General features: G+C 37.1%; 4 protein-coding genes and 1 long non-coding RNA gene across 8 annotated transcripts; 2 read left to right on the top strand and 3 right to left on the bottom strand.

Annotated features, from left to right (window-relative positions):
• Nucleotides 1-10,986: 10,986 nt before the first annotated feature.
• On the top strand, nt 10,987-12,635 carry LOC145076803 (uncharacterized). Its single transcript, XR_013692810.1, has 2 exons — nt 10,987-11,418; nt 11,504-12,635. It is a non-coding gene; the product is annotated as an uncharacterized LOC145076803 (long non-coding RNA).
• Nucleotides 12,636-28,966: 16,331 nt separating this feature from the next.
• Nucleotides 28,967-33,292, top strand: LOC145072696 (uncharacterized). The gene is made up of 9 exons (XM_079019160.1): nt 28,967-29,548; nt 29,734-29,880; nt 29,969-30,349; nt 30,440-30,544; nt 30,668-30,808; nt 30,894-31,097; nt 31,270-31,365; nt 31,469-31,580; nt 32,944-33,292. Exons 1-9 carry the CDS (start codon nt 29,060-29,062, stop codon nt 32,985-32,987), a joined length of 1,719 nt encoding a protein of 572 aa, XP_078875286.1. The 5' UTR covers nt 28,967-29,059; the 3' UTR covers nt 32,988-33,292.
• Nucleotides 33,293-35,505: 2,213 nt separating this feature from the next.
• On the bottom strand, nt 35,506-37,369 carry LOC145074297 (Rhodanese/Cell cycle control phosphatase superfamily protein). The gene is made up of 6 exons (XM_079020701.1): nt 37,212-37,369; nt 36,666-36,901; nt 36,377-36,527; nt 36,155-36,240; nt 35,915-36,019; nt 35,506-35,680 (listed from the first exon to the last, which is right to left on the bottom strand). The coding sequence occupies exons 1-6, from the start codon at nt 37,256-37,258 to the stop codon at nt 35,610-35,612; spliced, it is 696 nt and encodes a 231-aa protein (XP_078876827.1). The 5' UTR covers nt 37,259-37,369; the 3' UTR covers nt 35,506-35,609.
• A 2,639-nt stretch (nt 37,370-40,008) lies between these two features.
• OEP16-3 (Mitochondrial import inner membrane translocase subunit Tim17/Tim22/Tim23 family protein) lies at nt 40,009-41,806 on the bottom strand. Of its 2 annotated transcripts, none has more exons than XM_079021132.1 (3): nt 41,653-41,806; nt 40,632-40,971; nt 40,009-40,368 (listed from the first exon to the last, which is right to left on the bottom strand). In XM_079021132.1, exons 2-3 carry the CDS (start codon nt 40,960-40,962, stop codon nt 40,223-40,225), a joined length of 477 nt encoding a protein of 158 aa, XP_078877258.1. In that variant the 5' UTR covers nt 40,963-40,971; nt 41,653-41,806; the 3' UTR covers nt 40,009-40,222. The 2 variants fall into 2 exon arrangements, with proteins under 2 accessions (XP_078877258.1, XP_078877259.1); XM_079021133.1 differs by having other exon boundaries at nt 40,632-40,968.
• A 6,063-nt stretch (nt 41,807-47,869) lies between these two features.
• Nucleotides 47,870-51,169, bottom strand: SPL9 (squamosa promoter binding protein-like 9). Of its 3 annotated transcripts, none has more exons than XM_079019292.1 (4): nt 50,868-51,169; nt 50,270-50,721; nt 48,943-49,073; nt 47,870-48,615 (listed from the first exon to the last, which is right to left on the bottom strand). In XM_079019292.1, exons 2-4 carry the CDS (start codon nt 50,632-50,634, stop codon nt 48,053-48,055), a joined length of 1,059 nt encoding a protein of 352 aa, XP_078875418.1. In that variant the 5' UTR covers nt 50,635-50,721; nt 50,868-51,169; the 3' UTR covers nt 47,870-48,052. The 3 variants fall into 3 exon arrangements, with proteins under 3 accessions (XP_078875418.1, XP_078875419.1, XP_078875420.1); XM_079019293.1 differs by having other exon boundaries at nt 50,270-50,696; XM_079019294.1 differs by having other exon boundaries at nt 47,870-48,603; nt 50,270-51,167.
• Nucleotides 51,170-71,855: the final 20,686 nt, after the last annotated feature.

The following is a 71,855-nucleotide window of genomic DNA, read 5'->3' as shown; positions in this document are numbered from 1 at the left end:
ACAGGACAGTCTAGAATAGTCCGTGGTCGTCATCCATACTCTGCTGAATGACTAGAATAACACCAATAACACTGAGGCCTCTCATCTGTTTATTTCACACCAATTATCTACCCATGTTTTACCCAACATATTAGTAGATAAAAATATACATTTTTATACGTTGTTTAAAAACCTGTATAGCATGCTTTAATCAATACATATTCCACATAACAGATGAGGCATACACACATAACACGTATTTCATAGAGAATATATCAGATCTATGAGGTAGAAGAGAGTGAATATACATTCACACATATAACCACAAAATATTTACACGTAGCACGTATTTTATATTAAATACTTCATAATATTGCGTTGGAAAGAAAATAACTACACACTCACTTGATCAGAAGATGATCAGGCAGCACTACGGCTTGTAGAAGTAGTGTCTCTCCGTAGATCTGGAAGATCTTCACAAAAACCAGGCTCCTCGCGGGCAGGGCTTCGGCTCGGGAATAACGCTCTTCGGGATCCTCGGGGCTTCGGATCTTGCTTTGGGGCTCGGGAATAATACCTGGGCTTCGGGATATGATTGGCATGCAAATCGAGGCAAAACTTAGAGAGAGAGGGAAGAGTTTGAACAAGAGAAAATGGCTGATTTCGAGTTCTATTTATAGGCTGAGGGTCTGGGATTACGCGGGGCGTAATCTCAAATTACGCAGGGCGTACTCAGTACGCGGGGCGTACTCGGTTATGCGGGGCGTACTTTGACGTCACTGCATGCGTCGATCTGTGGCACTCGAGTATTGGTCAGGCAACTTGCATCCGTCTGAGTACGCGGTGCGTACTCAAATTACGCGGGGCGTAATTGACTCGTCGAACTTCTAAATTGCGTAACATTCGCATACGAGCTCCGTTTTCGACGTTCTTTATATCCACGCGAAGGTCAGACCATACTCTACAACTTCCATTTAGACTCCGTCGGCTAATTTTGACTTTTATTTTTATTATTTATTTTTAGAAGGTCGGGACAGAAAAACTTCGTTATAAATTCATAACTTCTTCGTCTGGCGTCCGTTCTTGCCTAACTTTTCATCGTTTCGCTACTAACAATGAGATCTTCGATTCTCATTTAGATTGTTTCGGCTAAAAACCGCTCGATCTCAAATCGAGTAGTCGGGCTGCATACTGCCCAGTCGAAACTTCAGAAAATCATAACTTCCTCATACGAAGTCAGATTTGGGCGTTCCTTTTATGCACGCTCTCGGTTTAGCGAAATATACGACTTTCGTTTAGATCGCTAAGGCTAAATATCGCTCTATCTTAAATTCATATTTTACGTCACTCGACGTCGTGCCGGTTCTGTTGCGAAACTTCGACAGGTCATAACTTCTTCGTTATAACTCGGATTTTGGCATTCCTTATATCTCCGGAATCCTTGTTTCAACCACTACAACTTTATGCAAAGATATCGGGCTTATCTCACACTTTAATTTTGACGCTTATTTTATTCTTAATTCATTAAATTATAAAAATTAAGAAAATACACACATAAATCACATAATTCAAATCCTTCACAAATAATACATTTTATTATTTCAAATTGGGGTTACAAAGGTTAACCTAGACTATTACATTGCTAAAAATGGCAAGCCCAGAAACACGGGCGTTACATGTTATATGAAATGTGTTTCAGGTACCAGCGAGGATCGCGAGAAGGCGCCGACATGATTTGTACACACTGGTAGAAGATAGTGTTTGGGATTCTGGGTTATGTTTTATAATGATGACATTTTCTATACACGAGTTTTGAGATGATTTGTATGAGACATGTTTTATTTGAAAAATGAAAAATTGTTTGAAAATCTACGTTGTTACACATACAAGTGTCATGGGCTACCCCCATGGTCTTTTCTCGCAATGCTGACACAAAACATACAAGTGTCATGGGCTACCCCTATGGTCTTTTCTTGCAATGTCGAGAGCCAAATCTCGGTCTTACATACGAGTGTCATGGGCTACCCTCATGGTCTTTCCTTGCGATGCCGAGGGCCAAATCCCACTCTTACACACAAGTGTCATGGGCTACGCCCATGGTCTTTCATACAATTATCACAAAATAACAAGCATTCCACATAACAAGAAATGAGTCGGCATTAGTGTCTTCGACCCATGGATATGGTGAGAAAACACGCCTCCAGCTGCTGAAACACTCGAATATATCTTTGGCTGCTGGTCCGACAATCCTCGCACTATCAATACCAATAACATCCAATTAATAATTGGATTCTAATCCATACCCATCAATCTAAACTATGGTAAATGACCATTTTACCCTTTACCTAACTTGGCCCAAGTCCAAGGCCAGGGCCGATCCAAAGGTATTTGATGCCTTGGGCGAAAGTATTAAGGATGCCCTATGATTTTACCGTAAAACCTCCGTGAAGTCAATATATTTACATTGTGTACCACGAAAAATTCAAATATATACCATGCAACGATATTAATTAATAGTTGCTAAAGTAAAACATCTAGAAGTTTATTTAAAATACATATGTTAATACAAATAACAATAAAATGTAGCATTTACTAAAATTCTACAAACCACATCTAACACCACAAGTTACAAATACAATTACATAATATATATACAAACATATCATATTCAACACAACTCATGATAAATACATGCATTTTCTTTTCAAGTCATCTCCACTCTCGCTTGAATCCTCTCTCTTAATGAATTTCCTGTTGCAATATAATGATGAAGTTAAATAGCAAAGATTAAAATTCCTCAAACTAATGACACTAAAGATTCTAATGCAATTGTAAAGCCTAAAAACATATTTAATTGAGTTGAAATAAAAACCTCCTTAACTTCAAGTCCAAGTCAAATTTGATATCCTCTTTGTTGAATAGAAAATAAAATCAAATTATCCCTAACTCAACTGAAACACACCCTAATGTTAAAAAGGAACATTTTTCTCAAATAAAATAAATAGCCAACTTGCAGGAGCAAGAGTCGTTTCTATGTATAGACTACATGGACCATTTTTAGTGTTTACTCATTTTGAACCACTGTACTTCTCACGAAAACCATTAAATGAATTCATACATTGATGCTTAAGCTCAACCATTAAATACTATAACCTCCTAAATATTAACCTCACAAATGAATAAATAATTGTAAATCATACCTCTTGAAGTGTTGATTGGTTGGTACATGTACTTCCTAAATGTCTGAAAATATGAAATCAGATTAAACATTATACCTCAAAAAAAAAGTACTTAGATTGAATATAAGAACTTCATACTTTCGGCAATCGGAACTACAAAAAACACCTAGTGAAGAAAACTTCAAACTCTAACTTAGGAATTAAAGAAATAGATCACTGATTCTAAATCCAAAAATAAGGAATAAGAGAGATTAGATAACTGAGAAATTAGAAAAACGTTTTGTCTTCTTGATTTAAAAAAATCGCATGGACTGATAAGAGAGAGTGAGAAATTGGAAATAAGATTAAAGAGCTTTACCTACTTATCTAGGGGTAATCGGTTCTTTGCTTCTTGGTTTCTCTAATCTATGGAAAGTTATCGACAGAAGCGTAGACAGTCGACTCTTCATCCTCGTCTTCTATAGGCTACAACTTGACGTTTCGTTGCCCTAGGTGTTGATTCATGAGATTCACGAAAAGTAGCATCCACCTCTTCAATTTTTCTGCGTGCACCCTAAGCCATAAATCAAGGTTGTAAACTGTTTTGGGCCTGAATTATATACATACTGCAATTAGGTAACTTATGCCCCTAATATGTCTACTGCCCTGGGCCTTTGCCCCACTCGCCCAGGTATTGGGCCGACACTAGCCAAGGCCCAAACCAACTACACAAAAGGCCCAATTCCAAAATGGTCACCTAAAGCTCAATTATGGCCCAATCTTCCAAAGTGGGCCTTCATTCAAGAGAACCCAATATAAAAGTATTAGCCCAAAAATAGAAACATGATGGCTGTGGGCCTTCATTCAAGAGAACCCAATATAAAAGTATTAGCCCAAAAATAGAAACATGATGGCCCAACAATACCCTAATCTCCTAAGGTCCAAACATGAGCCCAAAACCGAGAAGCCCAACTACTGAGTACGCGGGGCGTACTCAACTTGTATGTTTAGCGTACACCCTATGGGGCTAGTACGCGCATCGTACCAGCTTGGTACGCCCAACGTACTCCCTAGTTGGCCACCCCCACTTCATTAAGCACTTAATCCATTGAGACTTCAAGCCAAACTCTCAAATCTAATTCTATAAGACCACTTATCACGTAAAGTTGGAAACTTTACACACATGCATGGCTTAATGGGGCTCAAGAGCTCAAAAAAAGCTTAACAAAGGTCTTAAAACATGCATAGATCAAGATACACCATAAATCTTGCATTTTTATAAACAATGGGACCAAAAGAGGTCTAGATCTAACACCAATACTTTTGGAGTGAGTCAAGAAGCTCATCAATCACTCCAATGACTCAAAATGCATAAACTAACAACATAACTAGATCTAGCATCATGGATCATCAAGATGTGAGATTTTAACCTCAAAAATCTTGCAAAAGATGAGGTAACCTTGAATCTTCAAGCTCAAGACGCATCTCCAAGTGATCCATTTCTTCTTCTCCTTCACAAACCACCAATAAACACCCTTTAAGGCTCGAAACTTACAAAAACACACTAGGGTTTCGATTTCTGGACAAAGGAAGGTGGAGGCTAGCTAAACATGACCAAATGAGGCTATCATAAGGTTTAAATATGGTGAAAACCCTAAAAATTAGGGTTTCACTCATGCCCATGTACGTCATTCATACTCCAAGTACGCCTCGCGTACGTGGTTAAGGTCCACGATCAATAATGAGCCAGTATGCCCAACATACTCCAACTTTTCTGAAGTTGGAAAATCTGCCCCCTAGGGACCAATTCTGCAAAACATAACACCCCAAGGTTCTAAATTGAAAAGTACTTTGAATCGGCTGTTACAACCTCCCCCATCTCTGAAACTGTCACCCTCATCCTTTGTTCCAAACTCTAACCGTCTCCTTTCTCATCTGCCACCGATAATCGAAACACACATGAAAACATCATCGAAATAATCAATTTTCTTATTTTTGGACTTCAAAATTGAGGGGTATGTAGCTCGTTGATGAGATGGAGAGGGTGGATTCAGGGATCCTTATTCTCTATTCCATCCATTTCTTTGCTTCAGTTTTGATGTCGCCTTGGTTCTTGAATAAATCAGCTTTCTTATCGGATTGAACCCGCGTTCGAAGTCATTGAATTTGAAGGTTTGGCACTAGATATTCCTCCTCCCTCACGTTCCTAACGTAGCCATCATCGTGTTATTGTTCGGCATCGACCACACTTAGCTTAACTTATGGACGTAGGATTCAAATCTATTGGTGTTTAAGTAACAATCGTTGAATACATCATAAATGAGTTCGATTGGTACAACGGTGACTGGGAGGGGACTCTTTTTTAGATGTAGTTGTTACAAGTTAATTTCCCAGGTAGAGATGTTGTTCCACCATTGTTAATGTGGCCAAATGTTCAATGAAATGTGTTTACAGACATAAATTTCAAGTTTTCTCCTGTAAATAAGTTCTTGGGTGGTAAGAGAGAATAAATTATTGTATTTGGTTGTGGTATCGTTAGAGAAGAAGATGATAGAGTTTTTTTTTATCTCAATTAAAGAATAAAAATTTACATGACGTAGCAGGTAAATGAACAACAAGTTGTGTCGCAACCCCTTTTTGGATGACAAACTAATTCTTTTAAAAACAACATCTATAGATTTTGGGGTCATAACATTACTATGCATGCCCCTTTGGACTCTATTGAGTAGCTCCACAACTTCTAGCGCAAGGAAACCGAAAGTATCAAATGCAGAAGGTATAAACGTGTGTTGATTTTCCATACACTTTCTTATGTTTTGTCAGTTTGCATGATGCAACTTTTAAAGCAGTTTGTCTCGCTTTGCATGATGCAACTTTTAGAGTTGAAGTAAGGAAAGAAAGAAGAGGTCAGACGGAGGGGGTGGGCTGGGTGGAATAGGAATGCGGTGGTGGGACCCAACTGATTATCAAAGAATTTTTTAATAAATAAATAACCAATAAACATTAAACTAATTAAAAAAGAAATGTACAGGGCTAATGTGGTCTTTTTACATTTGGCATAGACCAAACGTGTAACAAAAACTTATAATATAGCCTATCCGAGTTAAAAAAAAAGTTATTAGGGTCCAAACGCGTAAATTACCCTAACCCACAGGGACCATTCGTGTAGTTTACCCAAAAAAAATTATCTTTTAAATTAATTTGAAGTCTTGAATCCGATTTCATTGATGAGAATATGTAAAGTTTTTTTTTTTTTTATTTTTGTTTGTTTGCAAATTGCAATCCGATTTTTGATTCATGTAGCTCAATGCTTCTTATTTTTGTTTGTTTGTAGCTTAAAGTTTATGATTCACACAACTTAAAAGACATGAAACTAATAATATGAGCATTTGATTTGTATGAGTTTTTGAAAAATATAAGTCAGAAAGCTAAATAAAAATCTTGCAACTGATAATGATTTAAGAAAAAAGGAAAATAAAATAAAATAAAATAAACGTTGGAAACAAGTTTAAGAAAAATAACTATTGCTTTGAAATATTTATCTAACTATAATTTGGTTTTTAGAGGGTCAAACTCTCAACTTTACAAAGATAATAACACTAACTTTTGGACTAATTTAAATGATGGCATAGTTTGATGATATATATATATATATATATATATATATATATATATATATATATATATACATATATATATATATATATATATATAGAGAGAGAGAGATTCAAATATGCTAACTAATTATTGTGTGGATGTATGGATTATTATGGACCTCAAAAACCTAGATAGAGGTAACATAGTAATTTGAACTGTTAATTCATTTTGGTAATTAAATAATTTAATGATTGATCCTTTAATTTAGGTAAATTAGTGTTTTCATATATCAAGACGTTCAACCTTAAGAGCTTGTTCCCCAGTTGCACTTAAGGACGGAAACGGGCAGATTTGGAGGTGAGGTGAGGGATATGGACGGAAAACCTTGTTCCCGAGTTTAAATTAGGGAAGGAAAGGGAGGGGAGGTGAAGGATTTTGAAGGCCTATTTTCCTTCCAAATTTTCCTCCCAATTTGGGCGGATTCGGGAAGAAAACTGGAAGGATACGTACACAAAGTATATTATAGACGATAATACCCTCAACCCTATTTATAACATGACGTAGCCGCATAATCAATACCTCCCAACAAGAATTCTCATTCGTGCGTCCCTGTTCAAGTCGTCCCCTATCAGGTATGTCTTCCATATCCCTGTAAATTTTTTTTGCTCACAGTTCTTCCATCTAATATGCATGAAACTATTATTGGAACCTTAGTTAGTTTTCTTGCTTGTTGAGACGTGCTTCCATTACAGCAGAAGCATAGACTTGTCTTCCAATAGTTATTGCTTCAAATAGAATCACCATGCTGAACCCATTTTGCTTGAGTTATTTGAAGGGCATTTTCCATTTTGCTTGAGTTAAATATGAAAAGATTATAAAATATTGCATGTGACTTCACTGTTCGATGCTTCCTGACTTCTTTTTTTTTTTGATGTTTTTTTTATTGATTCATGAATCACATAACACCTACACACCCCCGAATAACACTATGATTTGTATAATCCTTTTATAACTAGAGATACGTGTATGCTTTTCACAAGATTACATAATGAGTTTTTCTTTTCGATGACCAAATGTGTCAATAACAAGCGCTTTTAACTTGCTGTGTTGTAAAACATCTTGCAAGTCTTCCATGCATGTAAGCAAGGCCTCATGTGAACTTTTTTCCATATAAAAAATTACTTGAACATGAGAGGTTATAAATGTTTTGTTGTACAGCTTATGAGTAACATTGCATAGTTTTAAACTTCAAAGTGGTCCAAGAGGTAGCATATGAGTTGACTTCGAGATCAAATTCACATAGCTAATGAGATTTTTTTTCTTTTTTCTTGATCAAATGAATTTTAGTATTAGGAAATTGCCATGACTAGCCAAGATGATGATGGGGAAAAAAGACGAAGGCTAGTGGTTACTCTGATGTTCATGGCCATTGTAATACATCGTAGACTTTCGAAAAAAATAACCATAATTTACTTACTAAGGAAGAACTATTAAAGCGTCAACTTGAACGAGAACGTCTATTACACAAACTTATTAAAGGTGGGAAATGTCGTGAGCTTATTCGTGTGAGTGAACAAGCTTTTAGAAAGTTGTGTACTATATTACGACGTGATGGTGGACTGCGACCTACGCAACGCATGTCTGTTGAAGAACATGTTGCAAGGTTTCTACACATCGTAGGTAACGATATGAGAAATACAATGGTCTCCTTCATTTATGGGCGTGTTAAATCTACAACAAGTAGGTGCTTCTATAGAGTTCTCCGCGCGGTTGTAGCACTAGAAAGTTACTACATTCAACAACCTAAAGGTGATGTGGTCCCGAAAGAAATTCAAGAGAAAAAGAGATTTTATCCCTACTTCAAGAATTGTGTAGGGGCAATTGACGGGACACATGTTCGTGTAAAAGTACCCAATAGAGATGCCCCTAGATATCGTGGTCGCAAGGGTTACCCTACCATAAATGTCTTAGCCGCATGTTCATTTGATTTGAAGTTTACGTATGTTTTAACTGGCTGGGAGGGCACTGCCTCAGACTCAAGGATAGTGAAAGATGCACTTAAAAGAGACGATAAACTACTAATTCCTAGGGGTAATTTTTTATAACTAATTTAATTTTGTGTGTAGTCTTTTATTAGAAAACTAATTACATGTTATTTATAGGCCGATATTGTTTGGTAGACGCTGGTTTGCCTCATACCATTGAATTAATGACACCATATAGAGGTGTCAGGTATCATTTGAAAGAGTATTCTGCTCACCCCCCAGTTAATGCAAAAGAGTTGTTCAATCTTAGACATGCTTCTTTACGTAACGCAATAGAACGGTCGTTTGGTGTTTTAAAAAGAAGGTTCCCAATCGTTAGAAGTTCACAAGAACCTTTTTACTCTTGCGACACACAATCAGACATTTTTGTGGCATGTTGTATCTTACACAATTTTTTACTAGACGAGGATCGTGATAAAAAAACTTGAACATGAAGTCTTACAAGAGGTGTTGGATGAACAACCACAACAAGTGAGACATGATGTTAATAACGGACGTGTGCGTAGTGATGGGGCTGAGGAATTGAGGAACGCTATTACAACTCAAATGTGGAATGATTACTTGTTGAAACCAAACAATGAAATAGATATGTCTAATTAGTTTTATAGTAGATCAACGATTTATCAGTTTTATTTCATTCTGTTAATTTAGTTTAATTTTGTAGTGACATTTGCAATTTCTTTTTTTGATGGTGTTATTTAAATTATGAGCCCTTTCTTTTTTATAATATTTGTACAATTTTTAATAATGTATTTATGGTTATGTTATCTTTATATGTACAGAGCAATCATGAACAAAAGGGCAGCGGATGGAAGTGTTGTGAAAAAAGAAAATTTGACATGGACAGATAATATGGATAATGCTCTAGTTGAAGCTCTTGTAAAGGAAGATGATATAGGTAATCGGGTGAATGGTACATTCACTTCGCAAGCATATGCGAACATGATTGCAGGGTTGAGTAAAGAGTTTACAAGTCTATTACAAAAGATCAACTTAAAAACAGAATGAAAACTTTAAAAGGTAATTTTAGTAAATGGTATGATATGTATCGGGGTACTTCGTTGAGTGGGTTCTCATGGAATTCTCAAACAAAACACATTGAAGCAGAGGATGAAGTATGGGAGCAATTAATTAAAGTATGTGTTGGTTTTACGTTTGATTCATTGTTTTATATAACTTTTTTACCATTAACTTTACTAATTAATTTTTTGGTTTGTTTATAAACAGGCGAACCCTGAAGCAGCTGCATTCAGGACCAAAAAGATTTCAAATTACAATCAGTTGGAGATGTTATTTTCATATGATAGAGCATCGAGATCAAAAGCGGAGACAACAAAAGAAAAAAACACCCGGTTAAGCAAATCCAAAGAAATTAAAATAGAAAAAATTGCTGATGTGGAAAAACTAATGGCAAATAAGGAGGTAAGTTTGGAGAACGTACACAAAGATGATGACGAGGACATTCAAATAGTGTCAGCAACAGATGTTCACCTGATGGGAGTTCAAAAGCAAAGAAGCTGAAGAGTAAAAAAAGAAAACTAGAAAGCAAACTTCAAGATGAAGATGAAGTAGTAGCTGAAATTGAACCTGAACCTCAACCTCAACCAGAATCTTTTGAACACAATATTGTGCAAACATTTAAAGAAATCGTTGATGTTATGAGGGAAGGGAACAAATCTCGTGACTATACAGGTGAGGAAATCGAGAAAAAGTTAGAGTTGATGGGTTTGGATGACGATGAATTTGCGGATGCTTTCATATATTTATCGCGTAATCAAGCCGATGCTAGGACAATTTTTAGTTCTTCAATGAGGATGATGAAGATCTTTTTAAGAAAGATGATGAGTGAAACTAAAAATTAAATCATATCTTTAGGTTTTATGGAATTTGTTTTTTGTTTTTTGACAGCAGGTTGCATTGGACTTCATCTGTAAGAGGGAGAATTTTGATTTTCTGGGTTTTCATTGTTGAATTGAGTTTATTTCATTAGTTGATAGTTTGATTAAATGTTTTTGATTGATTTTGATTTCAATTGTAGTTTATTCATATTGTTTACATGTTCTTAACATAATGTGTAAATAGGGGTATAATTGTAATCTTTTAATTTTCTTCTCTTTTCCCTCCTAACCCGGGAACACATAAAATAAAAATTTTACTTTCATTTCCTTCGAACTCGGGAACACGGATTAAATAAAATTTTCCTTCCCCTCCCTTTCCTTCCGTTAATATTTTTCCTCCCGTTCTTTTAATGAATTTACAAAAAACAAAAAACTCGGGAACAAGGTTTAAAAATTAATATCATTATGAAAGAAACTCCTAGAAATCAAATTGCTGCCCCAAATCGATGCAGTGGGTATTGTCGTCGGTACCATTCTCTTTCCTTTGTTGCCTCCGAGAAAACCTTCTTCGCATCCACATCTCCTCCGCCTTGCTCTATCGTAAATTTCTTGATCGATCTTCGATACAGTATAACTTTATTCTAATCGATTCAATGTCTAGGTTTTAATCGATTCCTAATATTCTCATCATTGTCCGAGTACCCATAAAATCAGCACAATCGCCTTATGCTCGGTGCTTCCCTCCGCTTTTCACCAGTGACACCCACCTCATGCGCCGTCCTCCGCCGTCACACCCCATCTGTGAGTTTTTCATATCCGATTTTGAGTTTTTCATCTTATTGTGCCTATGATTCCCCTAGATTGATTCGTTTGGCTCTTTAAATAGCACATAGTACGGCTCATATTGTGCTGATGATTCTCCTAGATCGATTCGTTCTTCTTATGGCTCAAGAAAGCATACTTTAAGTCAAAGATAAGATTCTGGGAAAGTTTCACATTCCGTTCCGGCATCGTCATTACGAACTTTTGGTTCCATTGAATTTGGTCCGGAATCAGAAGGGGTGGTAGTTGAAGAACTCAGGGCAAAAGCAAGAATGTGGGAAAGAAATGCAAGGAAGTTAAAGATTGATCTGGATTTCTCAAAAAAGGATTCAAAGACCAAACAAGGAAGTTTTAAAATGCAAGTATGGAGGTTCTTGCATTGCAGATAAAATGTGATGGACTGAAACATGAAATAGATTACTTGAAAGCTCTCCTAGATGAAGCTGAAGTGAAAGAAGAGGCTGCTGATAATTTAAAGCTCCAAGAGAAGGATGATATTCGGACGGAATTGGAAGAGGAATTAAAATTTCATAGAAAGTTGAATAATAATTTATCTATGCAACTAAATAAAACTCAAGAATCAAATCTTGAGTTGATTTCTATTCTACAGGAACTGGAAGAGACCATAGAGAAACAGAGATTAAGCTTGAAAGATGAACAAGTTCTCAAGGCTCAAACTCTACTGGATTATGAGTCTGAATGGTCCAAGAAATTAAGCTTGAAAGATGAAGAATTTTTTTTTCAAAAGGAAAATTATTTGCTCAAGTTCTAAAGGAAATACCAGATATCCTTGAAGTTCAAGCTTTGAAGGATAAGATTCGGGAGCTTGAGAGTGATTGTAATAAGCTTACTAATGAAAATCTTGAGCTCATATCTAAGCTTAAAGAATTAAGTAAGGATAATGGTTTGATTTCAGAGGAATCTTCTAATTACAAACAAATTGGTTCACTTGTTCAACATTCTTAAAGAAGATCAAGTGATGTTGACTTTTTCTATTATGGCTGGAATCAAATCAGTTTGCAAAAATAATTTTTTCTCACGCGTATTTTGGATTCGAAAAGAAGATCAAACGTTTTGGATTCTTGGAGAAGATCAAGTGTATTATGGATTCCATTAGAAGATGACATTATGTTAGAATATTTCTAATTATATTAAAATATATCAGTTTATAAGAATATTTATGAATTTGTATTTAAGTTCAGTGTATGAATATATTAGAATGTTGTTATTATTCAATTTCAGGTTCAAGAGTTTTATTATTCTTTCATTAATATTCTAATAAAATGATATTCTAGCAAAACAATGTCATAGAATAACATTTCTAACAGAATTAAAATTAAATTATTTTAAAAAAATCAGAATTCAAAATTAAGATAATCAAAATCCCTTAAAATCCAAAAATTTCCTTTTTAAATTTGTGTTTCCTAATTTGACAATAATGGAAATGTATATTTTTACCATTCTTTTAATTTAATGGTATTATTTTTTTTTAATGTAATAATATGGATAAATGTCCTTTTTAAAATAACTAAAATGATTGGTTCACAATCATTCCTATATCCACACAATAACTACTTAGAATACAATAACCTATATATATATATATATATATATATATATATATATATATATATATATATATATATATATATATATATATATATATATATATGAGAAACAAATATATGTTTTGAAAACATGAGAACAAATCTTAGCTATTAACCCTTTAAAAAGAGGTGTTATCTATTTTTTATTAGTTAGGGGTATTTTTGTCAATTGCGTTTTTATATACGAAATCATATCAGCGTTTAGTTTATTTTCTCCTCTATCATTGGATTTTCTCCTCTATCGTCTTACTTTCAAGATTTTAGTTGATTGCTTCTGATTTTAACTGGTCCACACATATACTTGGAGCTTGCTTTAGATATTCTTCGTCGATCCATATAAGGGTAAGTAAATAATCAATCGATCGTTGAATTTCTCTTTTTCTGTTCGTCGTTGATTTTTATTTTTATTTGCAATTTTCATTGATTTTGTTCAATCAATTGCTCAATTTGTCTTTTTTTTGTTAGTCACTTGTCAAATTTGTATAAAAATGGCAAGTTTTCAAATATTATAACTAATCAGATTCCAATTCCGGATAATATGCTCTTCTGATTTTATGTTCTCTTATTTTTTCTACAATAATGTTGTGTGTTTTATTTGTTTTTGGTTGTTAGTCACAGGTTTTTTGTTTAGATATATCGTTTTCAAGTGATAATCATGGTAATGAATTCGGTTGTTTTTCACATGAAGATGAAATGTTTGTTTTTGATTGGACATTTGAAGATTATGATGAAGATAATGAATATTCGAATGATCATAATCAATGTTCAGGTAAAATGTTGTTTTATTTCTCCTTTTAATCATTTGTGATTAGATAATAAGTCGTTATTTTTATTTTTCTGTAATAGAAGTAAATATTCGTTTAATCACATTTGATTAATAAGTTATTTTTGTTATTAATACAAACATATTTTTAATATTTATATGTATTTTTTGATTTATACTCAGTTATTCATATATGATTTTGTATGTGTTTATTTATACTCAGTGATTCAGATGTTATTCTCATGTGATTGTTTGATATATACATTGTTATATGATTTGTTGATATATTCACATATGATTTTTTTTGATATATTCACATGTTGATATAATCACATAGGAATATAGATAAATATATCACTATTCATATGTGTGTAACTTGTTGTCCTGAATCGTTACCTATTTGGGTGTGGATGATGTAATGTAGATGATTCGAGTGTTCATGTTTGGTTTTAGGAGCCAAGGGTATTTTGGTAAAATGGCAGCGAGTTTTTATGGAAATTTGATTTTTGTTCGGTAAACTTTATGGAAAGTATGAGTTGATAAAAGTGTAGAGCTTCTCGTTACCTTTTCATGTATATAAGGATCGTCGAAATCGAATTTATAACGAAGAAGTTATGGCCTTCGGAGTATTTTAGGGTATAAGAGGAAACCCTAGTACGCGGGACATACATAATGAGTACGCACGGCGTACTAGTGCGAAGGTCAGTACGTTGGACGTACATTGGTGTACGCTTAGCGTACCCAAAAGGAAGGATAGCAAACCTCGGCCTCGTACGCTGGGCGTAGGTGGAGTAAACTGGGCGTATGAGGGGTGCTTAAACCCTATTTTTTGGTAATTGTACCTTATTTAAGCATCATAAGTCTTTAGGGCTGGCCTCTTTACTAGCTCCCAAACCTCCTAAGACCTTAAATTGACCCCTTAGCCTCTTGGTGGTGTTCTTAAGCTATTAAGAAGACACTGGTGCCCATTTTTGCCTTTATGAAGGAAGTACATAAACTAGAAGTTGCTTTGCTTGGTGAAAAATGTTTTGGATCTAGAATCATCATCTTGTGGGAAAGATTTATGATGTATGAAGTTTGCATATTGGCTTGTATATGTTTATATCTCTTCATAGTTAGTTTGTTATGCTTTTGGTCCCTTTTGGGTTAATGGAAGAGTTAAGTCGTTTAAGGGCTTGTTCTTTTAGATCTGAGTTTGTTTTGGTCTCCTTGAGCATAAAGGTGCAAGCTTTATGAGTTTTTTGGTGGCATGCATGCATTATGTCACTTATTAAGTCCCTTTTAAGCTTAAGAGCTTCATTTAGACATGCATTAACGTAAAGTTAGCAACTTTACGTGATAATCCAGCTCAAGGAAGTCAAATCTATGTGTTGGATCATTGTCTTAAAGGGATTAAGTGTTGAATCAAGTTTTATGATGAAGAGGGTGAGTACGTTGGGTGTACAAGGCTAAACGCAGGTACGCTTAGCGTACAAGCCTCCAAGCGTGTACGCTGCATGTACGTGTTGAGTACGCCCCACATGCTCGGTCTATTGGGCCTCGCATATTTGGGCTTCGGGATATCTTTTGGGCTTGGTTGCTTGTGGTATTGTTTGGCCATTTGAGAATAAGCGTTTTAGATTAGGAAAAAGTAATGAGCTTTAGGGTATGGCCCATATAAGGGTTTGGCCCCAATTTGGAAAACTAGGTCATAAGTAGACTTTGGATGATTATTTGGTTGTGGACCTTTTTGATTGTGAGTTTGGGCCTTAGTTTTTGACCAAACTATGTGAGGGGTAAAATGGTATTTTCACCCCATATATGGATTGTTGGATTTAGATTGAAACCCAAATGTTAATTGGGTATTATTTGATATTGATAGCTCGTAGAATTGTCGGACCAACAACCAAGGATTATCAGTGTGAGGTGAGTCTCCTCACTGTACTATGGGTCGAAGGCACCAATGTCGGCCCATTTGGTTTATGTATTATAGGAAGACCGGGGGGGGGGGGGGTGACCCTTGGCATTTGTATGAAGGACTAAGAGGTGGCTCCTGGAAAATCTGTATGCAAGACCAAAGTTTGGATTCTGGCAGTTAAGTAGATAAGTAGTTGTAGATTGTATGCTAGCTGTCTTTGTGATGCTTGCATGGAAGAACAGGAGATGGCTCTTGGTACTTGTTTGTAAGACCCAAGGTTTTGATCCCCGACTTGGCAAAGAAAGACCATGATACGACTCGTGACATAATGACAAGACTATGGTTGACACATATGCGGATCACTATAATCATCTGAGGAAACATCGAAAACGGGTAAAATCGGAAAATATCCAAAACCAATCTCATTCCTACCAATTCCTCAGAGATCTTATAGATCCGCAGAGCCACCTTTGCGGAACCATTACTGTCACACCCCCGAACCAGACGGCGGAAACGTCCGGGGGCTGTCGTGACTCAATTGAATACCATAACATTGAATATATATGAAACATAACAACATTCGTCACCATTCATCAACATAGTACAACCAGTAGTGTTTACATATCATACATTGTTTAAACATTACATTCCCCCAAAAATTAATTTGTTCAATTCATACAAAAATAAACTGCAACCGTCACTGAATATGATTTCCCTTGATTCACTGGTTCCCTGAGAATACAAGTATTTTGAAAAACGTCAACATATGAAATGTTGGTGAGTTCATGAGTTGTATTTGAAAACAATGCTTCGTATCGTTTGAAAAACCACCAGAAAATCCGATATTTTCTGAAAATAGTATAGTCAAAAAGGTGTGAAGATCCATAAGTATGCTTGTTTGTTTTCTATACTTGTAAAATATTGTTTATTGAAATCGTATGTATTCTGAATTTGTATGTATTGAAAACCCTAGGAAAACCCGATGTTTTCCCAATTCCTTGAATTCCATGAAATTACTTGAAACCATTGCAACGCATGAAGTTGTCATTCCAGACGACATTGGATCATTGATGAGCATGACTATCCGCCACAAACACGCGTTACACAAACGACTAGTCTATAGCAATACTAACGATCCCGAAGGCGTCGTCCGTACTAGTCACGCTATCCAACCGTCCTGTTGTCCCACATCCGAAGAGAAGGAGGACACGAAGGCCTCGACGACTCCATTAGTCGGTTGGGGATAAAAGGTACGAGGGGTCCCAGACCCGCCTCGCAAGAAGGCAGACTTTACTAGCGACACTAAAGGACCCTTGGGGACCAGTAGTCTACAGCCATTGAAAGTCCGGTTACGTTGTGTCGGGATGGTAAAACCCAACACTTCGTAAGATGAAGTCTTTGGGCCTTAAGATCAGGTCGTCGGGCTAGCTAGGCTCAACGAACAAGATTTTACACTTGTGGGGCCCAAAGATAGTGCGTAGACGTCTGTGCACATGTATAATGTATTCCGAATCGTTATTTGTATGAATCATAGTATTGTAGTATCATAGTATCGTTGTATTTGTGGTTTCGGATTTTTATTGGTTCGAGACCGAACCAATTCGTTTGACAACGACTTTTGGTATTGTAGTGTATTGTATTTTGTCGATAGTAGTAGTACCATTATTTGATCATATTGCATGTATAGAATTAGTCTTGGAAATTTTCTGTTTTCAGCCCCTCCTCGTTTGTAAAATTTACCTTTTCAACCCTTTATTTAAAATATTTTCCGGTTTGGTATTTAAATCAATTTTCTTGACATTTTAACACCAAAAATTATTGAAATAAACATTTTCCAGCATATTTTTCATAGAAAACAGCTTAAGACCCTGAAAATGCAGTTTTCTTGGTTTTAATCCCTTCTTTTCGCAAATTTGACAATTTTGGCCCAAATGGGAAATTTTTTGCAACTTTGGTCCTTTTTAAATTTAAAAAGCATTTTAAACCTTTGAAAAGGATTTGGAACATTTATAGTCCACTGTTTTACAGAAAGTTACAGTTTTGGCCCTCCAAAACAGAAAAATTCGCATAATGGGCCTCATTGGGCCGAAATTTTCATTTTTAGCCCATTAAGCTTGAAATTCATGTTTTTAGTCCTCTAATTAAGTGTAATTCCAGAAATAGTTTTATGGAAACTGTTTTGGCACACTTCATCCATCAGAATCTGTGAAATGTCAATTTGGGCCCTTATTTTTGTATTTTTCACATTTTAGGCCCAAAATTTGTGTTTCTAACCCAAAGAAAATTATTACTAAACCACTTAGCCATTTTTCTTGAAACACTTTGTGTTTAGAAATATATTTGAAGCTAAAATCATTTAACACAAGATATTTCTCGGTTTTGATGGGTTTTAAGGCTAGATCCAACATTAAAACACATAAAAGCATACATATAAGCATGGAAATCATACAAGGCATACAAACACATATAGATCTACACTTTCACTTGTATTCCCCCCCCCCCCCCCCCCACAAAACTCATAAAAACAGAAAATAGGGGGTATGAAGCTCACCTTGGGGTGTTGATTCGGTTTTTGAAGAAAGATTGGAAGAAATGAAGTGATTTTTGGCCTTTGCACTCCTTGATGAACTTTTCGAGATTATGGGGTTTCTAGAGTGCAAGATCATGATTTTTGCATGGATTAGGAAGAGATGTTTGATAAATAAGGAATACAAGTCATAGATCCAAGCAAAACCTTACCTTAGATGTTGATTTTTGTGGAAGAACCTTCTTGAATGCTTCCTAATTTTCGAGATTTTGGATGGAGGGGGAGAGTTGTTCTTGAGTAATCTAGGGAGGAGTTGAGAGATTTTTGTGTGTGTGTGTGGGTGTATGGCCGAGAGTGAGAGAGGAGAGAAGAGAAAGAAGTGATTTTTGAAGTGATGCTTGCATGGAGGTATGAGATGTTGCATGGATATCCTATGGATAATAATGATGTGTCACTTGAAAGTCAACTATCTTCAAATCCTCTTGGGCTTGGGTATTGGGCCGAAAACATGGAGGAAAAAAAGAAATTTGGGCCTTTTGCTCTTAAGCCCAATATTTGAGTTAGCCTTGGGTATGTTTTTAGTTTAAAAGAATGTAGTAGGATTTTTATATTTTTATTGGACTAGTTTAGGTTATTCATGTATCAAGGCTTTTAATTCATTTAATTCTAGGCCCAATATGGCCCAAAATGTTAAAATAAATAAGTGTGGGTCCAATTAGAGCCCAATTAGGGTTTTAAGCCTATGATAGTCTAATTGGAAGCTCATTGGCCCATTTGGATCCAATAAGGAAGTTCTAGTCTAAAATAGACTTAACAAGAACCTCTAGGGTCTCCAATTGTTTGATGACTATTTGTAGTACTTGTATGATGTATTTGATTGAAGTTTTTGATTCATATTTACTTGAATGTATAGATTACATAGCTCAAAATTTTCAGTTGTGACATCATCCCCCCGTTAGAGGGAATTTCGTCCCGAAATTCTGTTTGAAAGCTAGATTTGAGAATGCTAGAATAGGTGAGGGTACTTCTGCTTCATTTGATCTTCGCGTTCCCACGTGAATTCTGGCCCACGCTTTGCGTTCCACCGTACCTTCACGATCGGGATGCGACTCTGCTTAGTACGCTTCACCTCCCTGTCCACGATTTTGATTGGCTCTTCGACGAACAAGAGATTCTCTTTGATTTCGATTTCGTCAAGAGGAATGACGAGAGTTTCATCTGATAGGCACTTTTTCAGATTAGAGACGTGAAACACGGGGTGTACACCGTTTAACTCCGCGGGTAGTTGTAGTCTGTATGCTACTGGACCTATTCGGGCGACGATTTCGAAAGGTCCAATGTATCGCGGGTTCAGCTTTCCCCGTTTTCCGAAACGTATAACCCCTTTCCAGGGTGAGACCTTCAACAATACTCGATCACCGACCTGGAATTCTAAGGGCTTTCGCCGTTTATCAGCGTAGCTCTTTTGCCGGTCACGCGATGCCTGTAATCGAGCTTTGATCTGGACAATCTTTTCTGTGGTCTCGCGAATGATTTCCGGTCCTGTTATTGCCCTATCCGACGTATGTGTTCTTGCTAGCTGGGTGTCACCTACTTCAGCCCAACATAACGGTGATCTACATTTACGCCCGTACAGTGCTTCGAAAGGGGCCACCTTAATGCTCGAATGATAACTATTGTTATATGAAAACTCGATCAACGGTAGGTGGGTATCCCAAGACTTTCCGAAGTCTATCACACATGCACGAAGCATGTCTTCAAGCGTCTGAATGGTTCATTCGCTTTGACCGTCCGTTTGTGGGTGATACGCGGTGCTCATATCAAGATGAGTTCCCATGGCCTTGTGGAGCGACTGCCAAAAGCGTGACGTGAACCTACTGTCCCTATCCGAGATGATAGATTTTGGCACTCCATGAAGTCTTACAATCTCTCGTAGGTACAAACGCGTCAGCCTCTCCATCTTGTAGGACTCTTTGATTGGCAGGAAATGGGCAGATTTCGTCAGTCGGTCGATTATTACCCATATGGCGTCCAATCCGTCCGACGTCTTGGGCAGCTTGGTCACGAAGTCCATAGAAATCCCCTCCCATTTCCACTCAGGGATTGCCGGTTGCTGTAACAATCCGGAAGGTTTCTGGTACTCCACTTTTACTTTGGCACACGTAAGGCACTTACTAACATAAGTTGCGGTTTCCGCCTTCATGTTAGGCCACCAATAGTGCTGCTTAATGTCCAAATACATCTTGTCCGAACCAGGATGAATGGAGTATCGTGTCTTGTGGGCTTCCTTCATAACGGTCTCCCTGAATCCTCCGATTTTTGGAACCCAAATACGGTTCATGAAGTAGTATACCCCATTCTCTTTGACTTCCAGGTTCTTCTCCATTCCGCGTAATGCCTCGCTAGTTCCATTTTCCGCTTTCATAGCCTCTGCCTGGACTGATGCAATTTGAGTGGTCAGATGAGACTGAATGGTTATCGAGTGCGTTTTCGTACGGCGATTTGTGTACTCCTTCCGACTTAATGCGTCAGCTACCACGTTGGCCTTGCCTGGATGGTACTTGATCTCGCATTCGTAGTCGTTTAACAACTCCACCCATCTTCGTTGTCTCATGTTCAGCTCCTTCTGATTCAAGATGTGCTGGAGGCTCTTGTGGTCTGTGAAGATGGTGCACTTTGTACCGTACAGGTAGTGCCTCCAAATTTTTAGGGCGAAGACCACGGCTCCCAGTTCTAGGTCATGGGTTGTGTAATTTACTTCGTGCGTCTTTAGTTGACGGGACGCATATGCTATCACTCTTCCACGTTGCATGAGAACGCAACCTAAGCCTTGATTTGATGCGTCACAGTAAACTACAAAATCTTCCGTTCCTTCGGGTAGAGATAGTACAGGAGCGCTACAAAGAGCTTGCTTCAAGGCTCGAAACGCAATCTCTTGTCGGTCTGTCCACTTGAATGGCACGCTCTTTTGCGTAATCAAGGTAAGTGGCTTGGCGATTTTAGAGAAGTTTTGGATGAATCTCCTATAGTAGCCTGCTAAGCCTAAGAACTGACGAATTTCTGTGGGCGTAGTCGGAGTTGTCCATCCTTCCACAGCTTTGACTTTAGAGGGGTCCACATGAATTCCGTCTCGGCTAACCACGTAGCCTAGGAAATTCACACTCCGAAGCCAGAACTCACACTTGGAGAGTTTGGCGTACAGCTTTTCCGTTCGCAGAGTCTCTAAGATTTGTCGGAGATGTTGGTCATGCTCCTCTTTGCTTCGAGAATAGACAAGGATGTCATCGATAAACACAATGACGAAGTTGTCCAAGAACGGTCGACAGATTCGGTTCATTAGGTCCATAAATGCGGCGGGTGCATTTGTTAGACCGAAGGGCATTACGACGAATTCATAATGTCCATAGCGGGTTCGGAAAGCGGTTTTAGGAATATCTTCTTCTCGGACCTTGAGTTGATGGTACCCGGACCGTAAATCTATTTTAGAAAAATAGCTAGCTCCTTGGAGCTGGTCGAATAGATCATCGATTCGTGGGAGTGGGTAGCGGTTTTTAACAGTGAGTTTATTCAACTCTCTGTAATCGATGCACATTCTGAAAGATCCGTCCTTCTTTTTGACAAAGAGCACCGGAGCTCCCCATGGCGAGTAGCTAGGTCGGATAAATCCCTTGTCCAGAAGCTCACTGAGTTGGCTGGACAATTCCTGCATTTCCGCAGGTGCCAATCTATATGGTGATTTAGCGAGAGGAGTTGCTCCTGGAACGAGGTCGATTCGGAACTCAACCTATCTCTCTGGGGGTACTCCCGGAAGATCTTCAGGAAACACGTCCGGGAATTCACACGCTACCGGAATGTCTTGGATGTTAATTTCTTCTTTGGCCTTGTCCACTATGTGGGCCAAGAACGCTAAGTTGTTCTTTCACAGATGTTTTTATGCTTTGATGCACGAGATAAGACGAAGATTCGTGCTAGGTTTGTCTCCGTAAATTACTAGGGTTTCGTGATTCGGGAGACGAAGGCGAACGACCTTCTCGTGGCACATAATCTCAGCATGGTGGGGGCTTAACCAATCCATGCCGATAATCACATCGAAACTCCTAATTGACACTGGCATCAGATCTATTCGTAAGACGTGTTGGTTAAGGGTTAGGGTACATCCGATGTAGATCTCCCTAGTGGATTCGGTTTTCCCATTGGCCATTTCCACCGTATAGGTTTCATTTAGCTTCTGGGGTTGTTGTTTTAGTAAATGTTTAAACTTCTCGCTCACGAAACTTCGCTCCGCTCCAGTATCAAATAAGATGCATGCATAAGTGTGGTTTAGGAGGAACGTACCGATCACAACTGCGGGGTCCTGAACTGCATCACTCTGACCCATAGTCAGCATTCTTCCGGCTCCTCTGTTTCCTGAGTTGTTGTTGTTAGGGCAATCTCGACGGAAATGTCCCGTCCTTCCACACCCAAAACAGGTGTGGCTAGGCCCTGCATTGTTGCTGCCGGCATTGGTGTTGTTGGTATTGCGGTGGTTATTGTTGTTATTCTGGTTGTTTCCCTGACTCTGGTTCTGAGAAGGATAAGTCCTGCAGAACCTTGCAGTGTGTCCCCTTCGGTTGCAACTGGTGCAATGGAGTTCCCTGCATTCGCCGTGATGGTGGAGGCCGCACTTATTGCAACTAGGAAGAGTACCGGAGTAGGGTCTTGAAGCATTTGAAGCAGCTGAGGCTGGAGCATGTGATGTGACTGGTACCGGCGCAGTGACAGCGTGAACTGCCACCGTTTGCTGCTTTTTAGAGGTCTCGGGACCCTGACGCCCCTTCCTCTTGTTGTTCCATCCTTTCTTACCATCACTCTCCTTCTTCTTCTCAGTCTCTACCGGTTTCTCGCCCTTTTTGTGGTTATGATCATATAGCCTCTTTGCCAATCTCTTCGCACTGTCAAAAGTTTCAGGGTTCGCAACTATCACATTCCCTTGAATGGGGGATGTCAGTCCCCAGATGAATCGTTCAATCTTCTTTCCCTCTGATGTGATCATACCCGGGCACAACAGAGATAGTTCGCTGAATCTCGATATGTAAGCATCGATGTTCCCATTCTGCACCGTGAGATTCCATAGTTCCTGCTCCATCTTCTGTATTTCGCCTCGGGGGCAGTACTCAGCCGTCAACATCTCTTTCATTTCTGCCCAGGGAATAGAGTTGGCGACAGGGAGTGTCATAGCTTCTACATGACCATTCCACCAAGTGAGTGCTTGGTCCACAAAAGTGCAGGCCGCGAACTTCACTTTCATCTGCTCGGGGCACTCGCATATCTCGAATACCGACTCTACCTTCTCGATCCATCGCTTTAGGGCGATCACTCCTCCGGTGCCGTTGAAAGTTCGGGGTTTAGCGTTCGCAAAATCCTTGTAGGTGCACGTTTTAGTGAGTCCTTGGTTCGTCCCGTTGTTCGAACTTCCGGATCCTTGCCCGTTACCTCCTCCGTTGTTCCCTCGGTGAAGTTGTGCCATAGCCGCTGTGACTGCAGCAGACACGGCTGCCTGGAAAGCAGTGGAGTCAACTTCCGGCGGGGTTGGTTCGGGATTTCCGCGAGTAGCTGGGCGAGGCATCTTTCTGTCATGAAACGGAAAGATGTTGAGTGTACGTGGTTTCTGTGAGGTGGTGACCCTACTAACTAGGTGTATGGTGCGAACCTAAACATTACTATCATCAAGCATACAATCATAATGTCTTAACACATGACAACTGAGAATATTATAGCAAAACACACAAAAGTTTATTAATATTATCCGCATTTAGTACAAGAAAATTTTGCTCGTAAGAGCATACATAAGTAACACTAATCCGACAGCATAACGGCTCCATGAGTAGTGTAGTCGCTTAAACATAGAGCCGGAGTACATAACATAGTTCCTAATAACCTACTATGATAAGTCTATCCCTAACCGCGATGGGCTGCGTCAGGAGGTGGTGCCGAGGTCATATGCCGAAATGTTGTGCCAGTAGCTGCGCCATCTCTGCCATGTCTCCTATGACCTCATCCCTCTCATGCTCTGCTTGCACTGCCGGAGCCTCCATAGCATACAGCTGTTGTCGCAGTGCGGCGATCTCAGCTTCGAGGGAACGGTTCTCTCTTGGGGGGTTCGCTGGTGGGGCAGGGTGATCTAGTCGTGCCTCGTCCTCGTATGGCGGGACAGGGTCCTGGTCCCCGACCTGGCCGTCTTCGTCGTCATCGTCGAGCTCTCCAAATTCGTAGTCAGTGTCTACGTATTCGTCGGGTCCGACATCGTGTGCTTCACCTGGATTCTCTCCTGGCTCATCCACAAGCATCCCGTGAGCTACTAAGGCCTGATGAAACTGGATACCCTGCTGCTCCTCCTCAGGCTCCTCCTCCTCCTCTAGCCAGCCGTTGTTTCCCTGATTAGGGAAGTAGGGGTCTCCCGGGTGATGAAAGCCAGCCATGCTGTCTGCGCGAGTACGTAAATATGCTACATTATCCTAGGATGCTATGACTATTATACATACTAAGCAAACATTCTCTTTTTGGGTGATAAAAGGTATAGTGTTAGGTTCCCTGGCTATCTCGATCTCATCAAGACGTGTGTTAATTTTACCTTGGAGAGAATGTAGTTGATCAGGCTACATTCACTCCTTGGTATCACTAAGAACAGTCCCGAATTAACCGAGATACCAGTGTTATTGTGTTTGATTCAGCGTTGGATCTTTATTCCTAATGCAAGCAAATGTGTTTTATTTACTTGTTTTGTTCAGAGTTATGTTAGTCCCTCTTTTTGGTTTATAGTTGCATATCAATGTATGGCTCGACATGCTAGTTCACTATAAACAAAGCTCTGATACCAACCTGTCACACCCCCGAACCAGACGGCGGAAACGTCCGGGGGCTGTCGTGACTCAATTGAATACCATAACATTGAATATATATGAAACATAACAACATTCGTCACCATTCATCAACATAGTACAACCAGTAGTGTTTACATATCATACATTGTTTAAACATTACATTCCCCCAAAAATTAATTTGTTCAATTCATACAAAAATAAACTGCAACCGTCACTGAATATGATTTCCCTTGATTCACTGGTTCCCTGAGAATACAAGTATTTTGAAAAACGTCAACATATGAAATGTTGGTGAGTTCATGAGTTGTATTTGAAAACAATGCTTCGTATCGTTTGAAAAACCACCAGAAAATCCGATATTTTCTGAAAATAGTATAGTCAAAAAGGTGTGAAGATCCATAAGTATGCTTGTTTGTTTTCTATACTTGTAAAATATTGTTTATTGAAATCGTATGTATTCTGAATTTGTATGTATTGAAAACCCTAGGAAAACCCGATGTTTTCCCAATTCCTTGAATTCCATGAAATTACTTGAAACCATTGCAACGCATGAAGTTGTCATTCCAGACGACATTGGATCATTGATGAGCATGACTATCCGCCACAAACACGCGTTACACAAACGACTAGTCTATAGCAATACTAACGATCCCGAAGGCGTCGTCCGTACTAGTCACGCTATCCAACCGTCCTGTTGTCCCACATCCGAAGAGAAGGAGGACACGAAGGCCTCGACGACTCCATTAGTCGGTTGGGGATAAAAGGTACGAGGGGTCCCAGACCCGCCTCGCAAGAAGGCAGACTTTACTAGCGACACTAAAGGACCCTTGGGGACCAGTAGTCTACAGCCATTGAAAGTCCGGTTACGTTGTGTCGGGATGGTAAAACCCAACACTTCGTAAGATGAAGTCTTTGGGCCTTAAGATCAGGTCGTCGGGCTAGCTAGGCTCAACGAACAAGATTTTACACTTGTGGGGCCCAAAGATAGTGCGTAGACGTCTGTGCACATGTATAATGTATTCCGAATCGTTATTTGTATGAATCATAGTATTGTAGTATCATAGTATCGTTGTATTTGTGGTTTCGGATTTTTATTGGTTCGAGACCGAACCAATTCGTTTGACAACGACTTTTGGTATTGTAGTGTATTGTATTTTGTCGATAGTAGTAGTACCATTATTTGATCATATTGCATGTATAGAATTAGTCTTGGAAATTTTCTGTTTTCAGCCCCTCCTCGTTTGTAAAATTTACCTTTTCAACCCTTTATTTAAAATATTTTCCGGTTTGGTATTTAAATCAATTTTCTTGACATTTTAACACCAAAAATTATTGAAATAAACATTTTCCAGCATATTTTTCATAGAAAACAGCTTAAGACCCTGAAAATGCAGTTTTCTTGGTTTTAATCCCTTCTTTTCGCAAATTTGACAATTTTGGCCCAAATGGGAAATTTTTTGCAACTTTGGTCCTTTTTAAATTTAAAAAGCATTTTAAACCTTTGAAAAGGATTTGGAACATTTATAGTCCACTGTTTTACAGAAAGTTACAGTTTTGGCCCTCCAAAACAGAAAAATTCGCATAATGGGCCTCATTGGGCCGAAATTTTCATTTTTAGCCCATTAAGCTTGAAATTCATGTTTTTAGTCCTCTAATTAAGTGTAATTCCAGAAATAGTTTTATGGAAACTGTTTTGGCACACTTCATCCATCAGAATCTGTGAAATGTCAATTTGGGCCCTTATTTTTGTATTTTTCACATTTTAGGCCCAAAATTTGTGTTTTTAACCCAAAGAAAATTATTACTAAACCACTTAGCCATTTTCTTGAAACACTTTGTGTTTAGAAATATATTTGAAGCTAAAATCATTTAACACAAGATATTTCTCGGTTTTGATGGGTTTTAAGGCTAGATCCAACATTAAAACACATAAAAGCATACATATAAGCATGGAAATCATACAAGGCATACAAACACATATAGATCTACACTTTCACTTGTATTCCCCCCCCCCCCCACAAAACTCATAAAAACAGAAAATAGGGGGTATGAAGCTCACCTTGGGGTGTTGATTCGGTTTTTGAAGAAAGATTGGAAGAAATGAAGTGATTTTTGGCCTTTGCACTCCTTGATGAACTTTTCGAGATTATGGGGTTTCTAGAGTGCAAGATCATGATTTTTGCATGGATTAGGAAGAGATGTTTGATAAATAAGGAATACAAGTCATAGATCCAAGCAAAACCTTACCTTAGATGTTGATTTTTGTGGAAGAACCTTCTTGAATGCTTCCTAATTTTCGAGATTTTGGATGGAGGGGGAGAGTTGTTCTTGAGTAATCTAGGGAGGAGTTGAGAGATTTTTGTGTGTGTGTGTGGGTGTATGGCCGAGAGTGAGAGAGGAGAGAAGAGAAAGAAGTGATTTTTGAAGTGATGCTTGCATGGAGGTATGAGATGTTGCATGGATATCCTATGGATAATAATGATGTGTCACTTGAAAGTCAACTATCTTCAAATCCTCTTGGGCTTGGGTATTGGGCCGAAAACATGGAGGAAAAAAAGAAATTTGGGCCTTTTGCTCCTAAGCCCAATATTTGAGTTAGCCTTGGGTATGTTTTTAGTTTAAAAGAATGTAGTAGGATTTTTATATTTTTATTGGACTAGTTTAGGTTATTCATGTATCAAGGCTTTTAATTCATTTAATTCTAGGCCCAATATGGCCCAAAATGTTAAAATAAATAAGTGTGGGTCCAATTAGAGCCCAATTAGGGTTTTAAGCCTATGATAGTCTAATTGGAAGCTCATTGGCCCATTTGGATCCAATAAGGAAGTTCTAGTCTAAAATAGACTTAACAAGAACTTCTAGGGTCTCCAATTGTTTGATGACTATTTGTAGTACTTGTATGATGTATTTGATTGAAGTTTTTGATTCATATTTACTTGAATGTATAGATTACATAGCTCAAAATTTTCAGTTGTGACAATTACAGCCCCAGATTTTTTTTGTCATTTAGTGGTGTCACGTCATTTCCGCAACACTGTGCGTCGTTCCTCAAAGGATTAAAGAGATCCACAGACGCCTTTTTGCAGATCTCGTGGTCATTTTCCAAAACTCAAAATTTCATGATTAATTCCTTAAAACACCTTTAACTTTTGGTTAATTCATGAATTTTCTCAAAAACTATTCATAACGCCTTTGTGCGACTTTTTAAGAAAAAACATTTTTTTGAGGTTTTTGTGCTAGAAGTCTTAAAAACTACTATTTCTATAGCAAAATAAAGTTTAACGCTGTAATTTTGATATAATAAAACGATGAAAAAAGGTTTTCTCACCTCTTTAAAATCATCATATCCATATGAGAAATCAAAGGAAATATGATGATAAATCTTTTTATTATTTTTTTATTTTCATAAGTCAAAAATATAATATCATTTTGTTATGGAAATTATTTTTGGAGACTTTTAATACAAAACCTTGAAAAAAAATATGATTTAAAAAAAAAAAAATTGAAGATGGGTTATCTTCGATTTTTTTTTCAAATAGGAGATGCATATGACAAAGATTTTTGTAGTAAACCGTCTTGCAAAATCATATAAATTCTACTATCTATTTTGAAGATTTGACTAATTTAGTTTCTATATTTTATTTATATTCATTCACATATCCATGTTAAATGTTAAATAGTAGCATATGTTATATTTAATAAAATATATAATATTTTAATTTATTATCACACTTTAACATGAAAAATGATATAGAAAAAAATATATTTAATTTCTTATTTTTTATTAGCATGATAAGAATTAATCTAGTATTTTTTTTTTCAATATTAGTGATTAATCCATCATTAACCAATAACATCTACATCTCGCATTTGACCTCATATTGTCACATTTCCCCCTCTCCCTGTCCTAACACTCTCACTCCCACACACATTCATCACCTCCAGATCCATTTCTCCACCATAGCCATGACGGAGACACCACCACCGGAGCAACCCTCAACACCACCTCCACCACCGTCTCTCTACATACATCCACGCCGTGAACCTTTCGAGCATGGTCTCATCCCTTTGCAGAAACTCATCTTCACAGACGCCACACAAACCCTAACCTCTCTCCGTGACAAACTTCTTCAACATCCAGTTGCCAAAGATCAACCAAACCGAATTAGCTCCGCAGTTCTATCTGAAACGCTACAGATCTCTCCAGAACACGCCCGACTTGTCTTTGAGATAATCGCTTCTGTTCACCCCTTCGATTCGGACCCGCTTGTGACGGCTAAACCTGACGAGATTGATTCCGTTGGCGTCAATGTCTACGATCTCATTATTTTTCTGTACATACAGTCTTACAAGCGTTTGCTTCCTAGAGGACATAAGGATTCCGCTGCTATTGCGGATGTTTGGCCATCTACTTCTGCATTCGATGGCTTTTTATCTGCTCTTACGCCTTTACAGGTGATTCCATTGATCGTCTCTACTTTATCTGTTAGTTGTAACTTGAGAATTTCATAAATTTCCGTGGATGCTTTAATCTCTAATTTGCTGCTTAGCTTTTGACTGATGTGCTTAGCTTTTGACTGATCAGACATAAATCTATGATTTTGGATAATAGAATAAAAGTTTGATGTTGCATTAACCAGCTTGCACGCAGCAACGTCCGGCGTTCTATGCCATCACAAGCTGATGAAGAAGCTCATCAATTATCGTATCTACAGAAGCATTTAGGCAACATAATATCTCTATTGGCTGACTCTGTGGAAGGCCAAGATGAAGGCGAAGATTCACTGGTTTGTCAATTATAGCTACTACATCTTAAATCCACCATCTTATTTCTTATTCTGATTTGATTTTTGGATGAATCTGCGATGTATCCAGGTTTTGACAATGGAAAACTTCGAGCATCTTGATTTTCTGATATATTTTGGCGAAAAAGGATCACAGAAGATTCCGTTGAGCCAAAATGCTCCATTTTTTGCTAATTCAGATCCTGATATGCCCGCAGCCCCAGTTCATGCATCACAGGTTCATGATTGGATTATACAGAACATTTCTTCTGCATTGGAACATATCTCTGAAAGAGTTGCTGCAAAAGAGAATGGGCCAAGTAATGCTTCTGATCAGGATGCTATGATGGCTGATGCTTATGGAAACACAATGAAGGCCTCAAGTAGTACTAAGAGTTCCAGTTTTATTGAGGGGATTTCCAAACAATCATATGTAAAGCAACCATCTGAACTCAAAAGCTCTTTTGTAAAGGTTAGCTTTCTGTGAGGTTCTATCTTTTCTTTTAATATACGAACACTATTCCTTTTTCTTTAATTGAAATGTTGCTCTCTATTTCTGCAGATTATAAATTGCCATGAATCTGTTATTTACATCTTGGCTCCTTTGAGATATGCCACAATATATGGATGCTCCGATGCGACAATAGTGCTCGGTGCTGTTGGCAAGGTACACATATGGTTTCAATCCTCCCTCATTTGTGCAAATGACTAAAACACCCTCATTTAGTATCTCTATAATGTATGCCAAATATATTCTAAATGTTTCTTGCATTGTTTGTCTTTTTCTCAGGCTGTAAGGATTGAGCATTGTGAAAGAGTCCATGTGATTTCAGTAGCAAAGCGTATCTGCATTGCTAATTGTCGTGAATGTGTATTCTTTTTGGGGGTGAATCAGCAACCACTTATTGTTGGTGATAACCATAAACTTCAAGTATGTTTTTATCATTTATGCAAATGCAACTTTTTTTTTTTTATATGAAAGTTAATGATGTGAAATATGTTTTGATGGATGCCAGGTGGCACCATATAATACATTTTACCCAGAGTTGGAGGAGCACATGAAAGAAGTTGGTGTTGAGAGTGTTCCTAACAGATGGAATGAGCCAATTGCATTGGGTTTGGTGGACCCACATGATTCCATGTCTCATCCTGCTGGTGTTTCTGATTGTCAAGCAGAGTCTGCTACTTGCTTAGAAACAGATCAGTTTACCAACTTTTTGGTAAGTTTGTGTTATTTTTTGCAGTTGAACTTGAATATAATCTTTCTCTGTGTGTGTGTGTGTATACACACACACACAAATAGTCAAGTACACATGAACTTTGGTTAGTGACACCTGATTTATTGGATTCCATGGAATTTTTGGTATATTGTTTATTTTGTTTTTGTTACAGATTCCAAAATGGCTTCAAGGTGAAAAAGAAACTGGGCCCACAAAAGACAATCCATTTCCATTGCCTGATGTCTATTTGTCATCTCAGCACAGAAATGTATGTTTAGTATTTATTTAGCTAGCCACTTTTATGTTTTTTTTTTTTTTTTTTTTTTTTTTTTAAAGTCTAGTAATTTAATTGTTTTGGTTTTGATTGATAGGACAAGAATTTGGTGGAGGTTAAACAAATATTGAAAGAATCACAATTGGAAGATACCAAAAAGAGGGAATTATCAACTGCACTTCATGTCTACTTTAAAGACTGGTTATATGGTAAGTAATAATCTTTCCTTTAACATTAGCAGCATCTGAAAAACATATTTGGTTTCCATAAAGGAATGGAGTCGGGAGTTTTTTTTTTTTTTTTTTTTTTTTTTTTTTTTTTTAAAGATGACTAAAATTAGTTTTTATTTATTTATTTATCTTTATAATAGTTCTATTTTAAGATTTTAAGATAAGTAATTTTTAGTTTTTAAATAGTTTTTTAAATGATAAATAATATTTTTTAGCCTTTTGGAATGCATATAGCGTACTTATTTAAAATGACGTGAGTTTATGATTATATACAATTTATTTTTAATGATATATCTTTATTTAATAAAAGTTTATTTTTATAAAATAGCATTTTGTTATCAATTTAAATTCAAACATGTTTGAATGAATCATTCCATTCCTTCAAGCCAACCAAACATGACTATGAAATGTAATGATTCATTCCCTTGCTTTGCTCATTCTTACTTTTTTCAACACAAAAAGACATTTTTTTGACATTAAAATAATGACGTTTAATCATTTTTGCAATTTGAAAAAAAAAATCTTGAATTGGCTTAGCATAAACATTTCTAAAAATGGAAATAAAATAAGTTTACAAAAAATGGTTAAAGTGTATGGTTTCTAAGGCCTAGGTCGCAGATTCAAATCCCATCAAGACTTTTTTTTACACTTTAAGAGTTGAAAAAGAGTAAATTACACGAATGGTCCCTATGGTTTGGGGTAATTTGCACGTTTGGTCCATAACTTATTTTTTTAACTCGAAAAGTCCCTACTATTTGTTTTTGTTCAACGCTTAGTCCCTACTGTTTGTTTTTGTTACGCGCTTGGTCCTTGTCTTACCTAAAAAGATCATTATTTAAATAGAGGAAAATGGTGGGGTAGGTAAGGTAAAGTGAGGGGGTGGGGTTGAGGTGTGTTTATTTAAATAAATAAAAAAAGTCAGGGCAAAATAGTTTTTTTAGGTAAGACATGAACCAAACGCGTAATAAAAACAAACAATAGGGACCTTCCGAGTTAAAAAAATAAATTAGGGACCAAACGCGCAAATTACCATAAACCATAGGGACCATTCGTCTAATTTACTCGTTGAAAAAATAGCCTCCAATGGTTTTTGTTAAAAAAAATTGACAGCAACTTTTTATTATTTTCGTGAGGTTGAAAAGAATCTTGAACTTGGCTGACATAAATATTCTAAAAAATGTAAATAAAAAATCCCACTTCGTATTTTTTTTATTTTTTATCGACACTTGATTATTTTCTATAGTGATTAAACCATTATATTTTGTTTACGGTTTAAAAGACCACTCTTTTTTTTAAATAAATCAATTTTTAATTATTTTCGTATATGATATGGTCGTTGCAGCCTCTGGGAATGTTAGGCAACTGTACTGCTTACAGGGAGAGTAGCATTAATTGTGCAGCGAAGTGAAGGAAATTATATAAAATTAAAACTCGATGTCGAACATTTTTGGCTTAACATGGGGTGGAGTATGATTTTGCTAACTCATTGTAACATTCTTTTTTTTTTTTTTAAATTATATATTTTTTATCTTCTTGATGAATATATCATCATCACACACTAATGCTTCGAGTTCCAAAAGCTCCTATTCACTGAAATAACATTTTGAATGTGTATTCTTAAAAATTGTTAATGTTGTAATGTCATCGAATTTTAGAATAATGTATTTTTAATGTAATCGAATTTTAGCTAACGTTGTGGAGAGCTTTTTCGTTTTCAAAAATGAGTTTTTTTTTTTTTTTTTTTTTTTTTTTTTTTTTTTTTTTTTTTTAATACAAAATTGGTTGGACTTGTAAATTTGTATATACATTATTTAGCTTATACTATTATAATTTACCTTTTAGATAGACTAGTATTAGTCAACGTATGTGGGTCCCATAAGTTGGTATATGAAAAACTAAACGAAGAAAGCTTTGTTATTGTGGATGTTGCTATCACTTTATTTTTAAATTTTAATTTTCTTTGAAAATTATTCTTTTTTTCAACATAACAAACTAAAATCTTATCAAAATCAATCATATAGAACCAAATCATCTCAAAATCAATCCCTAATTTCATTGTATTATAAGAGCATAAAAGGAGCTATCGCGTATTTATGGTTTTGAGAATTTTTGTGAGGATGTAGTGATACGGCTGAAATAATGTCCTACTTAATTTATAGACCTCACATTTACTCTCTCTAATAAGAAAAAAAGGAACTAGTATTTGTTTTCAATTTTCTATGAACACACAGTTATCTTTTTTTATTTTTATTTTTATTTTTATTTTTTTAAATAAGAATAGCATAGAAAGGGGTAATGAATTTTTTTTATTTCATAAAATACCATTAAAAATTATCGAAATAATAAATATGTTGTGAACATGGAGTTACAATTGGTAGCATTTCTTTTTCTTTTTAAAAAATAAAAAAAATCAAAAGTCAAAGGTATTGTATGTAAAATATCTATGAATGTGTGATATTAACCTAATCCTTTCTAAAGGGGAGCCTACAATAAAAAAATGACATCAAGTATTTGAGATAGATTAAAAAATGACATCAAAAGTATTATAAATAAGATTCTTAAATTAGGAAAAACGACTCTAAAAGTAATTAACTCTTGAATTTGTTCTCATTTGGTCCTTTTTTTTTGTACTCAATATACTATCAAACTTGTTGTTTGTGTTCACCACAACCCTTTTGACCGACTTTTGACATGTGATAGCCGATCAAAGGGTTATGGTGAGCACAAACAAGTTCGAAAGTATATTGGATACAAAAAAGGGAAAGAGACCAAATGAAAACAAACTTAAAGTTGGTTACCCTCCTGAGTCATTTTCCTTAAAAAGTTGAATGAAATTAAAGCTGCAAAAGTATCAAAAACTGTAACATTCTTAGGCCATAACGTACATAAAGAGCATTTCGGAGGGGTAACTTCGTTAAAACATTGTCTATGTTATGTTTATTGTGGTTAGCTGTCAACAACTCTCTGCAAAAGGATATGATTGTGTATGAGAGATATATTTATCAACATAAACGTTTACCTCAAGGTATATTATGATGATGTGTCTGCAAAAGTTGCATGATCTTGTACATATTGATGTTGTATCTTATCCCCTGAATTCGATCTTAAAGCCAAGTAAACTCAAAAATCATAGTACTTGTGATTCTACTCGTTTGTAGACTTGTCCGAAATCCATGATACGATAAATCATTTGATTGGAAATGTAAATTTAGTCATGAAATGCACATGCTTAATCAAGATTCTCCTAATAAATATTCAAGTACATTACAAAGTTGTACATGTATGAATAATATTCTTTCGTGTGCTATGTTTTTAAAGAAAATCAAGAATGAATCTCATAAATCATTAATATGAGCAGGAGATGACGTGAGATTTTCTATAAATGAGTTAAGGGAAAATGACTCAGAAGGGTAACCACCTGTTGAGTTTGTTCTCATTTGGTCCATTTCTTTTTTTGTGTACCCAATATATCATCGAACTTGTTGTTTGTGTTCACCATAACCCTTTGACCGGCTAACACAGGTCAAAAGCCGGTCAAAAGGGTTATGGTGAACACAAACAACAAATTCGATGATATATTGAGTACAAAAAAAAGACCAAATGAAAACAAACTCAACAATTAGTTACCCTCTAAAGATATTTTCCCCTCAAATTATCAAATTCCCTTCTAATAGTATTGTTGCATTAGCTCTACTAAAAATTTGTAGTCCTTCAAAAAACCTGCACACACGCATATTATCATAATCATGCCAATTACATTATTTTTTTTATTTAAGTTTAATCAAATTATAATTGATGTGATTAACATTCTCGCTATTACATCAATAATCAACTAGAGCTAAAACTCTACAAGTCTATCACCACAATCACAAGATCATATGATCTATGTTCTCAACAATCTTACTTCACTCAAATTATCAAATAAAATTAACAAATTCAAATCACAAACACATTAACACATGTACAAAACTTTTCATCTCATCATAAATTCATAATTCATACCCTTTCTTAACTCGAAGGAACCAATGCAATGATCTTCTCCGCTTGATCCGGAAAGAACATTATGAAAAGATATGCACCTATAAAAAAATTCCACAAATAAATCATATTTAAAAAAATTTGAGAAAACAACGTCACATTGTCCGAGAAATGGAAAAAGTTCGTAAAAAAATAAAGCGATGATAAGGAAAGTTTCATTTCTCTGACTATCTATATTAATATTAAGTCATTCTTTCTGCATTAAATAAAAAAACACATATACAGCTTAACAAATTAAGTACTTTCACCATTAAGTCAATCAATTTACAACTTACAGATGAGTACGGTTCCAAGAACAGCCGAGATTTTTCCTTGTACTTGGACCAAACCGCCCTTGCCCGCGTCTTTTAGCTCCTTAGAACCAACAACATCAAACATTCCTAACAATCAAAACCAAACACATTTAACTATTATTATTATTATTATTATTATTATTATTATTATTATTTTCTTTCCGAAAAAAAAATAATAATAAACAAGGGCAAATTTGTAAATGTTTGAATTTGAATTCGAACCTGGTTTTACAGCTTGGAGTCCCGATGTTATACATGCTATATTCTTAAATCCAGCCTCTTCCAATTTATTTGCAGCACCCGAAGATCTTAATAAAAAAAAAACAACAAAATTTTATTTATAATTTTTTTCTATTTCGATATTATACTTTTGCTTTGTATTTAGATGACATTGATGAATAAATGCTATAATAGGAAATAGATACAGTATAAAAAAATTCTTACCGTAGTCCTTCTTGGCAAACAATTAGAATTTTACTATCAGGTGAAAACTGGTTTTTCACTGACTCCACGAATTCTGGATTAGGCTTAGTAAATGGTAACCCGTAAAACAAACCCGAGAAGTTGTTATGTAATTGTCTATAGATTATAGTTCCTACACAAAACAAATATTTTTTTTACCATTGTCAATATTACAATGTACTTTCAATCTTTTTCTCATTAAGATATTATACTTCAAAAAATCTACCCAATCAGTAAAAAACAATTAAACAAGTTTGTAACATAATATTACCAGGATCATTGTCCTTGTTTTCAATGAAAAGTGGAACATGGTTGCATGATTTAATGTGAGCTCTTTCGAATTGAATTCTATCACGAACATCAACAATGGAGTAGCCTTCTTCTGCTACAAGTCTCTTTGCTTCTTCCGCGTTTATATAATCAATTTCGGCGTTGATTCTTAAACTTCTACGCAAAGGTCGTGTTGTGTTGACGCGTTTGAATCTCAGTGACAGTGTCCCCAAATTGCTGTTATACAGATATGTGAAATTGATTTGATGCCAATAATGTTGTAATTGTCGTTAGTTTTGGAAATTGAATTATCAAGGGTTCTATGCAGGATTGATATCGAATTTGAAGTAATAAAAACAGGAGTTGAGTTAGAAAGTTAAAACGAATTCATTTTCGTCGAGAGGAAAGGAGTGTGTGACGTTTTTTTCACAGAGAAAAAAAAAGAAGGGAATCATAGGAAGTGAAAAGTTGAGAATACACGAATTGAGAGCATTGATTTGGGGATTTTGAAAGGAAAGAAGAAAGGATTTGATAGAGAGAAGTTTACCTTCGGGAAGAAAGTGCAGATGAGCAACAGCAACTGATGCTCGCCATTAGTGGAGTGTCTGGAATGTTTTGGAAGAGAAGATTGCTAGTTGTGATGCCATGGAAAGGCCACAGAAATTCAAGAGATCCAATGGGTTTTTGACGCGTGGAATTCTTTGAAGTGAATCGGATTGGGTTTTCGAATTGTGTATTCCCACAAAATATAGGAAAATAATTTTTGTTTTAGATTTTTCTTTCCCGATCAACTATATTATTTTTTATCTCTATTTTTTAATAAAATTAGCTAATATTAAGTATTAACGACCATGTTAGCCTAACAAAACGATAGATATGAAAATGAGCTCTAAACGTATTAGATCAAATCAGCCTACCAACACTTTTTTTTTCATTATTTTTCTAGAATGATATGGTTGATTAACATATAAATATGACTAAAAAGTATGTTATTCAAATAAATAATATTTAAAAAGTAAATAAAATAAGAGATTATAATCAATTAAAATACAATTTATATGTTCGACAGATAAATTACGTTTCTAAAATTTACAAATCTTTGTTAATGTCCAAGAACAAGATGTCTTGTTCGCAAACCTTTTTTACTATGTAAACATCTCCAATAATATTTATACAGTTAGAAGAAGTCTTTAGATTTATATTTATTTGTATGTTCAGTTTAAATAAGTTCAAAGGTAATAAATACAGTATTATTTATATCAGAAAATAATAAAATTTGATGAAAGGTTGAATCATCAATATTTACTTGGAAAAAAACATTGAGTAAATTTGATGAGAGGATGATGCGGCGGAGTTGATTTAGGTAGTGTTTGTTTTTTGTCTGCAGATCTGCGTGGTCTCTTCTGTCTGCGCCGCGCAGACATTAGCCTTCGCAGACTGTTTGTTTTTTTGAAGACTGCAGACCTAAAAATGTCTGCGCGCCCTCTTCTTGGCGCAGATGTGGACCAGAGTCTTCTAACATCTTCAGACATCTTCTAGCCTAAAAGAAACATATATATCTTTATTTTTTTTAATTTATATTTTTTCCAACTTTATTAATGATAACAATTTGAAAAAAAAATTACAAAACTTAAAAAAAAACTTTTGACGATACAAACATGATATTTTTGACAAATTTATAAATAAAGATTATTACAATAATAGTTGTTGAACTTGTTTATATAAATATGAAAAAAAATCATAATATATTCTTATATTTTTTTGCCAAATTTTGTAAAACATTATTTAATACAGTATTGTCAATTTCTAGAGAAAATATTTATGGTACGTTTTTAATGAATTTAATTGAAAAAATCGAAGTTGATTTCCATCCATTTATGTATCAAATTCTTTGATCACTAATTATAATGTTTAGTTATAATTTTGTAACCAAAGTTGTTGGTTTTTGTCAAATATATACGTTAATTCATACCATTTTTATTTTTATTTTTTATACAATAATACATAAAAGTTGATCTAGATTCGTTAATTATTTATAACAAAATCATAAAAATATTAAAAAATCACTTTGAAGTTTAAAAAAATCAGTTTATTTTAGTAGTCTGCAGATGTTAAAAAAACAAACAGTCTTCTTTTTTCAGACTACATACAGAAGACACCAATGCTTTATAGTTTTAGGGCATCTACTATTCATTATTATTCATTGAACTCTATAAAAGTTCAATGAACTATCGTATCAATACAATTATACAACATTAAATACATATACAAATTTGCTTTTAGGCTACAGGGAGTAGGTGCGCAAAGCCCACTAACCAAGGGTCTTTGCATGCACCAACACCACCCCCTGCCGCATGCCAAGGTGAATCACTAACTTTTGCTCGTTGGTTCATGAGAGAGAGAGAGAGAGAGAAATGGATGTCTGGTGGGTTGTGAATTTGTGATTGACTCATATTTATTTTAGTTTCATTCATTTTTTTTTGTTTCACATTCAATATCAAACTCGACGTCACTCCATAATATCATAATATTAAGTTTAGTTGGCATTCAAAAACATGATGTTGCAGCTTAACATACACGCCACCACTCCTTCTACTCTTAACATCAACAACTCATTAAACACTCACTCAGTCATAATCACCATCTTATTCTACCCGCTCTGAATGGTTGCATGATTATTTAACTCCTCCATACCACAAACCACATTTTATTAAACACATTCAATCTTAATAACAACCTTACTCCACAGCTCTTAAACTTCCACCCTTATAATGGGAGCGTAGTGGTTGAGGTGCATAATTTCATACAGGTTTGACATCTCCAAAATATAATTAGTTTTCCATGATTGACCTTTGTTACGTGGTATGGTTTACCATTTATTAAATAATTTTGGTTTTGCCCAATTTAACCCTTCCATTTAATAACATATCCTTTTACACCTTAGTAAAATATGGACATTAGAATGTTGTTTGATTATTTAAAATCTATTTGATTGAAATTTCAAGATAAAATTGAATATATTTTATAAAAAATTATATTATATACTTATCAACTTTTAAAATGACATAAACATCAAAGATTAAAAAAAAATGCCCAAACATATAATCTTTTATCATCTTTTAACCATTTAAATATTAATACCAACTAATTTTATTTTTGAAAAACTTAAATTCTTAAAGATGACAAGTTATATAAAGAGGCTTTATATAACTTTTAAGATATATAAAGAAAAATTAGTTAACTTTACATAATTTTTTATGAAAAAGGTTAGCTATTGAAAAAGTTTTTGTGTCAATGGACTTTTATTAAATAAAATTTAGTTGAATGTTGAAGTGACAAAAACATTGGAATCAGAATGTGCATAATTCTTATTGAGTACAGAAAATTGCTGTAAATTTATTTCAGCAAAGTAACTGTCTTGACTTTGTAAACTGTAATTAAAGAAAAACAAAACATACACCAAAATCAAATATCCAAAAGGTTGAGAAATCATTTATCACAATAATAGTAAAAAAAAAAAAGAAAACAGCAACCTCCTCCTTCATAACAGGGTCCCACTCAATTGGCATCAACCCTTTTCTTGGTAGTATAAGGGTAATACTCCTTTCCGGTATCCATTCTGGTTGTCTGACCACCAACATCAATGGCGGCAGAAGTGGCGGCAAGTGCAGCTCCGGCAGATAGTGCCGTCGAAATGCTCTTACCTACACAACCCAACACACCACCTCATCAATTAAATTAAAAACACACCACAAGAAACATGCCTAAATGCCCATTTTACCCTTACACTTTATCCAGACAGATATCTTTTTTACTTAATGGAGAAAAACAGGAAAATAAGGCTTTTTACATATTTTTCCAGTTTTCCTTTTCATTTCACCAAGAATATTATAAAAAAAAACAACTGGAAAATCTCAAATCTCTACAATACATAAAGATTTAGGGCAAACAAGAAAATGATGCTGACCTTTAAAACCAATAACAGCAGCACCAGCAACAAACCCTCCAACTGCTCCATTAACAAAGTCTCTCTTCATTCTGTAATTCTGTGTCAATTGCTCAACACCAATGTAGACCCCACCAATGGCAGCAAAAGTCAACCCATGGGTACCCATCATCCTTAATGTCCTAAGCAAACCAGGTAAAGCAACATTTCTCTCAACACGAGGAACATCCAACCATGTAGCAACAATGGTGCCCCAAATTGTTCCAGCAGCCAAACCAGTAGCAGTACCCTTCATCATCTTTGTCATTGAAGAATCTTCTTCCTCCAAGTATCTACGATCTGTAGTATCCATAGCTTTCTGCTGAAATGATAATTTCATTCATTAAGTTCAGCATACATAGCATTTTGGAGTTCAATGACAGAAATTTGTATCTGTATCAGGTAAATTTTGCACAAAATAGCTACACATAGTTGGTTTTAAATAGCCACAACAGAATCTGGAGGAGTAGAAATGAGATAGATGATAAGATCAGTTGATAGAAACAGCTAGAACATTGATAATTCCACTAAAACAGTGACATAGATAGTTTAATTTGACCACAACAGAGTTTGAAGAACTAACCCTAGTATTTGCTCTAGGAAAGTTGGAATCATCCAGCTTATCATTTCTTCTAACTCGGTAACAATCAATCTCATTCAGAATTCAGCATCATACATTTTGCATTTTTGCGAATCCATAAAAAAATCCTCTAAATCTATTATACAAAACTGGCAGTTCCGAATGAAGCGATTGCGATTAATGCGTATTCGATTATCTTTTTGGTGCATTATGTGTTTATTTGACATACACATCGAAAATGAAACTTGAAAAACAGAAAACACAGCACAATTCCAGGTAATGATATTTTTTCACGTAAGTATAATGCTAACCCTAGAATCTAAACTGAACGAATGAATATGTTGAACTTTGATGAGAGAGAAAATAAAAGATCGAGAGATGTGTCGTGTGCTGGTGTACGTGGGTTAGGGTTAGGGTGCTCACCGGAGTGCGGTAACGGAGAGTGATCGGATTTGCAGAGAACGGAAGGATCGGAGGGGAAGAGACGGGCCGATTACTGATGAGGGAGGCGTTACTTTGGGATTTTGTCACAGTATCAAGTATCAACCGTGGTTAGGTTACACCCTCAGATATAGTTAAAATCTGCACCTGCAATTTCATTTTCTTATATTATTAATAAAATAAAATAAAATAAAATAAAAAAAACAAAACTCTAACACCCAGCTTCCAAGTTCAACTTAAGGAGTAAAAAAAATTAATTTTTGTTTACAAAAAAAATTTTAAAATTGGTAAAAGTTTGTATTTTGACTTTTTTTTATTAGTTAGAATCGACAATAAATTAATTTGAGATTATTTTATAAACTGACATAAAATATTGAGATTTTTTTGCAAACAAAAATATTAATATTTTTTTGCAAACAAAAACCTTATTGTTTATTATTATTATTATATTATTTTTTAAATTCGTTATTATTAATATTGTTAATAATACATATAAATACATTTACATGGAAAACGAATATTAAAGACGTTTTTTAAGGGTGAAAGTGGAACGGATAATAATACTTTAAGCATTGAAATGAGGAATGTTTGCTTGTATATTCTCAGTCAATTCACATTTGTTATTATTGTTTTTCAATTTAGAATATTAATACTTAAAAATTTAAAAGAAGTTGTCTATTTTTCAAATTGTTTATAAATAGTGATTTTGCGTCACGGACTATCACTATTATCATTAAATTTTCAGTTTTTTTTATCATTAAATTTTCAGTTTTTTTGCTTATCATTCTCAACTTTGTAAGCGAACATATTATATATGTCTTCTTGAATCGAGCTTGGGTCCACAATTGGGATCAGTGTGTGAGTGTGTGTTATGTGTATATGTCTTATGTGTAAGTATTTGAATTACCAACATGTGTGTTGCTTTTTTCCATTACTTTATGCATGTGGTTTTTTGGAAACATAGTAGATATAATGTGATAAAGCAAAACATGTCATATTATTTTTTTATTAAACTAGATATTGAAATTAATACTTTTGAATTTTGATATGGGCTACATATATAGATGTTTGTAGTGGATCTGTTGGAATTGAAAATAAATCTTTCTGCCTTAAACAATTTTACATAGAAAGTGAGAAATTCTTCTACCTTAAACTATTATAAACAATTTTACAAATAGACAACTTCTTTTAAATTGTTAAGTGTTAATATTTTGAATTGAAAACAATAATAACAAATGTAAAATACTCATATACAAAGTGAAAATATACAAGTAGAAATTCATTATTTCAATGTTTAAAGCATCACCATCCTATCCAACTTTACCCTTAAAAAATGTCTTTAATATTTTTTTCATTTAAACGTATTTATATGTATTATTAAAAATATTAAAAATAATGAATTTAAAAAACAATATACTTATTTATATTTTTAATAATGATAATAATAATAATAATAACAATAATAATAATAATAATAATAATAAGGTTTTTGTTTGTATAAAAAGCTCTAATATTTTTTTTGTAGAAAAGTCTGAATATTTTGGATCAGTTTATGAAATATTCTCAAATTAATTTGTTATTGGTTTCAACCGGTCAAAAATAGTCAAAGTGCAAACTTTTGCTGGTTTTTAAAATTTTTTCATAAACAAAAATTAATTTAGGATTAAAACGTAAACTAGGCCAAATTTTGGGATTTTATTGGAGATTTCTCTTATTCTTAGGAATAATGTAAAATGAATTCCATTTAAGTACTGAAATGTAATTAAAAAAAACTCAACTTCATATATTTTTGATAAAATTACAAAAATGTTCCTATGGTTTGTAAAATTCTATGGTTTTGGTCTAAAAGTTGTGGTGGTGCACCACTGGTCTAAAATTGGATCTTTTTTATTGGTTTTGGTTCCTATCAACTTAAAAAAAGACTATTATGCTCTTATAATTTGTTTTTTTTCATTTTTATTATCTATTTTTAATAATTTCAAAAAAAAAACACCTATCATACTTATTTTTCCATCCCCGTTCAGACCCCTACTCCATCCCCAATTTACAAGAAACTTGGTTGTCATTTATAACCTTGATCAAAAGCCCTCTAAAATCATCGGTGCATCTACACTTGCCTTCCATTGTCGGCAAATTCCCCCACTTCCTCTCTCATCCCCCTTTAACCTATCGACACATTCTCGACGGGGGAATTGATTTCTAAAACCATTTCTAATATTTGGATCCAAAGGGGTCAGATTTTTTACCTGAAAAGATTTGCAGGTTTGTTCTTGATTTTGGTTTGGTGTAGTTTAGTGTTGAATTTCAATTTGATTTAGAGATAAAAGTTTGTGGTTGTCAGATATGAAACATGAAAAGTGGTTTGATTGTCGACGAGAAGAGATTGACTGGTTGTCTTCTCCGATAATGTTCATTATTTGCATAAATCTAAAGGAGATAGAAAAACAAAGAGAGAGAGAGAGAGGGAGGGAGGGAGAAAGTGTGTGTGTGTGGGGGGGGGGAATAATTGGGGTGGGGTGGGTGGGATTTTTTGGTGATGCAGATCCAACAAGTAGTGATGGTATGATGACGGTGATGGTCTAATAGGTAGTAATGTTTGACAAGCGACAGTAGTCCGACATCTTTCTTATCAGATTCATGTTTTAGGGAGTAAAAAGGTGAACGAGATGACGATGATGAACATACAAGGAGGGCATGTATTATTCTCCAAATCTAGGGTACCACGACTCGTTCTAGAGTTAGGGCATTAAGATCTAAAAAACCCTAGCGAACATGACGGAGGGGGTACAGTGGTGGTAGTTTTTGAGCACACCACAAAACAGAGAACAAAGAGAGATAAAAAGAGAGAAAGAAATTGATAGAGAGAGATTCAAAGGAATGTAGGTCGATGGTGTTCTTAGATGCAAGCATTAACAAAGGGAGATGATGGACTAATGGTGGTACTGTTGAGCGAGCGAGAGAGAGAGAGAGTAAGTGGGTGGATGATATATTTTTTTCTTTTTTTAATCAAAATAATAAGAAAATAAATAAAAGAAATTAAAAATGTTTATTTAAGGGTATATTGGTCATTTTAAGTTGGGTGTGGACCAAAACCACATAAAATGTCAACCATAAGGACCAAAACCACACAAGGTATCCATAATTTGACCACTGATGGACCACTAAACTTTTTTGGACCAATACCACATAATTTTGACAACATATAGACCATTTTGCAATTTTGTCTACACTTTTATTAATACAGATGGAAACGGGGGCGGGAAATATCAGGACCCCAATCCACATCATGAATCCCTTTTCCAATCCTGACCCTCATCCCCATAAAGAAATATAAATCCAACGTGGAATTGGAAATTTATTTTTCTATTTTAATATAAAAACTTTTACATAAAGAAAAAACTCTAAATTTCAATTTTACCAACATAAGCTTAAATATTTTCCAAAATATAAAAATATTCATAGATTGCATAAAATTTATAAACATTTTTTCTATTAAATACATACATGGAAAATGAAGTACAAAAAAATTATCAGAATGATATTTGAGGTAACAATAAATATATTAAGGAGAAAAAAATATACACGAGGTTAAATTAGATAAATGAATAAAGAACAATATAATTTTAACCAAATAATTATTAATGAGTTAGTTACTTGGATCAAATTTTATGTATTTTAATATTAATATATTGGTCGTGTTCAAGGTAAGAGACTAAGGGTATTTGCAACCTTAATTTTTTATTTGAGGGTTTCGTGTTTCCAGCCCCATCCTCGTTCAACTTAAGGATTCCCGGTCAAACCGATTACGAATTTTGTGCTTCCCATTATGTATGGGTTTTTTTTTTCTAGCCCTATTTATTAAAATTATTTATTTAAAGTGTTTATTAATTTATTATGATTATATAAAGTATTTAAACAATATTTATTGATTCAAATAAATTGTTGGTAAAGCATGTATAATAGTAAACATATATTATAATTTAATATTTTTGTCATTTTATTAGTCTATTAATTTTGTCTTCTAATTAAATGTTATTTGTAATGGTACAACTCTTTCAATAATTCTTTTTTTTAATGAATATAACTTATTGAGTCTCATCTATTATAATTTAATATTTTTGTCATCTTACTTTTTTTTAAAAGTATAATATTTAGTTGTTTATTAAACATGTCATGTTTAATACAAAGTATTTTAAATAAATATTACAACTAGATATTTATATAAAATTTTCATAAATGAAAAACTATGATAGAAATAATTAATTAGTTAAAAAATAAAAAATATTTAAAACTAAAATATAATTAAAGAGGTAAAATTAAAACATGATTAAAGAATAAAATGTTAAGTGTGCAAAACATGTTATTACATTGACTATTGAGTGGTTAATAACAAAAACAACATACTCTCCACGCACATAAATGATCAACAAAATAACATTTATCTATAAAAAAAGTTTGTATCGAAGAGATCTTAGTAAGTTATTTCTCTTAATTTGTGTTTTCTATTTCAATTCAATTCTTTGCCTCTCTTTACTATAAAAAACACAATAAATTAAGAAAAAAAATACATATTTTTAGGCGTGTTTGGCACAGAGCTTTTGGAAGCGTTTAGGAGCTTCTAGCTTTTAGCTTTTGATAAAACGCTCTAGTTTAAACAAAAAGCTTCGTTTGGCAGTACGAGCGTTTAGCTTTTAGTTTTAACAAAACGCTCCAAGGGCGTGTTTGGCAAAAGAAGCTGTTAGCTAGAAGCGGGTAGCTGGTAGCGGGAAACTATAACTTTTATTTGTTATATGAATGTTTGGCAAAAGTAGCTGGAAACTTTTGAAATATATAAAATTACATAAAAGGACAATTGATTAAAAATAAATAAATATATAAATATATTTTTAAGGGTAATTATGGAAATTGATTTCAAAAGCTCATGAGCGTTTTGTTAAACGCTACATGAAGTAGCTTTTAGAATCGGAGTGTTTTGTTAAAACTAAAAGCTAAACGCTCGTACTGCCAAACGAAGTTTTTTGTTTAAACTAGAGCATTTTGTCAAAAGCTAAAAGGTAGAAGCTCTCAAACGCTTCCAAAAGCTTCATGCCAAACACGCCCCAATTCTAAATGCTACTTCATGTAGCGTTTAACAAAACGCTCATGAGCTTTTGAAATCAATTTCCATAATTACCCTTAAAAATATATTTATATATTTATTTATTTTTAATCAATTGTCCTTTTATGTAATTTTTATATATTTCAAAAGTTTCCAGCTACTTTTACCAAACATTCATATAACAAATAAAAGTTATAGCTTCCCGCTACCAGCTACACGCTATCAGTTAATCCCTACCCGCTTCCAGCTAACAGCTACTTTTGCCAAACACGCCCATAATGTTGTGACCAATGTTATAAAAATCGGTTTGAACTGGCTGGACTGGGAACGACAAGGGTTCAACAACTATCAGTTTTATGTGAATTTCTAAAACGGATCGAACCGGTCGGTTTCTCCCAAAACCGTGCTAAACCTATGTCATAGAACTGGTAAAAAAAACATTTTGATCCGGTTTATTGGACTTGGATGGTTAGGTTTTACTTGACCCATTAAAAAAATAGTCAATTTTCAAAGAAAATTGAATGACTTGAAATATCAGGTTATCCAAAGTGTACCATCAATACAAATCACTGTTAGATGTAGATTGACGGTTAAACTAGTTGAACCGAAAATCAATCATCAAAACGGTTCGACTAAAAACCGGTTTTTAAAGACCTAACTTGGCCAACCTTTGGTTGGCTTGCATGTCAAACATTGATTATGATTAGTTACTTTGTTTTATTTATTTTAGGAAAACCAACTTATTGTAAGATATATTGTATAAATTAAATAAAAAAATATAAAAATTTGCATATTTATTCTATATGTAAAGAAAATGCTAAAAATATTTAATCTGAAAAATAGATAACAAACACTAGCAATGGTTAGTTCCATTTTAAATGAAATAACTTTTTTTTATATCTTTTATAATCCTATATTGAGTTAAATTGAGTTGCTAATAAAAGTGATGCACAAAACTAAGATTTTGAACTAGTCCGTACCTGTTTTTAACCGAGTCAGTCCTTATTCAGTTTTGAGACAAAAATGTTTGAATTGGTACGACCGATCTAATCTGGTCCCCATTTAGCACAAATTTACCAAAAAAAAAAAAAAAAAACCGAATATCCAAACCCAGGAAACATTTCCTTCTTATTTAGACAAAGCCAAAGGCCCCATTCATCAGTTTCAACTACAAGACATCATACATGCTAGTCATGATCATGTCCCAACACAAAAAAAACAAAACAAACAAACAGGTCAGAGTTGAAAAGTTTTACATAACATAGTCTTGATGATACACATCACTCAAAGTGACCAGTCAATGTGGTCAACAGATGAGTCATATCGCCTTCCCCCACCATGTAGACCAAGTCCAACCTCACCAGAGTAGCCACCACCAGACTGTGGGACGTGACCCAAACCCAAATGGGCATCATGGGTCTCGTATACCCAGCCAGTGGCGGTGGTTGAGTAGTGAACCTCAACCATGGTTCCGGAACCAGCTCCGGTTCCGGTTGTTGGTTGATGAAGCTGGTGCACATATGCACCAACTTCAGGGTTGATATAGTACTCATGGCTCAGGGATTGGTTCCTTGAGCCAGATGAGTGATTTGACAGAAGAGAGAGAGCACAGTTGGAGTCCTCATGGACTCCATTAAAACACCCTCCTGGTGGAACATAAGGAGGTGGATTATCCAGGTTGCTTTGCCATGGAAGCGGTGGGAACTTTTCTCCAGCAATTGGGAGGTCGATGGCGGCTCGAGGCGGTGGTGCCGCCCTTGTTCCTGGCCACTGAATCCTTCCTCTTGAGCATGACGAAAAGTCCATTAGAAAGCCTCCAGAATTCCCATTGTTTTCTGTCATTCCACCTTTAAACCATTGGTAACAACTTATAGAAAAAAAACGTACATAACATGGGACAATATTATTTTTTTTCACAAAACACCATTGTTTTTTTTTTTTTCAAAAAAAGTACCATTAGAAGGGAAACAAATGGAATTTTAATGTTAATGTTCTTAACTTCTTTTAATGTTACGACATTGAAACAAAACTGAAACTTGGTTATTATTTAATGAAATTGTTTCAATAATTAAACCTACCACATGTCCACAATATGTCAACATAAAAAAGTTGTACAAATTTTCACAACAATGGATTAAAATTGAAAGTTGAAAAGAATTAAAAGAATATCAAACCAAAGATTGAGGAGGAGACAGTTCCATAGCGAGTGGATAGCAGAGATGGCTTTCTTCTACGTTCATTGTGCCCAGCCAATCGTCTCCTGCAGCTTCTTTTTCCCTGGTCAAACTCTGGTAGTTGATGGAACCTGATGATAAATTATTTCAAGCCATTTTTTTGTTTAGTACTTATAATGTATTATTGTTCATGCATAGAGTACACATGATAATGCAAATGGATGGTGAAGAAAGGAGAATGAAAACTTCTTCATAGCCTCTTCGAGAAGATTGCATACAAGTTTTAGTACTTGAAAAAAGGAACTCCAAAAGATAAGGAAAAGGGCCGAAGTAATAGAAATAGCAACGTACTTTTTCATTTATCCCCACTTAGGTCAATCATTAACTTGTTGACTTCTTTAATTCGTAAGTTTTGCTGACATGTCATCTAGGTGGCATGCATGTGACACATCATCAAAGGGTTAAGGTAATAGCATAGGAACATACCTTTTCATTACTCCCACCGATTATTATTTTTTATTTTTTGTACTTACTAAAGTCAATGTACTTGCAAAATGCATTCTACTCACTTCACTCATTAACTTGTTTGATTGGTAAGTTTTGCTGACATGGCGACTAGGTGGCATGATCATCAAAGGGTTAAGGTCATAGAACAGGAATGTACTTTTTCATTTATCCCACCTTCATGCAACTTTTTTTCTTATGTACTAAATTATTGTACTTGCCTTGTATATCTAGTCTACCATTCACCTATTTTTTTATTATTATTATTATTATTATAAAGATGGATAACCAAAGTTGGTGCCTAAAGATCAAAACAAACATAAATCATACAATGTCTTATGGTCATATTGAATAGAACCTTAAAAACCCTAATAATAAACCAAAATCACCAACAAGATAACCTACATATGCTTTTTAAGATCTAGTATCTTATTTCTTGGCATTAGATCCTTCCTAAACAAATATATATCTTTTTTCGACTAATGATCAAATACCTTAAATACCCACCCCCTAATAACACAGGTTTGAGAGACCTAAAGGATCAAAATCATTTATTACCAATAATCAAATAGGTAAACTTGGAAAGGCATATTTCCTATATAAGAATGTTAGCGTTTAGCAACACCCAATCACAAAATGTATATAGTGGACAAAAACATTCTCATTAGCAATCAACATGACAACACATAATGTTTCTTCCTTCCTATTGATGAGTTTCTTATTTTGGGCAGCAACAAATTTACCTTAACTTTCCTGTTATAGAGAAAGCTCTAAAAAGATACAAAAATAATAATAAAAACCGAAGGAGGGTTTGTGAGTTGACCTGCTGCACTGTTGGCAGAATCTCTGTTCAAGGCCATTAACAATGACCTTAGCCGTTTTCGAATGAGCACCACAAACTTTGTGCCTTGAATAGTAACTTTTAGCATCACTCAGATCCAGATTACAACCTTCCACCTGACACCTCGGTGGTTGCTGTTGTCCAAAACCACTCACCACCCCACCAGCAGTTCTCCCTTTCTTCTGCGGCCCTCCAGCAGCATCGCCGCCGCTCGCCGGAGACAACCCATCATCGGATTTAACCTGAGCTCCAACTCCCACATCCTCAAAATAGATTTCTTTCCCGAATTGCAAACCAATTTTGAGCAGTTGCGACTCCGAAGAACCACTCGAACCACCCATCTCCATAGTCTTTGGGTGGTAGGTGATGCTGCCCTCTTTTGCTAGTTGTTGTCGAGCTCAATCATCGTCTTTTTGTGGGTCCAATACACAGTACTTTTAATTAAAAAGTTTCAATATATGATTATATATAACAACAAATAGAGGCAGACACACACACATATACATACATACATACACGAAAATCAAAGAAAAAAAATCAGATATACAGAGAGAGAGAGAGAGAAAGAAAAGGGAAGTACTGGTATTTTGACAAGACTCTTGGTGTCTCCAGCTGATGATTAGCTTATTGACAAGAACGTTTTGGAGGGATCAAGATTGGATTTTTGTTGCGGTTTAGGGTGAAGCAAGGCTAACAGGTGGTACTCTGTGCTAAATGTTTAGTACCTTCAAACATATGTGAATATTATCGCTCCTTTTCTGGTCACTGTTTTCTGTTCTAAACAAACCATTTTTTTTTCTTCTTGCTCTCTGTTTCCGTTTCCTCTTTGGGAGAATCAACAGAAAAAGTGGGTATCTACTGCCTATTCGATGCTAAAATTACAATTTTAGCCCTTTTGTACTTCCTTCTCAGTTCTGCCATTCACCTTTAAACCAATAACTGGTTGTTGTTGTTGCTCGCCTTGGGTTGGGCCCATTAATTTTAAAACCACATTGATTGTATATATTAATTGTAGAATAAATTTTAAGGATGATATTATTTTTTATGTTTTCATTTTAAAATATAACGTGATTCTGAAAAAAAAACCGTTATATAAAGCAAAAAAGTAAAACGTGTAACATAAATAAAACTATATTTTTGTTATTAAATAAAAAAACGCAATCAGTCCATATGATCTTTCAAAAGACAACTATTTTAAACTCTTAGGTTTTTGTGTAAGTGATTTCATTTCTCATGTGGTAAGTTTTTATGGTTAAAAAAAAATATTCAAAAAAATTCCTACTATTTTGGGAAACATTTTAATAAAGTCTTCAATTTTATTTTTTCAATAAAAACATAGTGTCTTTTTTAATTTTTTGAATAGAAAACCCCAAATACCAGCTAATTTATTTACTTTAGCCTTTCAGACCTGTTCAACAGATTATTAGACCAAATTATTAATTTTTCGAAAATAGTGAGACTTTTTTGTAGATTTCATCAAAGTTTGTATATAATGTATAAACATATTTTTACGTATTTATATCTATTTTTACATATTTGTGTTTTTTTTTTTTTAATTTTTATATGTATATATTTACATATTTTTATGTATTTTAAATGTATAAACATATATTTTTTTTACTTATTTATGTGTATTTTTAACCATTTTACATATTCTTTATGTATGTTTATATGTTATCTTTTATGTGTTTGTCCAATTTGTACAACTCCTTCGAGTATGTCTAGATATATTTTAAGTTATTCTCATTCGAGGTTTAATTCCAAATGCACTTCCGAATACGTAACTGTTATATGTCTTTATGTTGATGATATCTGTAACGCCCGTAGATCCGGGCTAGTCAATTTAGAGATAATAGGGGCCGAAAACGACTTTTCGACAAAAGATTATTTAGAGTAAATAATCTTAACCAAGTTGTAGTACATGTTACAAGGGTTTCGTACATATAAAGAGCATCGAAATCCGAGTTGTAACGAAGAAGTTATGACCCGTCGAAGTTTCGCGACGGAACCGGCACGATACAGGGAAGCGTAAACAATGAATTTACGATAGAGCGATATTTAGCCTTAGCGATCTAAATGAAAGTCATAGAATACGTTAAACCGAGAGCGTCCATAAAAAGAATGCCCAAATCTGACTTCGTATGAGGAAGTTATGATTTTTCGAAGTTTCGGCTTAGCAGTGTACAACACGAAATTCGAATATTAGATCGAGCGGTTTTTAGCCGACACAACCTAAACGAGAATCGAAGATCTCGTTATCTGTAACGTAGCGATAAAAAGACAGGCGAAAACGGACGTCGGATGAAGAAGTTACGAATTTTTAACGGACCAATCCTGTCCCGGCCTGTTAATAATATAACTTTTAAAATAAAGTCAAAATTAGCCGACGGAGTCTAAACGAAAGTTGTAGAGTACATTTCCGCCTTCGCATGGATATAAAGAACGTCAAAAATGGAGCTCGTACGCGAAAATTACGAATTTTTAAAGTTTGTAGTCGAAATTGTAAAGCCTGATAAGAACTTGATGACGTGGCCTCATCTCAACCGTCCATTGCTGATCGCAGAGCATCCGTCGGATCACGCCACGTCGCCTCGCCTTCGCTCTACACCCCGCGTACGAGATCCGGAACCCCCCGTGTTCCCTCGGTTCTTATCCAGTCCGAAGTGCTAGCTAGCTGTACGCGAGCTGGTGACCTTATCCAAGCCATACGCCCAACGTAGCCAAGGACTACGCCCAACGTAATCCGAGGCCTCACAGGCTATAAAAGGGGGTCGAGGCAGCCTTCATTTTCCACACTAATTCACTTCTCACTCTAGTTTCTTTATGTAACATCCCGAGATTCAGGTATATTCCTTTCATCCTTGTTATTTATTGTTTAGGCATGTTTAGTCCTTGAGTGGAGGGTTTGTAGCAAGTGAGTACGCTGCGCGTACTCACGCTCTTAATTTGGACGCGGAGTCGCCAAGGTACGTTGGGCGTACCTAGAGTTACGTCGGGCGTACCCGGCCCAGGTGCAAAAACCTTAATCCTTCTTGTGCACTATTTAAAGGGCGTTATGGATCATTCCTTAGCCTCCATATCAGTTAGTGAAACCCTAAAAGAGAGCCCCATCGTTCTTAGAGTGTGAGAGTGTTGATTTGAGCTTGTTGGTGCTTTAGTGGCTTAATGAAAGAAGAAGGAAGGGAGTTCTTGGAGGCTAAAGCTTGAGGTGCCATTTTGGATCTGAGATCTACAGAGGAAAGAGCTGCACTTGGAGGTATAAAGTTCAAAACTTTCCTCTTTTTTGGTTGTTGTTGTTTGTGTCCTTTTTAGGGCTAAAAACCCCAAAGGTGGAGACTTTATGAGTGTAAAGTGCTCCATGGTCTGAGATCTGTCCCCTTTCAGTGTTACTAGTGATTTAGAGCCATAAAGTTCCCATCTTGGATGTTACTTTGGAGTCATGCATGTGTTTTAAGCCTTCTAGAGTTGAAGGTTGGATCATTTTGGGAGTTAGTGACTTGTTCAGCCATGCAAAGGCTTAAAGTCATCAACTTTTTGGATTAAGGGGCTTAGATGGGGTCAGATCTAAAATATGGACGTAGGTCTTAACTGTTTAAGACCTCAAGAGCAAAAGGGCTGAAGCAGGGGAGTACGCCGGGCGTAATTCCTAGTACGCGCCGCGTACTGGGAGGCGCTCCCCGATTTTAAGGTGCAGCCGCGTACGCTCAGCGTACACATCTGGTACGCGCATCGTAACCCAGAGAGTTGACTTTTGGTTGACTTTTAGGGTATGGTCTATTGTGGGGCCTTTGAGCTATGAGAGGGGTAAAATGGTCTTTTACCCTTCTGAGAGTGTCATAAGAGAGCATAGTATAGCCTTTGAGAGTTATATTAAATAGAGTGTTATTTTCATATGATTAGGCGGAGGCTAGGCCAGCGTTACCGATTCAGAGATTTACCGAGATACCCAAGGTGAGTCTTCTCACTATACTTTACCTAGTGTGGTAACAGAGTTAAGAGACAAAGTATTATAGAGTTATATGCCAGTGTGATTGCATGTTATTATGTGTTGTGATTTATTGTGATATGTGATATGCATGATTCAGAGTTACAGAGTTGGGACTTTCGGGTCCCTAGAGTTAGGGCCAGAGGGCCCACAAAGAGTTGGGGCTGGAGGGCCCCATTGAGACAGATTGACCAGAAGGTCAACAGAGTTACAGCCTCGAGTGGCTATTATGTGATTATTGTGGTAATTTGGGGAACTCACTAAGCTTATGCTTACAGTGTTCAGTGTTATGTGTTTCAGGTACCAGTGATGACCGCGGGAAGGCGCCGACTTGATTCGTACACACATATGGGATTGGATGTATTTTGATCTTGGGAGACATTCGCGAATTAAAAACATGATGTTATGACATTTTATGAATGAATGGCTTTATTTAAAATGTGTTTTTCAAATGTGAAAAATTGTTTTAATTTTACGGTGTTACAAGTTGTATCAGAGCCTAGGTTTGAGGGATTCTGGTACACCTTCGGACATATCTAAACTCAAACCGAGGATTTGAGAAAATTTTGATAATAAAACAAGTTTTCAAAAGAAGAACTTGTGAGACAAACAGAGCAGAGTCGTGTGTACGAACAGCCAACGCCCGAACGGTGATTTCCCAAAATACCATTATTATAAGTGTTATGAGATATGATGTGATATGTTATATGATGAGCTATGATATGCATACTAGAGTAGACTAGGTATTCTTATTAGGACTAGAGTGGCCTGATATGTGATGCCTGAGTCTAGGAGTCTTGCTGCTATGAATATTTCAGAGTGGTTAGGTAGCAGCGAGGAGATTGTGAGAGATCTGTTTGCGAGTATCATATGATTAGAGAGAGTAGAGTGCTTGGGACTTGGGACTCTGGGAGGAGGACTTGGGGTGGATGCTGATGCGGTGTGGACAGTAGTATTGGGCCCGTACTACTAAAGACACCGGGTCAGTGCACAGTCCAAGTAAGAATCTTTGGAGTACCAAGGAACAAGTAGGATGGAGTACTCGAGTGTGAGTATACTCGAGCGAGTCCCTGATCTTATTCTTATGTTGTATTTCAGAGAGAGAGATCATGGTTGGGACTCGCCAAGCATCAGGGACCAGTGATATGAGGGATGAGGAGATCCGTAGGATCATCCAGGAGGAGGTGGCTGCGGCCATCAGGGCAGAGATACCAGAGATGTTTGGGTCTATCAAGACCAAGTTGATAGAGACATTTGATGAGAAGTACGCTGCTCTTTCTGAGGCTGCTGTTGCTGCAGCCACTGCAGCTATAGCTGCGACGAGGCCGCAGGGTGGTGATGCGTTGCTGTTCCGAGAGTTCAGCAACACAAAACCACTGGAGTTTGACGGGACCCAGGACCCGATTGCGGTGATGAGATGGATTTCAGACATAGAGGGGTGTTTCTTTACTTGCTCATATCCTGAGCATTTGAGAGTCCGGTTCGCGCTGAACCAGCTTCGCTTGGGAGCGAAGGACTGGTGGAAATTTGTGCGCACTATACGCCTGCTGAGCTTGCAGCAGTGACCTGGGAGAGGTTCACTGCTATGTTCCGAGATGAGTACGTTCCCCAGGTGGAGAGGGAGCGTTTGGCCCAGGAGTTTCTGACCCTCAATCAGGGTACTGAGTCTGGTACGATGATCACGAGGATGTTTCATGAGCGGGCGATGTTCTGCCCAGAGCACGTGTCCTCCGAGCAGGCACGTATGAGTCGATATTTGAGCATTCTGAGGAGGGACATACGTGAGTTCGTGGCGAACTCGACGTACCGGACATTTGCCGAGCTTCAGGCAAATGCCCGGAAGAGGGAGATAGAGCTAGAGACTCAGGCTAGGGAGGAGGTTGAGTCTCAGGGGAGGGATTGGCGACCGGTGCAGTCCCAACCGGTAGCCAAGCGGGCCAAGCCCGCCGATTCGAGGTCAGGGAGCCAGAGGGGCCGCACTTGTGTCAAGTGCGGCAAGAGCCACGACGGGGTGTGCAGAGCAGGGTCTTGCTACAAATGTGGTAAGGAGGGGCATATGGCCAAGGACTGCCCCAAGGGATTTGCAGTATGTTTTCACTGTAACCAGACCGGACACCGTAAGGCAGAGTGTCCGCAGTTGCGGGGATCAGCACAGGGAGCACCTCAGGGATTTGCCCCTGCCGCCATCAGAGCTACCGAGAGTCGGCCAGTGAAGGCCGAGGCGCCGAGGGCACAAGGGAGAGTGTTAGAACAATGTTCTATCAGGATCGTATGATTCTAAGCAAAATATAAATAAGAACGTAATGAAGAACACAAGTATTGCACTGAATATGTCGAATGATTAATGCAAAGATACCCCAGAAGAGCTCGATAAAGAACTTCAATCTGTAGAGGTATTATAGGGTTACAAGAATCAACGTAATCGACTATTCTCTATTATACGCATACATGCATGCATATATTTATATTAAAACCCTAACAACTTATCTAGATAAAAGGAAACTATTCTAGATAACTACGGATGGACAAGCCCAACCCGATTACAAAACCAAAAGGCCCAAGATGCAACACTAAAATACTTAACAATCTCCCCCTTTGCGTCCTTGGAGCAGAAACTTCATCCCCTTTTCACAACAGAGGGCTTTTTCACGGTTTCAAATATCCTCGGTATAATGGCCAGAATGTGATGTCTAAACGTTATGTACCACCGAAGCATATTTGTGAAGTTCTTTTTATCCGCTGCTGAGTTCTGCTTGCATCGATGAATGATATTGATTATATGCTCCAGACAGTCTGTTGAAAACAGATGCTTGTCAACCAAAGCAAACAAAAACTTGTGCCTCTCACCCTTCGTGAACATGACAGTCAAATTTGTTGAATCAATCTGCCCCAACTTCATCTGATTCACATCACCGAGCTTAGACGTTGGCTTGACAGACGGTTTCTTGTTCATCACCTTTGCTATCTCCTGATCCATAGTGGCAAGCTCATGGACATAGGAGGCCAACATTCTTTTTAGATGTTTTAGAATCGGCTCATACTCCCTTTGATTTGAGAGCAGAATGTTGTATCGCAGAATCCAATCATGTGGATTAAGGTTGGGAAGATCTGCCAGAGAAATAAAGTATTTCGTATTTGCTGTACCACGGTTGATCTTGAATGTTACATTCACAAACCTCCCAGCAGGTGACGGTTTCAGTACCTTGACTTTTGTAATTTTCTGTGCACTCCAAGTCAAGTACTGTGGTTGACCATTCTTCAAATAAAAATCTACTAACTCTCTGTCAACCTTCGGATTCGGATGAGGAACCTCAGCAGTGACATCGAAACAATGAAAGGTAAATGATTTTCTTGTGATTGGCATGTCGAACTGTGAGTCCTTTGAATTGTCACATTCAAACGAAGCAATCAGTTCCAACCAGTACATAGAAGGAAACTCAATCGCCTGATTGATGAGTGTATCTCTGTCCCATTCTGGAAACAGAGTATTCTTGCATTGCAAGATATCCACCTCTTCCTTATTCTTTGCCTCTTGTGCCACCTTCATCGTTTCATCAAGCTCTTTGTCCCTCTTCTTTCTTTTAAGAGCTTCAGCGATAGTCTCTTTAGTATCACTATCACTATCGGCTTGAACTTTCTTTCCAGAAACCGAAGCTAAATTATCCTTCAGTTCTGTTTTGTCTTTCAGATCTGCACTCTCTTCTCCCCCTCGTTTCGGAAGAAAGACCTTCTCCGAGATACCCTTCATCTCACTGAGAATTGTAATTGCAGGAAGGAGTTTGGACTGGAGATGCTTCCGGATGGTTAAGGTCAAGAAGGGATCATGAGCTTCAAGAAGAGTAGTCAAGATATTTTTCACATCACCAGCACAACTTTGATAAACTGCCCTTTGAGTCTTTAACAGAGAGATCTCTTTTTCTGCCTGGACCAGTTGAACTTTTTGGAGATCATTTGTAGCTTGGTGTTTTATCAGGTCCTCCTTCAACGTACTTTCTGCAGAAAGAGAAGCAAAACGAGAATCCAGAGATTGGAGAAAAGATGTGGATTCTGTTTTGAGATCATGTAACATCCCCCTCTGGCACGTATCACAATATTGTCCGCTTTGGGCGACTCGGCACGAGGACTTCCCAAGGGGTCACCCATCCTGGTACTACTCCCGCCCGAGCACGCTTAACTGCAGAGTTGTTATGGGATCTGCTGCCCTCACGGTTTTAAAACGCGTTGTGACAAGGAAGGTATCCACACCCCTTTATAAGGAAATGTTTCGTTCTCCTTCCAAGCCGATGTGGGATCAGATCTAACCCACTTTCACCCCCCATTATAGAGTTCGACGTCCCCGTCGAACACATCGACCCGTGCCCTAGCTCTGATACCATTTGTAACATCCCCCTCTGGCACGTATCACAATATTGTCCGCTTTGGGCCACTCGGCACGAGGACTTCCCAGGGGGTCACCCATCCTGGTACTACTCCCGCCCGAGCACGCTTAACTGCAGAGTTCTTATGGGATCTGCTGCCCTCACGGCTTTAAAATGCGTTGTGACAAGGAAGGTATCCACACCCCTTTATAAGGAAATGTTTCGTTCTCCTTCCAAGCCGATGTGGGATCAGATCAAACCCACTTTCACCCCCCATTATAGGGTTCGACGTCCCCGTCGAACACATCGACCCGTGCCCTGGCTCTACCCTATAATGGGGGGTAAAAGTGGGTTTGATCTGATCCCACATCGGCTGGGAAGGAGAACTAAGCATTCCTTATAAGGGTGTGGATACCTTCCCTATCACAACGCGTTTTAAAGCCGTGAGGGCAGCAGATCCCATAAGAACTCTGCAGTTAAGCGTGCTCGGGCGGGAGTAGTACCAGGATGGGTGACCCCCTGGGAAGTCCTCGTGCTGAGTGGCCCAAAGCGGACAATATTGTGATACGTGCCAGAGGGGGATGTTACAAATGGTATCAGAGCTAGGGCACGGGTCGATGTGTTCGACGGGGACGTCGAACCCTATAATGGGGGGTAAAAGTGGGTTTGATCTGATCCCACATCGGCTGGGAAGGAGAACTAAGCATTCCTTATAAGGGTGTGGATACCTTCCCTATCACAACGCGTTTTAAAGCCGTGAGGGCAGCAGATCCCATAAGAACTCTGCAGTTAAGCGTGCTCGGGCGGGAGTAGTACCAGGATGGGTGACCCTCTGGGAAGTCCTCGTGCTGAGTGGCCCAAAGCGGACAATATTGTGATACGTGCCAGAGGGGGATGTTACAGATCAGTACGAAGGGCTTCAAATTTTGTGGTTTCATCCTAAAGAGTTTTAGAGAAGGAGTCCACCGAAGCTTGATATTTGGCCGCATTTGTGTCAGTATGAGCTTTCAGAGAGTCAAGGAAAATCTGAGTTGTGTGAACAACCTCAGTAACCTCCTTTGTGGCCTTTGAACAAGAAGTGGCTGACTTATCAACTGCTTCTGTGGATTTCTCAATAGCATCAGTGTATTGCTTAATGGCAGTTTCCAAGAAGGCTTTTAAAACAACACTGCCATAAGCTTTGCTATCAATAAGCAGTCGATCCAACTTTTCATTGATGTCCTGTATATGTTGACTGGTGACAGGAGCATCAAGATCATTATTTGTTGGAATTCTAGAAGGACTGTAATACAACGAGTCATAATCCTCATCATCTCCACCAAGAGTAGCACCAGAGGTAGAGGATGGGGTTGGGGATGGTGGTATGTTGATAAGAGGAGTATCAATCACAGTAGTAGCCCCTGTATCAGATACATTGACTTCCACTGGGATTTTAGGAATGGTGGTAGTGATGGATTCGGTTATAAGAGGAGTTGAGATAGGTATAGTTGAGACAGGAACAAAGGTAATGATGGTTGAAGGGGGTAGAGAAGTTGGTTCAGTAAGAATGGGTGGTATATCGGTGGGAGCAGAAAGTGGAGCTTTCTGTTTTGGTGATGGAGGTGGAGTGGAAATTTTTGTGAGTTTAGGAGATGGGGGAGGAGTTGGAATTTTAGTAGTTTTGGGAGAGGCTGGTGGAGTTGGAATTTTGGTACTTTTAGGAGATGGAGGTAGGGTTGGAGATCTTCAAGGTGTGGGCTCTCTGGTTGAAACCTGAGGATTCTCCGCTTCTGCGTCTTGATCTTCAACCGTATCAGATCCAGGAGAAAAGTTCCCCTTGGGTCTGTTAGCCATCTTCTTTATCTTCTTCGGTTTTGATTGAGAAGAATCCCCTTCACCAGACTTTCGCTTTGAAGATTTTGGCTTACCCTCCTTAGTTTATTCTTTCTCTTTCTTTATTACCCGTTTGCCTCTGTTAGCAGGCTGACCCAAGGCATCCAGTGCGGCTTGTTGTTCTTTAGACAGAACCCTTGGACCAATAGGAGAGCGTTTACGATATTCGGCCATCACATTGCTTTGTGCCGAAACACACCTGTACATGGATTCCAGAATCAATCGATAGTGATGAAACTTACGTGGATCGGATATGATGATCTTCTTTGTATGGAATGAGGCAATAGAGGCAAGAAGAGCATCCTTCATGACAGGTATCTCCAAAGAATCCATGGCCTTCTTTGTAATCAGGGTCCAGAAACGACCACAAGAGATCTCTGAATGACGGGTCGTTGTGTTTAAACTCTGCACTACTTGGGACCAGATTATAGTGCCATAATCTAGGTTGATCCCGTTGTATAAACCATAAAGAATGGTAAGAAAACCTTTGCTTGTTGTGTCTGAACCACCACATCTTTCCGCCAAACCCTTGATTAGCAATGTCAGCAACCCATTCCATTGCGATGGTAAACACGATTTCTTGACCTTGGCAATCGTTGTAAGCACCTTTGTGTATCCCATCTCATACATCATCGAGAATAGTTGTGTTGTAGTGATGAAATCAGGCGAGATGATCGAAGAATCAACTGTAAGCCCCATAATGGAACAAAACTTCGCCTTAGAGATCGAGGATTTCTTGTCGTGAATGGTGAAGTAGATGTGATCTTTATTCTTGTCATAAGTCGCCGATGAGTAGACTTGAGATAGCAGCGACATTGGAACCGCTTCAACTTGGGTTAGGGCCAACAAAAGGGGGGGAATACTTTAGACATTCCACAACATATAACATATATGAGTCATATAGGAATGGCCTCATTTCGATAATCATGTTTTGGTTGGGTTTGATTGCAAGCAAGGAGGATGTTGCAGTTTGATCATGTGCAAAAGATGAAGTCGCCATTGATAAACGAAGAAGAAGATGAACAGTTTGAACGTGTAGGAGTGAGATAATTCGAGATTGGTAAATGACAAATAAAACGATCTCCCCTATTTATACCGTTGCCTGGAGAGAGAAAAACGTGATGATGAGGTTGCTAAAGCGTCGCCTGAAAAAGCGCGATTTGACAGTGTGGTTAATCCCAGGAAAACGTCAACACGCGTGGGTTTTGAAATGGATCAAATGTGCGCGCCGAAATCTTATCTTCATACCGTTTGAAATTCCATATATCCCCTTGTTTGGTCACAACCGATAACCAAAACTTATACCAAACAGTAATAAGAATGTTGGAAAATATTAATTTCCGTGCATAAGAGTGTGAAAGATAAAGAAATAAAGCAAGTGTGTATTTGACGTGAGTGATGTCTTTTTAGAAGACAGAAAGCAGAGGATTCCGGGCAAGAATCACTTCCTTCAAAGTCAAGAGAGACTTGAAGTGCTTGTGTGGTTTCCCGAAAAATACGGTCAACTGTTTGTTAATAAACATTGAAAGGCTTCTTTTGATCACAGGTATTGGGTGGCTTGAGTATATCACTCACCGTCAATTCGTTTTTTTTGGTGTCGGATTTTGGGTTTCACTTAGAACGTGGTAATCGTATCCAAGATCATAAACACAGATGTTGTGTAACCATAAACCTCGGTGGTAAAGACCGAGAGTCTCAAGGGTTACGTTAGTGAACCGAAAGTAGATGGAGAATATGAGGAGGTGGTTTAGGAACCGAATGTACCTTCTACTAGATAAGTGTGACAGAGCAGAGAAACTCTTAACTCATATGAGAAGAGTAAGGTAGCTCTAGACCGAGTGAGGTAAAATAGCCTGATTTGGAAGAAACGATGGGTATCGATCGAATCATTAAGGCTTACTCAAGATCATAGAGGCTTAAGACAACATACAACAGCATGCTTCTAGGGACCCTTAACTAGGTTGTGTGAAAGTTGAAACATACCTACTTTAGATCTATCGACGATTATACTTGTGTTTACCTATTAATGACAGACATCAAACAGAACAAACAAGCAATTGAAACAAATAAAAAAAGATAAAATATTTTTGGATTTTTGAAATTTTTCTGAAAAAGAATAAAAACAGAAAGATAAAATATTTTTGGATTTTTGAAATTTTTCTGAAAAAGAATAAAAACAGAAAGACTTACAAAATATACAACCGAAACCTTATCTTATTAATGAGAGAAGCAAAATAGATCGATCATGCAGTTTTCCTCTGTTCCGGAGAATTACGGAGACGAAATAGACAGAGCGGTCTGTCCATGTCGGTTCCCCAAAAATCTAGAGCAGAGATAGACCGAGCGGTCTGTCTATTTCGGTTGTCTTAATTTTAAAGAGAGATTTGAGGATTCGGTACCGACTCTCCTTCCATCATACCCAAACCTTGTAAGATTTTATTGAAGGTTGTTTCTAGTAAGGCTTTAGTAAAGATGTCTGCCAGTTGATCAGCAGAACGAACAAAATGTACTTCTACGTTCCCGTCTTCTACATGATCCTTGATGAAATGATACCTGAGTGCAATGTGCTTGGTTTTCGAATGTCGCACTAGATTATGACAAATCCTGATTGCACTTTCAGAGTCACAATAGAGAGGGATCTTTTTCATACTCAGCCCATAATCTCTTAACTGACTTTGAATCCAAACAACCTGAGTGGTACATGATGCGGCAGCAATGTATTCTACTTCTGCTGTGGATAAAGAAACACAGGTTTGTTTCTTTGATTGCTAACTGACAAGTTTTCCATCAAGGAATTGACATCCTCCGGTAGTGCTTTTCCTGTCCAATCCACATCCTCCAAGATCAGCATCTGAAAAGGCTTGTATGAAGAATCCAGATCTTGCAGGATACCAGAGACCTAGAGATGAAGTCTTCTTCAAATATCGAAAAATATTCTTCACAGCAAGCATGTGGGGTTCTCTTGGATTAGCTTGAAACCCGGCACAATAACAAACAGAAAACATGATATCTGGTCTACTAGCTGTTAGATACATAAGGGATCCTATCATTTGTCGATAAAGAGTTATGTCCACAGCCGGTTTCTCCAGGGATGGAGTTAGCTTGGTGTCGAATTCCATAGGAACCTTTACTTTTGAATCACCCTTCATTCCAAATTTAGTCAGCAGATTTTTGGTGTATGCTTCCTGGTTTATAAAGATACCTTCTGGTCCCTGTCTAATATTCAAACCGAGGAAAAAGTTAATTGGACCCATTGTGCTCATTTCAAATTTAGTCTCCATCAACTTTCTGAATTCAGCGGTTAAGCTAGGATTCGTGGAACCGAAGATGATATCATCGACATAAATCTGAACAATCATCAAATGTTCGCCTTCCTTCTTTCGAAAGAAGGTTGGGTCAACCGAACCTTGTTTAAACTTTGACATTTTTAGAAAGCGAGTAAGCGTTTCATACTAGGCTCTTGGTGCTTGCTTTAGCCCATAGACAACTTTATCCAGCACATAGCAATGATCCGGGTACTTTTCATTCACAAAACCAGGTGGTTTCTCAACATAGACAGTTTCTTCTAATTCTCCATTCAAGAATGCACATTTGACATCCATTTGGAAAACTTCGAAGTTCTTGTGAGCGGCATATGCTAGAAAAATTCGAACAGACTCTAACCTTGCCACAGGAGCAAAAGTTTCTTCATAATCAATCCCTTCTTCTTGACAATAGCCTTTTACAACCAACCGAGCCTTGTTACGAATGACATTCCCTTGCTTATTCCTAAACACCCATTTCAAGCCAACAACAGAGGCATCTTTCGGTGTAGGAATCAATCTCCAAACTCTGTTTCGTTCGAATTCATTGAGCTTATCTTGCATTGCTTGAACCCAATCAGAATGATCAAGTGCAGCATTTACGGTTTACGGCTCTATTTTGGAGATAAACGAGTTAAACATACAAAATTCCACTTTACAGAATAATGCTCTTTGTTTCGCGTTCAACTGAGATCTAGTAAGAACACTTTCGGAGGATTCACCAATAATTTGCTCTTTGGGATGGTCTTTTGTCCATTTTGCTAGCGGAGGATAGGTTGGATCATATTCTGGATTTAGTTCTGCTTCAACTTCTACTTCAACATCTGACTGATCCCTTTCACCTTCGTCAGCAGAACTGTCACTTGTTTTCTCCTTCTCCCCCTCGACTGGCGAAGTGAAGGCTTTGTTTTCAGCAGAATCGGCAGTGGGTATCTCCCCCTCGATTGGACTATCACCTGTTGATTTCGTTTCAGTTGTTTGAGTATCAGTTGAACTAGCAGATATTGGGGCGGAATTGGGATTCCCCCCTCAACAGGAACTTCAGATGGTTTGAAAGTGGTAGAGTTCTCCCCCTGGAACGTTGAATCGGTGTTTGAAGTACTAGGTGATGGTTTAGGAGTAGGTGTTTCGTTTTCCATTGATTTGGCAGCTTCGTCTATGACCTTCTTCAGATTATCTACTTTGTTGTCTGCTGCTGTTGCCTCCGAATGTATTGCCTTTTCTGGTTCATCAAATAACCAAATGTATTCATCAAACAGGTTGGATATTGGAACCGAGACCTGTCCAGATTCCGAAAAGATGTCTCCTGAAGCATCTTCTGTTCTTTGAACTTTCTTCATGTAATTGTCATCAAAGGTGACATAATAAGTTTCTTCTATTCGTTTAGAACGCTTGTTCAACACTTGGTATGCTTTTGATGACAGAAAGTAACCCAGAAAGATCCCCTCATCGGCTTTAACATTAAACTTATTTCGGTTTTCTTTAGAATTAAAGATAAAGCACCTGGAACCGAAAATGTGGAAAAACTTGACGTTTGGTTTCCGATTGTTTAAGATCTCATAAGGAATTATCGAGATCTTGGGGCGGAATTGGGATTCCCCCCTCAACAGGAACTTCAGATGGTTTGAAAGTGGTAGAGTTCTCCCCCTGGAACGTTGAATCGGTGTTTGAAGTACTAGGTGATGGTTTAGGAGTAGGTGTTTCGTTTTCCATTGATTTGGCAGCTTCGTCTATGACCTTCTTCAGATTATCTACTTTGTTGTCTGCTGCTGTTGCCTCCGAATGTATTGCCTTTTCTGGTTCATCAAATAACCAAATGTATTCATCAAACAGGTTGGATATTGGAACCGAGACCTGTCCAGATTCCGAAAAGATGTCTCCTGAAGCATCTTCTGTTCTTTGAACTTTCTTCATGTAATTGTCATCAAAGGTGACATAATAAGTTTCTTCTATTCGTTTAGAACGCTTGTTCAACACCCGGTATGCTTTTGATGACAGAAAGTAACCCAGAAAGATCCCCTCATCGGCTTTAACATTAAACTTATTTCGGTTTTCTTTAGAATTAAAGATAAAGCACCTGGAACCGAAAATGTGGAAAAACTTGACGTTTGGTTTCCGATTGTTTAAGATCTCATAAGGAATTATCGAGAATTTCTTGTTGAGCAAGGACCGATTCTGAGTATAACAGGCAGCAGCAATGACATCAGCCCAAAAGTATAGAGGTAGAGAGGCATAACTAAGCATGGTTCTTGCTGCTTCACACAATGATCGATTTTGTCTTTCAACAATGCCGTTTTGCTGTGGTGTATAAGGTGCCGAAAAATTGTGTGTTATCCTCTTATCAGCAAGAAAGTCTTCGAAATCCTTGTTTTTGAATTCCAGCCCATTGTCACTTCTGATGTTTCTCACTGTCTTCTTTAATTGAACTTCCACTTGCTTGATGAACATCTTCAGCTTGGGAGTTGCATCTGATTTCTGTTTAAGAAAGAAAACCCACGTGAAGCGTGAAAAATCATCTATAATAACCAGAATATACTTACTTCCACCGATACTCTCTATAGCCAAAGGTCCACACAAGTCGATATGTAACAGTTCAAGTGCTTCCACTATCTTAGTATTAATGCGTGTAGGGTGGCTTTTTCTGCTCTGCTTACCCATCTCACATGTTGCACACAAATGCTCCTTTTCAAACTTGAGAAGAGGAAGACCTCGAACGTGATCACCAATCACTAATTTGTTGATATCTTTGAAGTTTAGGTGAGATAGACGTCGATGCCAAAGCCAACTTTCATCAGTGTTTGCCTTTGATAGCAGACAGATAGCTGGTATCCCCCCGAATAGGATTAAGATTCAGAGGATACATTTCTCCTTTTCGTGCAGATTTCAGCAGAACTTTCTTGGTTTGTTTTTCTATTATCTCAGATCCTTCATCATCAAATGATACCTTCAAGCCTGTGCCCACAACTAATTGTGATACACTGATGAGGTTGTGCTGCAATCCCTCTACATAAGCCACCTTTCTGATGGAGAAGTCTCCATTAGTTATCATCCCATATCCTTTGATTGTTCCATAGGAATTGTTTCCAAACTTCACCGATCCACCATCCTTTAGAGACCGAAATTACCTTAATTCCTCCTTTCTTCCTGTCATGTGACGCGAGCAGCCACTGTCTATATACCATTCGTCGTCAAACTGCTCGTCACTGATTACCTGCAAATTTAAGCAGATTTAGGAACCCAAAGTTTCTTGGGTCCTGGTGAGTTTTTCACAGAGAAAGGAATAACAATAGAAGCATCAACTAAATAAGTTCGTTTAACAAGAGTCGTTTGATCTTTTCTTTTGATGGTAAACACCTTGATTTTTGTTTTATCTTCTTTAAATCTTAATGTATCTTTTGGTGTTTCTTTAGATGGTTTAGTGTTTTTCGTTGGATTCCTAGGTTTAGTGGAGGATCTCTTATTTTCATTCTCAGAGTCTGATAACAACTTTCCTTTTCCTTTGATGTCCTTTAAGGAATTTGTTTCATCTTGGGATCTGGAGGATCCATGTCTAGAATTGGGACCAAAACTGGTTTTAGGACCGAATCTGGATCGAGAGCCTAATCTGGGTTTAGGACCGAACTTGGGTCGAGGACCGAAACTGGGTTGATGACCGAAACTGGGTTGAGAACCGAACTTAGGTTGAGAACCGAGACTTGACTTTCGGTTTTGGGATTTGGAATAATAGGAATTTGGACTGAAATTTTCCTTTGACTTTTCCTTTCCTTTATCCATGGATTCTTTCCTAGAAGGCTCATAGTTAGGATTTTGAGAATTCCAATGCCTTTTCCGTTCATTCAGATTCGAGGCATATCTTTGATTTCTGAGTCTTTTCTGTTCAGCTAGCTCCTTCTGAGATTTGTGAACATTGAAGCTGGCCTGTGGTTTCTCCTTCTGAGTTGCAGTTGTCTTATCTTCCATTTTGGTTTCGGTACTTTCCTTAGTTTGAACTTCCGGTGCTTCCTGTCTCTTGAGTGGACCTTTCGGTTCATTCCTCTCGATTGGAACATCAGGTTCAACTAACGGTTCTTCAGGAACATCTTTAGTTCCGCTTGTGTTGGGAATATCGAAACTGGAAGGTTTATTGATGGGTTTTGGTATGTATCGTCCTTTGACTCTCCATGTGGTTTTCTCAGACAATCCCACGGTTTCATCTGCATTATCAATGGGAGCAGACCAGAAATAGTCTTCACATCCCTCAGCGTTATCCTCGTCAACTATTATCCTTAATTCTGTGTTTGTCTTTGAGTGACTCCAGTCATAGCATAAACCTGATTTGGCACGGTCTGTACCTTTTGATAGACCAAGGCTTTTTCTTTAAGTTTCGGTTTTTGTTCCTTTGACAGACGAGCAAACTCAACCGAATTTTCTGAAATAAGAGGTTTTTCACTCTGGGTTTCATTTTTCACAAACTTAGAACAATCAACAACGTCCTCTACTGAGATTTCACTCATTTCACTCTCCGCATCAAATTCAGATGAATTATCTAAGTTTATTTTATTATCTTTAACAATTTTGGCATTTGACTCGTCGAATGTTCGTATAGTTTCGGTTTTAATCTTTAACCTGTCATTTTCATCTAAGATATCTTTTAACATACTTTTATGTTCCTTAGAATCGATGAAAGTTTCTATCTTATCTAAACCTAGCCTATACGACATGGATGTTTCTTCAGAGGATACTTCTGATTCACACTCTGCTATAACATCATCTTCCTTAAATTCAAGGAAGGGCAAAATCATTTTATGTATTTTCTTTCCAATTTCACAATTTAGATGTAATTGAGCAATATTAGTATAAAGACGCTTAACAATTAAACATAAAACATTTCTTTGTTTTAACAATTTTAAATTATCTCTTTGCAAATAAATACTCTCATCCTTAGCCCTAACTAACTCTGCTTCCTTCTGCTCAATCCAGATCCTCCTCTCCTCACTTTTTGAAGACACCTTGCCGAGTTGGTCAGTTAGGTTAGAGTTTGCTAAGCGGGTTTGCATGAGGCTACTACTTAGGTTGGAAAATTTAGAGTTTAGTTCATTTAATTCTTCTAGATATTCAGTTTTGGGAATTTTAAGAGATTCAAGGATAGAATGTACCTTTTTGATCAATCGATCGCAGTCGTTGATCTTCTCACTCACCGGCTTGGCTGCAAAACACTTGTTTTCTGTCAGGTTCGGTTCTGTGTCTGCACTTTTGGTTGATGGACCATTAGTGACGATAAAGCATTTTCCACCAGAACCTTCATTCTTTGCCACAAGCGCCTTTCCATGAGTGGGTCTTCTAACCTCTTCGTCTTCAGAGTCTGTTGACCAGATTTCTACACCACCGAACTCATCTTCCCCTGCATTTTCTTGTACAATTAGTGCATTCATCGAGCTGTTGGAAACCTTTTTCTTCTTGACTTCTTCTAGTTTACGCATGTAATACGCTTCATCATCTTCACCCTCTCTCTTCTCAGCCATCTTTCTTAACATGCAATCTTTGGCAAAGTGGTTCTTGCCGTGACAATAGTTGCAGTCGTATCCAGAGTCTCCTGCAAGCTTGTTTTCCTTTTTCTCTTCCACCTTTTGAGAAGAGACTTTCGGTTCATCTTTTGTTTTCTCAGAACTATAACTTCCCTGCCAATTTCGGTTCTTATTGGTGGGAAATTTTCTTCTTGCGAATTTCTTTGGATTTGTTATCATTAAAGCATACTCCTCACTTGTAAGATCACATTCTGACATGTCTGACTCTTCTTCTTCCTCAACAGTACTTTTTCCTTTAGAGACAAGAGCCAGCGATCCCATGCCAGAGACCACTTTCACCTCCTTAGTTACAACACTTTCATGTGACTTTAGTATCCCAACTAGTTTCGCCAGTGAGTAGGATTTGAACTGTTCATGCGCCTTCACAGTGGAAACCACAGCCATCCATTCTGGTCTGAGCCTGTTCATGAATGTAACTTTCTGCTCGATTAGCTTCCTCTCAATTCCATCCTTGATCATCTTACTTAAGAGATGATTGAACCGATCAAAGGTCTGAATGAGCTTCTCTTCAGGTTTCTGTTCAAAAACTCCAAATTCTGACAGCAACAGAGTTTGAATGGAGTGTTCCAAATCTTCATCAGTTGAGTAAAGTTCCTTCAACCTATCCCAGATCTCCTTAGCAGTTGTGCATGAGCCTACAAGCCGAAAAGTGTCAGATTGTAAGGCGAATCTTATCATTCGCATGACTTTAACATTACACAGGATCTTGTCCTTCTCATCTTGTGGCATCTTCTGAACATCTGTCACCAACTTGTTGTAATCCTTCTGTGTCTTGACGATCGTGTTTGTTTCTGAATGCACAAACGGTCCAAGAATGATAGCTTCCCAGATAAGATAGCCATTATCTTCAGATCCAACCATGTAATCTTCAAAGTGATAAGCCCATACTTCGTAGTCTTGAGTGTAGAGTATGGGAACTCTAGTTGTAGATCCGATGCTGTTTGAGATGTTAATTGGGTTTGTATGCGTATCGTCGTGAGACATGGTGAGCTGCTAGAATCTTACCTGTAAACTTGAGATTAGGGTTTTATCAAAAACTGAGTAGTCGTCATTAAGAAGACGACGGCTTCGATAAAAGCGGAAACCCTAAAGATTTGTGAATACAGAAGTAAAGTGTATTGATCACACAATCTCCTGCTCTGATACCAATTGTTAGAACAATGTTCTATCAGGATCGTATGATTCTAAGAAAAATATAAATAAGAACGTAATGAAGAACACAAGTATTGCACTGAATATGTCGAATGATTAATGCAAAGATACCCCAGAAGAGCTCGATAAAGAACTTCAATCTGTAGAGGTATTATAGGGTTACAAGAATCAACGTAATCGACTATTCTCTATTATACGCATACATGGATGCATATATTTATATTAAAACCCTAACAACTTATCTAGATAAAAGGAAACTATTCTAGATAACTACGGATGTACAAGTTCAACCCGATTACAAAACCAAAAGGCCCAAGACGCAACACTAAAATACTTAACAGAGAGCCTTTCAGTTGACCGCGGAGGAGGTCCGCGTAGCGCCCGATGTCGTGGCTGGTATGTATTCTTTTGTGTTTTTATTTTGATGTTGAGATATTATGCTTATATTATGTTATGCTTAGGTACTTTTCTTGTGAATTCTGTACCTGCCTTGGTGTTATTTGACTCGGGTGCGAGTCGGTCTTTTGTATCTTTGGCTTTTAGTCAGCATATCAGTGTTAGTCGTGAGGCGTTGAGTCGGCCTCTGAGAGTTTCCATAGCTGACGAGAGGGTGATATATGCCACAGAGGTGATCCGAGGGTGTGTATTCGAGATTTTCGGTGTTGAGTTCCCGATTGATTTGGTTCCTATTGCGATGGGTGATGTCTGTGTCATTGTGGGCATGGACTGGTTGAGCAGATTTGGTGCGGTTATCGACTGCGAGCGACAGTTGGTGACCATACGAGACCCTATTGGGGGATTTCTTACGGTGTACGGCGAGGGTACACGTTCTGGGTCAGCGTTTTGTTTGGCCGCTAGAGTGAGGCAGTGTCTACAGCAAGGCTGTAAAGGCTTTGTGGCGTATGTGATGGATACGCAGGTTGATTCAGAGAGACCGAAGATAGTTGAGGAGGTTCCGATAGTGCGTGAGTTCTCGAACGTATTTTCAGAGGAGTTGCCGGGTGTGCCTCCCGTGAGGCAAGTGGAGTTCAGTATCGATTTGGTTCCGGGGGCCGCGCCTATTGCCAAGGTGCCCTATTGTCTTGCACCTCCAGAGATGCAAGAGTTATCCTCACAGCTTCAGGAGCTGTTGGGAAAGGGATTTATTCGACCGAGCAGCTCGCCGTGGGGAGCGCCTATCCTTTTTGTCAAGAAGAAGGATGGTTCACACCGGATGTGCATTGATTACCGGGAGTTGAACAAGCTGATGGTCAAGAACCGTTACCCATTGTCGAGGATCGATGATTTGTTCGATCAGTTGCAGCGAGCATCTTGGTTCTCCAAGATCGATTTGAG

The sequence above is a fragment of the Lactuca serriola genome, chromosome 9 (genome assembly GCF_051521515.1).
Source record: "Lactuca serriola cultivar US96UC23 chromosome 9, Lser_US96UC23_V15, whole genome shotgun sequence".
Lineage (NCBI taxonomy): Eukaryota > Viridiplantae > Streptophyta > Magnoliopsida > Asterales > Asteraceae > Lactuca > Lactuca serriola.
This window is presented reverse-complemented; position numbering and strand designations above follow the sequence as displayed.

Bases quoted from the DNA above. Each gene is read 5' to 3' on its own strand.
- LOC145072696 (XM_079019160.1), top strand. From the start codon at position 29,060: ATGACGGAGACACCACCACCGGAGCAACCCTCAACACCACCTCCACCA. The intron at 29,549-29,733 runs GTGATTCCATTG...TGCATTAACCAG, and splicing joins CTGCTCTTACGCCTTTACAG to CTTGCACGCAGCAACGTCCG. The intron at 30,545-30,667 runs GTACACATATGG...TCTTTTTCTCAG, and splicing joins TGCTCGGTGCTGTTGGCAAG to GCTGTAAGGATTGAGCATTG.
- LOC145074297 (XM_079020701.1), bottom strand. From the start codon at position 37,258: ATGGCGAGCATCAGTTGCTGTTGCTCATCTGCACTTTCTTCCCGAAG. The intron at 36,528-36,665 runs GTAATATTATGT...TGTTTTGTGTAG, and splicing joins AAACAAGGACAATGATCCTG to GAACTATAATCTATAGACAA. The intron at 36,020-36,154 runs GTTCGAATTCAA...TTTGATTGTTAG, and splicing joins ACTCCAAGCTGTAAAACCAG to GAATGTTTGATGTTGTTGGT.
- SPL9 (XM_079019292.1), bottom strand. From the start codon at position 50,634: ATGGAGATGGGTGGTTCGAGTGGTTCTTCGGAGTCGCAACTGCTCAAA. The intron at 49,074-50,269 runs GTCAACTCACAA...ATTTATCATCAG, and splicing joins TTCTGCCAACAGTGCAGCAG to GTTCCATCAACTACCAGAGT. The intron at 48,616-48,942 runs GTTTGATATTCT...AATGGTTTAAAG, and splicing joins TGTCTCCTCCTCAATCTTTG to GTGGAATGACAGAAAACAAT.
- OEP16-3 (XM_079021132.1), bottom strand. From the start codon at position 40,962: ATGGATACTACAGATCGTAGATACTTGGAGGAAGAAGATTCTTCAATG. The intron at 40,369-40,631 runs GTCAGCATCATT...TGGGTTGTGTAG, and splicing joins TGCTGTTATTGGTTTTAAAG to GTAAGAGCATTTCGACGGCA.